General features: G+C 40.9%; 4 protein-coding genes across 7 annotated transcripts in view; 3 read left to right on the forward strand and 1 right to left on the reverse strand.

Moving 5' to 3' along the window:
- Nucleotides 1-3,582: 3,582 nt before the first annotated feature.
- Nucleotides 3,583-21,903, forward strand: LOC143021140 (activating signal cointegrator 1 complex subunit 1). Its single transcript, XM_076178432.1, has 8 exons — nucleotides 3,583-3,742; nucleotides 7,041-7,152; nucleotides 8,801-8,910; nucleotides 9,291-9,442; nucleotides 12,454-12,617; nucleotides 19,468-19,625; nucleotides 21,040-21,188; nucleotides 21,739-21,903. The coding sequence occupies exons 1-8, from the start codon at nucleotides 3,637-3,639 to the stop codon at nucleotides 21,856-21,858; spliced, it is 1,071 nt and encodes a 356-aa protein (XP_076034547.1). The 5' UTR covers nucleotides 3,583-3,636; the 3' UTR covers nucleotides 21,859-21,903.
- A 7,104-nt stretch (nucleotides 21,904-29,007) lies between these two features.
- Rpn10 (regulatory particle non-ATPase 10) lies at nucleotides 29,008-47,637 on the forward strand. Of its 4 annotated transcripts, none has more exons than XM_076178438.1 (9): nucleotides 29,008-29,165; nucleotides 36,369-36,509; nucleotides 36,714-36,825; nucleotides 37,219-37,383; nucleotides 39,312-39,449; nucleotides 41,720-41,809; nucleotides 42,250-42,451; nucleotides 43,118-43,270; nucleotides 47,149-47,637. In XM_076178438.1, the coding sequence occupies exons 1-9, from the start codon at nucleotides 29,068-29,070 to the stop codon at nucleotides 47,388-47,390; spliced, it is 1,341 nt and encodes a 446-aa protein (XP_076034553.1). In that variant the 5' UTR covers nucleotides 29,008-29,067; the 3' UTR covers nucleotides 47,391-47,637. The 4 variants fall into 4 exon arrangements, with proteins under 4 accessions (XP_076034553.1, XP_076034559.1, XP_076034567.1 ...); XM_076178444.1 differs by having other exon boundaries at nucleotides 39,312-39,443; XM_076178452.1 differs by having other exon boundaries at nucleotides 37,219-37,374; nucleotides 39,312-39,443.
- Nucleotides 47,638-57,745: 10,108 nt separating this feature from the next.
- LOC143017563 (uncharacterized) lies at nucleotides 57,746-58,384 on the reverse strand. Its single transcript, XM_076172353.1, has one exon. It carries the CDS (start codon nucleotides 58,382-58,384, stop codon nucleotides 57,746-57,748), a length of 639 nt encoding a protein of 212 aa, XP_076028468.1.
- A 7,165-nt stretch (nucleotides 58,385-65,549) lies between these two features.
- peng (Pumilio and CPL domain-containing protein penguin) overlaps nucleotides 65,550-72,089 on the forward strand; it is a 10,720-nt gene continuing 4,180 nt past the window's right edge. The window contains exon 1 of the mRNA XM_076178459.1: nucleotides 65,550-66,048. Coding sequence (XP_076034574.1) covers nucleotides 65,817-66,048 — 232 coding nt within the window. The 5' untranslated portion in view covers nucleotides 65,550-65,816. The remainder of the gene's footprint in view (nucleotides 66,049-72,089) is intronic.

The following is a 72,089-nucleotide window of genomic DNA, read 5'->3' on the forward strand; positions in this document are numbered from 1 at the left end:
ACTATTAGGATGGTTTGGACACATGGAAAGAATGGATGAAGGAAGACTGGTGAAAGGGGTATGGAAGGCAGAGATGGAGGGAGTGAATTTGAGAGGACGACCGAGGATGAGATGGATGGATGGGGTGACAGGGGCGTTGAGCAAGAGGGGAATATCTGTGGAGCAGGGAAGGGAGGTGGCAGAAGATAAGGATGAGTGGAGAAGGGCTGTGTATAGATGATACTGTGATGAAAAGAAAGGGAAGGGATGGGAGGATGGGGGGTTTGGGGAGTGGGAAAGTATGAATGATACTTTGACGCAGCCCGAAGGGACTCCTCCCCGTCCTCCGTTTTCTATGTGAGGGGACGGAGAGAGGGGGGTCGCCAATTAAGTGAAGCGGCCTTGCTGTGGATGTGCTGTGTCCTGCATTGCTTCTGACCCAGGGTGGTGGGCGGGATGCAGGGATGACCCGTCGTCCACGAGGAGCTAAGATGTGAGGGTGGAAGGGATGATGGGTGGAAGTGGGTTTATGCCTTTTGACTTGGCTACCTCCCTGATAAGGGGGAAAAAGCCTTTTGTATATAGATAAGATAGAATTATGGTTATAGGTTAAAGCAAAAATATCTGATACACTTAGGCCTAATTTGCAATTGTCTTTATAGCATAATCAGTTTTGAATTAGATTAAAATGGTTCGTGATTTTCTTTACTCTGATTTCTATTTTTCATTGCTTCACTTGTAGGCCTATTGTATTCACTAGTAACCATGATCAGTAGCCTGTTTCTATTTTGTATATTTCAAACCACTAAATTTCTTTGATAAATGTATGATTTTCATATTTTGAAGTAGCTTTATCATAATCTAGCATATTTCTATTAAAGGAAAATGTGATAAAACTACCGAAAATGAAGGAAAAGAAAATTCACTGGGAGACACTACGGCAGGGAGAATCTGCAGCTGTTTGTTTACATTAGTTAGTACTAGTAGCACACAATACCGTCACATGGTGGCAGTACGAATTGATGTTTATTTATGTTGAGGTAAAAAGCATTGCAGTATAGTACAAAATATCATATATATATATATAGTTTCACTCTCCTTACAGGAAACAACTACAAATACATGACCACAAACACTTTTACCCAGACTGACAACGATAGCTTGTCAGTATTGTGTATTTTTATTATTTTTTATTATTGATGGATTGTTTTTTGTTTCCGTCCGGAGAGACCACTTAGTGTACATATACACTTCACACACTCACTATTGCCTCCAAAAATAAAAGCAAAACCATACAAAAACTGCTAAATTGTGCAACTGGTAAAACCAAACAGGGAAACCATGTTAAAAAAAATATTTTTATTGGACTTAAGGAGTCGGAGTCGGATAAAAAAAATTCCGACTCCGACTCCTAGTACTCTTAGAAATCCGACTCCGACTCCGACTCCTAGTACTCTTAGAAATCCGACTCCGAGACTCCGACTCCGACTCCGACTCCGACTCCGACTCCGCAGCCCTGATGGCCGTATCATCTCTTCTGCCAGCTCAAACAGATACTTCCGGCATGATGAAAGTTCCACCTGTCCATCACGTTTCCTCATTTCATTGCAGGTGATATAGGAGTTGACACCGGCGGCGTTGACCAGTCTGTACATTATGCACAAAGGCCACCGTTTGGTTTTTCGGCTGCACGTATATCGGGCACACATTTGATCAAACGCGTCAACCCCTGCTTTTGTGTTGTTATAATACAAGATGACTTCTGGCTTCCCACAGTCATCCATAACAGGTTGTTGGTGCATTGAGGAGATCAACTGCACAATTTTTTTTCTTCTTGTCAGGTAAATGTGACACAAGTGCCATGGTTGTGTCAAAGAGAAAAGCCGTGCGGAATGTCATGTTCTATGATAATATGAATATAGCGTGACCATAATATGAAAAGAAATTAAACATTGTGATAAAAGTTGATGTGATCAAAAGAGGGAAAGTGGAATAAATTAAATAGATAAATTGAATAGATTAAATCAAACTCGGATGAATGTGTGGGAATAGAGTGGCTGAGGTGTCCTAAAATGTGGCAAGATGTCACATTTTATGATGATATGAGAATAGCGTGAGAAGAAACATATTATTAACAGAACAGAAAATATTGAATATTTATATGTGATACAAAATATGTAATACAAATTAGATTTGAACTAAAAAAGGGGAAGGATGGAATAAATTACAGTAGTATGTGTGGGAATAGAGTGGCTGAGGTGTCCTAAAATGTGGCGAGATGTCACATTTTATGATAATATGAGATAAAAAAGAAGAAAATATTATTTACCCATAAGTATAAATGATAAAACATTTATATGACATGAACAAACCTCAGGTAAAGTGGGGTCTGACAAACCCCACGCTACTCACACTTCAGGTAAAGTGGGGTCTGACAGACCCCACGCTACTCACACCTCAGGTAAAGTGGGGTCAGACGGGCTCAAAAGTTCTATAAAGCTTATAGATTCAGGAATGACCCTATCACCCCATTAAACTACTCCACTGATCAAGAAGGTATATGGGAGTACATATCTATATGTAATATATTAGTATATTAAAAGTAAAAAACAAAAAAGTATGGGGTCTGTCTGACCCCACTTTACCTAAGAAGGGTTAACGTAGATAAAATAAATAACATTGGCCCCACTAAACACGGCAAGCTAGCAGGGAACTTCACCTCCACTACGGCAGCAGTCGGAGAAGAAATCTGGCCGATCAAGGCAGGATGCCAGAGTTTTCATCTCCACAACGACAACGTTAAGGAAACAACTCGAGGAATCCCTCCTTAGGTGAAGCACGAAGAAACTTCAACTGGCCCTTCGGGGGACAAGCAAAGACGCTTTCATTTTAAGCGAAAATATTCTACTGCCCTCTACTTTTCTTGTTTAGATATCGCGACCTGTATCCTATGTAGTTGGTACACTAATGCTCATTTCACACGTAGCAACTTTTCGCCATGCGTCGTGGAAACATGACGTCTCAAATAACCATGACTGTCTATGGACGCTTTTACACGTCACGGCCACGACCACGTGTGAAAGCGTTCGTATACAATTTCACACGTGATCGTGACGTGTGAAAACGTCCATAGACACCCATGGATATTTGAGAGCATAACGTCATGTCTCCACGATGCACGGCGAAAAATCGATAAATATGAATCTAGTCTTAATATGTCTAATGAGCCTGGTATTTCCCTAATACCTATGCGACGTCCATAGTCCAGGTATTCCATGGGAAATTGGGAGATTGAAGCTAACTCATAATTCCTACGTGTGCGACTGAATTCTACTTCATCAGTCCACAAAGGATTATATTTTATTACTCCCCCAATAGTCGTTTTATAAGCCAAGATAAACAATATTAATGACATATTTTGTATATAGAAATTTAACCATCACTGGAAAAAATCGTTTAACGTAAAGTTACAGGAAGATAATTACTAGAGTTATTCCCTACTACTCTATTTTCTTTTAACGATATTACAAAATAGAAAATAAATAATATGGCACAAGAGGGGGAACTACAATATAAGTCTTATAAATTGGTAAACATTGCCAACTTCCAAACATGCACGACACAACGTTACGTTAATAGAAAGTACAGTACTACAATATGGATATCCTAAGACCACCTACGGTTTGGATTGATGGAAGGTGCTACCGGACAATTACACCAGTTGTTTCATCAACCTCCAATTATGCAGAAGAAGATTCTTATGGTAGGAAAATTTGTCTTTATGAAAATCAAAATTACAACTGAAAAATACGTTCATTTGATAGTTTGGGAATTATTGGTATGTAGGTCTTGATTAGTATATTTATACAAAAAACTTGCTTGCACAATATGCATAAGTAGCCTGGGATATAAAATCACACATGATTATGATACTTATGTATGGGGCTCCAGGGGCAGGGTCATACTCCATAGCCTAGGCTAGGTCTAGGAATAATTATTATAATGCCCTGGATTAGGCTAAGTAAGGGTTTGGGCAGCAAAGTCCTTGATTAAGTATAGCAGGATTGAATCACAAAAGTAAATCATAATCTGTATTTGTTTAGATGGGCACAGAATTTTTTTTTGTAGCAAAAATGCTGAGTAGAGCCACCATCCTTATCATCATCATGTCTGTTCAAACAAGTTTTGAAATATATATTTTATTTGGAAAATATTAATTATCTTTGCCTTCCTGAATATTTACTGTGAATTCCTATATAAATGAAACTAAGTTTTACCTATGAATTAAGTCTTACCTGACTTGATCCTATCCACGTAAGGATACTAAACAAGTAAGTACTATGTCTGGCAGCAGCCAGAATAGACTTTATACAGAAGGGGACATTTCTAGATTATAAGGCATTATGCAGTAACACCGTTGGGTAACCCAGTTTAACCTAACTTAACTGAACCTAACGTAACCGTGATGTTCCTTACATACTTTTGAAACACACTGCCATATGGTACATTACAGAGTGATTGTTTTGGTTGCCAGTAACACAAGGAACTGGAATATGACTTGTTTGTTGAAATATACATGTTCTTTATCATAGGAGGAATTTCTAATGGGTTTATTAGTAGTAGTGTTTTTTTTTATGCCAGCATTAACTAGCTAGTGTTTTTTATAGTTATTGCAATTTAATTTAGTTAATTTGTATTGAATTACATTAAGATTTTATTGTAGGGTGATGACTTTTAGCATTAAGTGAAATATGAAGTCAATCTGTTGCCCCAGGTTTCTCTTACAGGACACCCATGGCTCCCAGATTATCCCAATGCCTGTTACCAATTGTCATACCTTGCTTTAAGTTTATGTATGGTTCCGACTTGGGCTATATCATCTTCTAGGCTATTCCAGGAATTTCCATTTAAACAGAAAACTGGCATTTCATGTCTCACAGACAAATGGTCTTTTTTAACTTGTTACTGTGACCTGATGATGCCCTTGTATCCCAAATCAAGAAATTTTCTCTGCCCAATTTGTCCATCTATTTTAGTGATCTGAACACTACAATCAAGTCCCTTCTTTCTCTTCTTTCCTTTTGTGATGACAATTCTAGTGCCTCAAGTCTCTCTTCACACTACTCTTCTGTAAGGCTGGGAATCATTTAAGTTGCTGTTCTTTGTATTGGGACCATACTAATGCTGCATATTCTAGCTTCGGGAGGATTAGGTTCACTCTGATGATTTTCTTCTTCTTCTTCTTCTTCTATCATCATGTCATCCATATAGTGAAAGGGTACCTTTATATTTCTCAACAGTCCATATATGCCCCCCCCCCCACAATCTTATATGTTTGTTACATAACAAGTTATCCCTTATCAGAACTCCCAGATCCTTCTCTTTCGCCTTTATAACAGTCTTATTTCCCATTGTATAATTCAACAGTGGTCTTTTTTTAGGCATTTCCAATTTCCAATACTTTTCATTTTCTGACATTGAAATTCAGTTCCCATTCTTTATTCCTTATCTCACTCCTCTCATGAACTTTGGACTTCGCATTATTTGCAAACATGTTACCATAGCTTTATGTACCTTCTGTCATGTCATTCATATGGATTAGGAACATTACAGGGGCTAGTACTGTTCCTTATGGGACTCTGCTAGTCACTGCCCTCCATCCAAATGTAATTCATTTAGGAATTTATATTTTAGTTTTCCAATATTATCTAATTGCCATAGTAGTTGATTGTGAGATACTTTGTCCAGGGCCTTTTCTAGTATGCACAATCTAACCAGCCCTCTTGCAGCACATCAATCATTCTTAAGTAAAAGCTTAAAAGTTTTGACATATGTGATCTTCCAGTTCTAAAACTGTATTGATTGATTGTCAAAATATTAATCTCAAAGTATTTCATCCACCAATCTTACAATTCTCTGCACAATTTCTCTACCATGCTGGTCAGAGACAGTGGTCCAAAGTTCAGTGATATTTCCTCCTTCTTTTATAGATTGGTATCACTAGTTATTTTCTAATCCTGCAATTTATTTATTTATTTTATTTATTTACTTTATCTATTTATTTATTTTTATTTATTTATTTATTTATTTACATATATATATATATATATATGTTTTTTTTGTTTTTTGTTTTTTTTTGTTTTTTTTTTACCAGGTATTTATTTTATTTTATTTTATTGTATTATTTTTATTTTATTTATTTATTTATTTTTTATTTATTTAATTATTATTATTATTATTTTTTTTTTTTTGTAAACACAATTGGACTGAATCTTGCGTAACAGTTGTTCCTTGTATTCCTTAAATATCCAGTTTGAAATCCCATCTTCCCCTGAGGCTTTTCTCACATCTAATAATTCCAGGAGTTTTAAAAATTCTTTCTCCTCAATGTTTATATCCTCTAACCCAATCTTATTGCTCACATTTCCTTCATCTACAAAATCACTGCCCTCAGGAAAAGCAGATTGGAAACCTCCAGTCATTATTTAAGCTTGAGTTGATGCTTCCTCAAAAACTTCACCATCCACTACTAGCTTGGAAATTCTATTCCCTACACCCCAGTTTACCATTGATTAACCAAAGAAAATTTTTGCTTCATTTTTGCATTCATCATTGCTACCCTTTTCAAAGTTCCTTTCCACCTCTCTTCAGACCCTTGTGTAATTATTTCTAGTTTTTTTTTATATTCTTCCTTTCCTCTATTGGTTTTTCTTGTCCTTCATTTATCTTAAGCCATGCCATTGGGTTCTTTTGCTATTGCACAGTCATTTTTACACATTTTCTTCTCATTAATTCTCAGTACTTGTTTCTTCACACCTAAACTGTAAAACTATAGAAAAATTCTCATAAAATCTCGGTGTCATTAGTATTCATGAATTCATCTTAGTTGGCCTCTTCAAAGAATGTCCTCAAACCCAAGAAGTTTATCTTCCCAGATTTGGGTATGCCTTGCATGTACAACTCGTTCCATACAGGAACTCAAGTGATAAGTGGTAACTTTTTCCAATGAGACAATAAGAAATATGAATGCTCTTGTACTGATTATTTCTTTTTTATTCCAGCTGATGACCCATATAATGATGACGTAAATTGTGGAATGGAAGAGGATGTAGATAACTTTCAAATAGAAAAACTGCTTAATGGGAAATGCAGAACTTCATTAGCAGTTGCCAAGTAAGTAAAACTTTTCCACGTGTATTTTCTTATTTCCGGTAATATTGCTGAGAGAGTGTATATGTGAGTGATTCTCAACACTTGTATCATTAGTTCAATATTACATGTATGTAAATCTCTCTTTTAGAGAGATTTACAGTAAAAGATAGATTTGAAAAGGGATAATAGAAATGAAAAGTGATCAGCATTCTATTTGTAACAGAGATTATTCTCCATCATTAAAGAATGACATATGCTTCTGGTTTGTAAGTATACATACATATACTAAGGCTTTTTCTGCCTTTCAAGGGAGGTAGCCAAAAAGAAAAAGGCATAAAATCATTCCCACCCATTCCATCCCCAAATACACTCCACTCCCCTCCACCCTCCCTCTTATCTTAGCACCTCCTGGATGACGGGTCATCCCTGCTCCTTGTCCACTGCCCTGGGTCAGAGGCGGTGTCGCAAGTCACAGCACATCCACAGCAAGGCCGCTTCATTAAATCGGCAACCCCCCCTCTCTGTCCCCCTATGCATAAAAGGAGAAGACAGGGAGAAATCCCTTCGGGCTGCATCAAATTTTGCTCACACATACTACCTCACCCCCTATCTCCCCACCCATTCCACCTCATGCATCACAACATCATCCATGTACAACCATTCTCCATTCACCCCTGTCTTCTGTCCTCTCCAGTCCTTCCTCAACCGACATTCCCTTCTTCCCCAAAGCCCCCTTCACCCCATCCATCCATCCTTGTTTGTAAGTATGCCACCAAAATACTTGAAATGTTTCTTGCATAAAGTTTATGCAGTCAATACTCCATACAGAGTGCGGGAAAATTGTTGAGGTACAATCTTCACATGGGAAGAAGTGAAATGGCCAAGTGTGATGGGAGTAAAAGGAATGTGGGGTTTTCTCTTCCATGCCTAGCTACCTCACATTGCTATAATGGCTAATTGGATGCGGGATGGTGATCTTATCAAACATGTGCATACAAGAGGCCAAGTTTTACATAAGTGTTTTAAAGCACAGGGGTGAATGGAGAATGGTTTTATATAGATGATGTGATGTATGAGATGGAATGGATGGGGGATGGGGGGGTAAGGGAGTATGTGTAAGAAAAAATTTATGCAGCCGGAAGGGATTTCTTCCCGTCTTCTCCTTTTCTGCATGAGGGGACAGAGAGGGGGGGGGGTCGCCAATTTAATAAAGCAGCCTTGCTGTGGATGTGCTGTCTTGCGACACTGCTTCTGACCCAGGGCAGCGGACAAGATGCATGGATGACCCATCATCCAGGTGCCAAGATGAGAGGGAGGGAAGAGGGTGGAAGGGAGTGGAGTGTGATAGGGTTGGAATGGGTGAGAGTGGTTTTTATGCCTTTGTTTTTTGGCTACCTTCCTTATAAGGGGGAAAAAAGCCTTTGGTATATGTATATGTATGTATGCTTTAAAGCAAGCCATCCATCCAGGAGTGGCATCAGGGGTCACTTAAAATTCCATGGTGGGGTTGCTACCTTTGATTACTGGTCGATTAACTTTGAGGAGTGGAGGTTTCTTCCAACTGAATAAGATTGTACAACACTGGCCACTTTAAAGCCTTTCTCTGCAGAATGGGTTAAACTATTGATATCTATGGAAATCATAATATTTTTTTCACATTTGCTTCCAGTGTGTACCATTCATACCTAATTGGTTCCCGAGGTGCCACCAAGAAGCGGATTGAGAGTGAAACGTACACACAAATCAAATTCCCCAACAGAGGTCAAGGGGGAGATGTAGGTGAGTTGAGTCCTCACTGGAGGATGACAGAATATATTTGTCATCATATCCAACTTCATGTTTCATTCCTCTAGAAGTGTTAGATAGGTATTCTCAGTATCAGGACTCTCTGAGACCTTTAGCCCCTTGCATATGAATTTTTTTTTGTCTTCATCATAGTAATAGATTTAGTTGAAGTGCATATCTTGCCACATACCCTCAATTCCATTTATGATCTGATAACAGTGATAATATAAATGGTAATAGTGCATACTTATATGCCACACTGCTTAGCACTTGATTTTTTTTTTTTTTTCCTAGACTGTGTGACTGAGCAGTAATTAGGTAGTTGACTCATTATATGTTGCCCCAGGATCATGCTTTCACTTTTCCTCATACAGAGATCATAGGCAAAGATGTAAAAACTGTACGACAAGCACGAATCAAGCTGGAGTTGCTTGTAGCACAGGCACGACGAAAACAGGCCTTTACACACTTCCTGTGTATACCATTCAACAAGCCAAACATTCAAGAGAAATTCATTGAATTTAAGGTATGTAAAGCTTTTTTTTTTTTTTTTTTTTTTTTTTTTTTTTTTTTTTTTTTTTTTTTTTTTTTTTTTTTTTTTTTTTTTTTTTTTTTTTTTTTTCTTCCTGTAGTAGAAGTAATATCAGAACTCCAAAGACCTTCAATAGTCACACTATTGAAAAATAGGTGGAGGAGGCATGTAACCATGCTGCTCCCAGCAGAATCCCAAACACTTGTGCATATCTAATAAAAAATTAAGCTCCATTTCCAGTCCTGTTCTGTGGACATTTGTGCACCATATAGGCCATTACATGCTGGAAATACAGTATATTCAGGTCACCACCTTTTCATTAAAACCACCAACACAGAATCAACATAGCAGCAGGCTTCGTTTGCCACAGATGCAACCAGCACTCAGAAGACAAAAAACACTATATGCTACACTACATTATATTCCCCCCTTCAAGACAGCAACACAAAATCTTTTCATTGAATAACTAATGACAGAGAGTTGTTACAATGTATTGCAGATGTATGGGATAGAGGAAAATTTGTTGAGTCTGGTCCAAAGTTTGTATGAGTAGTAGATTTGTTTGAGGGTGGGGAATAGAGAGAGTGAATGATTTGAGATGAAAGTTGGGCTGCACCAGGGTTGTGTAATGTTGCCGTGGTTGTTCACCATGTATATGGTGATGGGATGGTGAGGGAGGTAATATGAAGCTACTAGGCAAGGGAAGGACAATGAATGGGTTTTTAGCTGGGTGTAGTGTGGATGTGTACTATGACTTGGTCACTTTATTATGTTCATTTTCTGGAAGAAGCTCGCTGGCTGAGCAGGTTAGGGCGTCGTTACTTGCAGCAAAGGTCGAGGTGAGGGCGGTTCGAATCCTGCCACCAGCGAAGTTGAACCAAGGGCATGGTTCATTAAATTCCACGCTACAAAGCCCTCTGTGAGGGGCACCGTCCTAGCCTCCTGATAGGTGGGAATTACAAAGATTACAAAGGCAAAGCATGCCGACAGGAGACCTTTTGATCCATATCTAGGTCGGATGCAAAAAAAAAAAAAAAATCATATTAATAATAAATTAAAACTATAATAATGTAAATAACAATTAAAACACATAAATAAATGCATTGGTATAGTTGAATAACAAACATTAAACCATATCATCATTTTCATTGTTATTTTCCTTATGTGTGGGCTGAAGAACATGTGGATATCAAAAGGGAGGATTTAAATATTCTATATCAGTAGAAGAAGTTGACCATTCCATTTTATTGTTGGACACTTCTTTGATTCATTATTGTTTACAATGACCAATGTCATTGATGATTTCTGAAGGGAGGCTGTAATTCTATTTTGTTTTTAATGTTTTTGTGTTCTCAGCAGCTGTTCTGTAGTTGTTATACTGTGCTATCATCATTAGGTGAGAACTTTGATGCTGTGCTCTGGATTTTGTATCTAGAGCAGTAATTCTTAACATTTTTCAGTGTCCTTTCCCCTTGATATCTCAGAAAATGTTCTTGTACCCCCATCCATTACAAATACAATGCAAACATAAAAAGGTTCAGTGATACAAACCTTGCTTTGCTTTCTCATTGTAGATATACAGTACCATGCACTGGCTATCATGTCTAGTACCCCCATTCAATACAAATACAATGCAAACATGAAAAGGATTAGTGATACAAACCTTGCTTTGCTTCCTCATTGTAAATATACAGTACCATGCACTGGCTATCATGTCTCGTACCCCCATCCATTACAAATACAATGCAAACATGAAAAGGATTAGTGATACAAACCTTGCTTTGCTTCCTCATTGTGAATATACAGTACCATGCACTGGCTATCATGTCTTGTACCCCCATCCATTACAAATACAATGCAAACATGAAAAGGATTAGTGATACAAACCTTGCTTTGCTTTCTTATTGTAAATATACAGTCCCATGCACTGGCTATCATGTCTCGCACCCCCATCCAGTACAAATACAATGCATACATACATACGTATACCAAGGCTTTTTCCCCCTTACACGAGGGGTAGCCAAAAAGAAAAAAGCATAGAAACCACTCCCACCCATTCCATTTCCTATATATTCCATTCCCCTCCACCCTCCTCCCTCCCTCTTATCTTGGCACCTCCTGGATGACGGGTCATCCCTGCATCCTGTCCACTGCCCTGGGTCAGAAGCAATGTCGCAAGACACAGCACATCCACAGAAAGGCCGCTTCATAAATTCGGCGACCCCCCTCTCCATCCCCCCAGGTACCCCAGGTTAAGAACCACTGATTGCTTGTGAAGAGGTTGAACAGTACAGATGAAAGCATTGCTTTTTGAGACTCCACTGTACAATTTATTGATCCCAGATGGTTGTTTTGAATACTTTACATTTTCTGCAAACTAAGGATTTGTTGATAATTTCATGTCATTGTTGTGGATGTAAGTCTCTATGATCTCTTAACCCGTACGGTGACGCCTACGTAGGCGTCATGAGGAGCAAGTGGGTACACGAGAATGCCGACGTCGGCGTCTTGATTATATTTATTGTAGTTGTACCTGCGTGACCCTCATACTCTGTAAACTGGCTTCATCACATTTTCTATGGTTATCAAAATTCACGAGTGAAAGAGAGAACGATCGATACAGCTGTGACTTTATTTTTTATATTGCGAGTATTATGATGCAACATCGTACGTCTGGCAGCTAATGCTCCCCGCGAGATTTTGGCCCGGAGTGAAGTGGTTAATGGGATGTGCCAGGAAACTATATCAAATCGCATATGTGTCTTTCCACCATAACTGTTCTCTCAGGTTGCGAATGCTGATGCCTAGTTCACTCGATAGATATTAAAGGTCGTAATGTTTGATGGAATCAAATCAGTTATTCATTTCACATATCCTATGTTCAGATTGAATCATAAATTGACACAAATTGCTAACAGGTTTTTGACTTTTTGACAGACAAATCAAATTGACTTTGAAGTGTTTGCATGATTACATTCACTGAATTCCATTCTGTCTTGTTGCAGGAGAAGGTATTAGAGACGTGTGGTGGTTGTCGAGAGGTTACCAAAGATCTTTTCCAAAATCCAACCCATCTGCACCTTACCATAACAGTCTTAACTCTTGTGGATGACCGAGAACGTGAAGAAGCTTGTGAAAATTTAATGGAATGGAAGCGGAGTGAACTGGCGTAAGTAGCTTTATGAAGGAAAGATCATATAAATTGTATAAGAAGTATTTTCTTCTCTGATAATTTTAGTATCTGATAATGACAAGCATTACAATATTTTGCTATTTTTGCTTATCAAATATGTAAAAAAGATAGAGAACAGGTGTATCATGAATGAATCAAAAAAGAAATTTCTTTCCATAGAATTGTGTTATAATGTATTTGCCCTTTATTTCTATCTCTATAAAGAAAAAAAATTATTGTGATGGAGGATATAATTAGATTTTTTTTCTTGCTATCATATCAACAGACAAAAGTAAGTATATTTTTCCAAGACACTTTATTATTAGGTCAGTTGATAGGTATTTTTGTTCTCACTCATATACACAGTTAGTGGGGACAGTTTTGAAAACGTTTTGAGTATGCATAACAGTATGTGTTTTTGGAACCCATGTGATATCTCATGCACAAAAACCATGCAGGGAGAAAGTGACTAACTGGCAACCCTTAGCCATCCATCCATGCAATAGCCATATGAGACAAAGCTGCTCAATGTGTGACTATCCTTTAGTGGAAGTTTTTTTTTTTTTTTCGTTGTCACCAAGTTTCTGTTTTTCCTCATGGTTTTTCCTGAAGGCCCTGAAGATTTCCCTTAACCCCTCTACAACTACAAAGGAATTGAAGAAAAAGAACCCTAAGCTTCTTGGTGACATCTCCATCAAGTCATACACACATATACCAAAGGCTTTTCCCCCCTTACCTGGGGGGGGTAGCCAAAAAGGAAAAGGCATAGAAATCACTCCCACCCATTTCATTTCCCATATATTCCACTCCCCTCCACCCTCCTCCCTCCCTCCTATCTTGGCACCTCCTGGGTGACGGGTCATCCCTGCATCCTGTCCACTGCCCTGGGCCAGAAGCAGTGTCGCAAGACACAGCACATCCACAGCAAGGCCGCTTCATAAATTCGGCGACACCCCCTCTCCATCCCCTCATGCAGGAAAGGAGAAGACAGGGAGAAATCCCTTCGGGCTGCATCAAATTTTTTCTCATACATACTTCCTCACCCCCCATCCCCCACCCACTCCCCCTCATGCATCACAACCTCATCTATACACAACCCTTCTCCATTCACCCTTATCTTCTGTCCTCTCCTGTCCTTCCTCTACAGACATTCCTCTCTTTTGTAAAGCCCCTTTCACCCCATCCATCCATCTCATCCTAGGACGCCCCCTCATATTCACTCCTTCCACCTCCGCCTTCCACACTTCTTTTACTAATCTTTCTTCACTCATTCTTTCCATGTGTCCAAACCATCCTAATACTCTTTCATCAACCCTATCTCCCAGCTCCTTTTCCACCACTGTTCTCCTCCTCACCTCCTCATTTCTCACTCTGTCTAGCCTATTAACCCCATCATACTTCTCAGACATTTCATCTCAAACACATTCAAACTCCTTCTCTCTTCCTCTCTCATATTCCAAGTTTCTGCCCCATACATTGCTGTTGGCACAATCACTCCTTCATATAACCTCCTCTTAGCATCCATTCCCAGATGTCTATTTCTCATTACACTTTTTAAACCACCAAGGCATTTACTCGCTTCTCTCAATCTACAATCTACCTCCACTCCCACTCCTCCCTTTCCTGTCACATTCGCATCCAAGTATCTGAAACTATCCACTTCCTCCAGTTTCTCACCCTTAATGCTCACTTCCAGCCTACTGTCACTCTCTCCCCTTGTACATCTCATCACCTTACTTTTGCCCACATTTATCTTCAGCTTCCTTCTTTCACACACCTTCTCAAACTCTGTCACTAACTTCCTCAATCCCTCCTCTGATCCTGCTACAAGCGCAGTGTCGTCAGCAAACAACAACTGGCTCACCTCCAACTTTTCTCCATTTTCTTTAATCATCTCCAACCCATGACCCACTACCTTTGCATTCACCTCTTGCACCCGTCAAGACAATTCAGGAAAATATTCAGAAGCTGTTAAATTACTCAAAAGTGATAGCACGTGTGAAGCCCCTAATCACTGCGAAATGAAGTGCCGCCACGTCCAATTTGCCAAGGATTATAAAGACTGGGACCTTGTTCAGTGGCATAAGGCCCTTTGGACCAATGAAGCGACCTTTTGTATAAGTGAGAGCAAGGGAACAAAGGTGTGGAAGTCTCCTACCACGTCAGTATGTGACACACGCTCAACAGTGACAAGCGTTAAGCACCAGCCCTGTCTTAGTGTGGGGTGCCCTTAGCTATGGTGGTTTGGGGAACCTTGTAATACTCCCTAAGGGCCAGACTGTCTGCTCTGAGCACTATATTAACCTTCTGCAGGAGAATTTAGGGAAGTATTTCGCAAAAACCGGATGTGAGATCCTTCAGCAGGACGATGCCCCATGCACACCTCAAGGGTGGTCAAAAAGTGGCTTAGTGATAGCAAGGTCAACTACATAGAGGATTGGCCTGGTCAGTCACCTGATATTTCCCCCCATAGAAAACTTATGGGCCATCATGAAGATACACCTTTGTCAGAAGGACATGTCTACAATTCCCAAGCTTGAGATAGCCATCTGGAAGATGTGCGAGGAAATTCCTGCTTCCCACTGTCAGAATTTGATCGATTCTGTCCCCAAGAGACTCCAGCAGGTCATCAAGGCCAAGAGCTTCCCTATTGGGAAGTACCATTGATGGCATAACTGTTTAATTATTTTTTGTAATTTTTTAAATAATTTTATCAAATTTTTTTGTGTATATTTCTCGAGTATGTAATATGATCCACGCTGACTATACATATCCCAGTTCCACCCAAGAGCTCCTCTAAAATCAATCAAGTCATCTGTTATTAACCAAAACAAAACATATAAATTTATCAAATGTGGTACTCTGGTCTTACATAATTCACGTGAAATAGTTACATATGCCTTTTGTCATTTACACCTAGAGGCTTGAATCCATTAATCAATTTGTAGCCTCAAGCCTCTCTTGCAGGAGACCCCTAGTTCCTAAGGAATTGGCAACAGCCACCAGATTGGCTCCTCAGTCATTCATACATATATACATACATACACCAAAGGCTTTTTTCCCCCTTACATGGGAGGTAGCCAAAAGACAAAGGCATAGAAACCACTCCCACCCATTCCATCCCCTGCATACTCCACTTCCCTCTACCCTCTTCCCTCATTCATGCAAGAAATAAAATGTTGCCTGGGTATGGCTAGAGTGGAGCAGTTTAGAATGATGTGTTTGGTGTCCTCTTGCTATGGTTATACTTTGGGCTGTGTTACTCTAGCCAGGCCTATTCTGTATTGTTTGTTTTAAAACTGAATGGTCACCTGAATAGTCATGGAAATGTAGTTCTTATTTCTCTTGGGAGGGATTTTGATGGAGTAAGGAGTTTGTAGGGATGACCCGTCATCCAAGAGGTGCTAAGATAAGAGGGAGGGTGAAGTGTAGTTAGGGATGGTATGGGTGGAAATGGTTTTGTGCCTTTTTCTTTTTGGCCACCTCCCTTGTAAGGGGGAAAAAGCCTTGGTATATGTATGTATGTAAGGAGTTTGGTGGTCATTCTTGAAATGCTTGTTTTGAGTTCTGAGTGTGTGTTTTTGTATTGATATATGGTAGGTTGTTGTAGTAGTATGCTGGTAGTGTAATTTTTTGTTGCATTTATTTGGTTGTGTTTATGGTATGTAACAGGATGGATGGTATGTAACAGGTGGAGGTAGAATGTAGATTGAGAGAAGCGAGTAAATGCCTTGGTGGTTTAAAGAGTGTAATGAGAAATAGACATTTGGGAATGGATGCGAAGAGGAGACTGTATGAAGGAGTGATTGTGCCAACAGCACTGTATGGGGCAGAAACGTGGAACATAAGAGAAGAAGAGAGAAGGAGTTTGAATGTGTTTGAGATGAGGTGTCTGAGAAGTATGGTGGGGGTTACTAGGCTAGCTAGAGTGAGAAATGAGGAGGTGAGGAGGAGAACAGGGGTGAAAAAAGATTTGGGAGAGAGGGTTGATGAAAGAATATTAGGATGGTTTGGACACATGGAAAGAATGAGTGAAGAAAGACTAGTAAAAGAGGTATGGAAGGCAGATGTGGAGGGAGTGAACATGAGGGGACGTCCTAGGATGAGGTGGATGGATGGGGTCAAGGGGGCTTTGGGAAGAGGGGAATGTCTGTTGAGGAAGGAAGGGAGAGGACGGAAGACAGAGGTGAGTGGAGAATGGTTGTATATGGATGATGTTGTGACTGCATGGGGAGAAATGGGCGGGGGGGTGGGGGGTGGGGTAGTGTGTGTGAGTGAGTTTTGACGCAGCCCGAAGGGATTTCTCCCCGTCCTCTCCTTATATGCAAGGGGGGACGGAGAGGGGGGGTCGCCGATTAAATGAAGCGGCCTTGCTGTGGATGTGCTGTGTCCTGCGACACTGCTTCTGACCCAGGGCGGTGGGCAGGGTGCAGGGATGACCCGTCATCCAGGAGGTGCTCAGATGAGAGGAAGGGTGGGAGGGGTGTGGAGTGTATTTAGGGATGAAATGGGTGGGAGTGTTTTTATGCCTTTCCCTTTTTGGCTACCTCCCTTGGAAGGGGGAAAAAGCCTTGGTATATGTATGTATGTAACAGGATGGATGGTTAGAACTGATGGCTGTTACATAGAAGTGTGTGCCCATCATTTTCATGTACTGCTGTATGGAGAGGAATTTGGTTCTTGCATGTGGATTTTCTATTAGGGTGGTTTTGGTGCATCCTGTTATTTTCATAATGATCTGTTATAGATAGATTGTTGGGTATTACTGTTTTCATGATTGGAGAGAACCATACCATGGAAGTATAGTCAAGTGTGGCTCTTATGAGCAGCTCATATACTATGATGTGTTCAAATGCAGCTACCCTTTTTATGAGAAAGGAAAAGTCCTTTTTCGTATATGTATGCTTCTGACCCAGGGCGGTGGGTGAGATGCAGGGATGACCCATTGTCCAGGAGGACCCAAGATAAGAATGAGGGAAGGGGTGGATGGGAGTGGTGTATGTGGGAATGGAATGGGTGGGAGTGGATTTATGCCTTTGTTGTTTGGCTGCCTCCCTTGTAAGGGAGAAAAAGCTTTTGGTATATGTATGTATGTAATTCATGCATTGGAAAGTTGTGTTGTTCTTAATAACCTAAGCTTATGTTCACACAGTTGAAAAGTTTCAGGACCTAAAATAGAAGGGAAATATGGGTGAGAGATGGGAGTAGGATGGATGGGGTTGGGGGGTGTTCATACCATGGCTGGCTACCTCTTTTATAAGGGGGAAGAAGCCTTGACTTATAAAACGCATTTTTCATGTGTTTTATATGGAAGAAGTTATTAACATTGATCATAGATACTATACAATTATATTAGTATGGAATATGAAGGAGTGGTATGGTCACCACATATAAAGATATATCAGTAAGAAAAGTAAAGAAATTACAAGGGGTAGCTTGCTGGCTGAATGGGTCAGGGTATTGCTATTTACAGTGGAGGTCAAGGCAATGGCAGTTCAAACCCTGCCGCCGGCGAGTTAGACCAAGGACATGGTTCATTAAATTCCACTCTACAAAGGTCTTTGTAAGGGGCACTGTCATAGCCTCCTGATAGGGGGAGCTGGTGATATTAACCCGTTGGCTGAGCAGGTTAGGACGTCGTTACTTACGGCAAAGGTCGAGGGGATAGTGGTTTGAATCCTGCCACCAACGAAGTTGAACCAAGGGCATGGTTAATTAAATTTCATGCTACAAAATCCTCTGTAAGGAGCACCAGCCTAGCCTTCTGATGGGAGGAGTTTGTTACATTAAACTATATCATCATCATCATCATCGATCACAAGGGGTAGCAACCAGGATGATCACCAGCTTAATGAGTAAGACATATTAGGAGAGACTGGAATAAAACTGGGACTACCCTCATTGGAGGAGTAAAGAGAAGGAGGAGATATGATAAATATATTTAGAAAAGAAAAAATTATGATGGTGATGATGACGATTCCATTTTACATAGTGAAACTTCCCCGTATTAAGAGGCTAGGATAATGCAGAAGATTTTGTAGCATGGAATTTAATAAACCATGCCCTTGGTTCAACTCGTCAGTGGCAGGGTTCAAACCGCCATCACCTCTACCTCCGTCACAAGTAGCAACACCCTAATCCACTCAGCCAGTGACCATCCAGAACAGAGAAAGGAATAGAAAAAATTAAGAGTGAGTCTGTTAGTGTGAGCTGAAGGAATCTTATAGTAAAACTTAAAAAGATGTTAGGCACCAAATCTTTCCACATAGATGCATCAATTTGTGGAACACCTAAGAAAAAGAAAATAATAATCCAGGCCAACAACAAAAGTAAACTTAAGATTGATAAATGGAAACTTAGAGACAGGATCTAATGAGTATAGTTCCAACTCCATATACTACAATTAGATATAATTCTTTGAAGGACCCTGCACATTATTGTTAATGGATGTTATTGAGCATTGTTAATAGTAATAGTTTGTTCATGCACAGTATACAAAGACTTGTTTCATTAAATAAAATTAAAGAAACTTAAAACTTCCAGTGTAATCAATATGACAGTATTATTTCTATCTATATATCAAAGGCCTCTACCTCCTTATAAGGGAGGTCTTCATTGAAAACTTTTTGAAGATTTATCATAACTATTTTAATGCAAATTGTCTCTATCAGCTCTATACCTTATACAATCACTCAAGTATATCAGACATATTCCCATAAAACAGGATTTTCTCAAATAAATTTGTAATTTGTGCATTATGTCAAATTGCTGACTTTGTTGTTTTCAGATATTCACTTAATGAATTTGTTGTCCATTTCAAAATGCTAGATATCTTTTATCCACCCAGATTAAGTGAACCAATGCGTGTGGAGCTACGGGGCATTGAGTACATGAACGATGACCCTGGATGTGTTCATGTACTTTACGCCAAAGTCAACCCATTGTCCTGGGCGGACTCCTTGCAGGAATTGGCCAACAGTCTCCTAAACAGATTTGTCAAGGCTGGTAGGTAGTACTTTAAAAATAAGTGATTTTTATACCATTTCTTATGTGGTATAATTTTTTTTTTTTTTTTTTTTTTTTTTCATATAAGTTATGAGTAATATTTTATGTGCAGTATTATTAATGGAGTTGGAAAAAAAGTAATCAGATAGTGTAGATTGGAGAGTGCTTATATGGTTTGAACATGTGGAAAGAAGAAATGAGGAAAGACTAAACATTACAAAACTAATAACAAACATAAAGAAAACTGGAAAAACTAACAAACAAAATAGATGGAAAAACTGACAACAGAAAAGTATGGAGAGCAGTAAAAATCATCAAAACCTCAAAACTGAATATGTTCCCCACCCTTAAAGCAATTGTTGCAGCACAAAACAAACTAACATTGCCTAAACAACAGTGCAACATAATTAACAAACATTTCTCCAAAACATGCCCATTGTACCAGAGGACAAGAGAATAATTTTAGAAGTATGAAAAATCAAGGCAGACGGTGTACCCCCCCCCCCAATTCTATGGTGGAGACACAGAAAGGGCCATAGAGAAACTTAAAAACTCCAAAGATGAAGGTCCAGACAAGACCTCGAGTATCTACCTCAGACTTTTTGGCCAGACTACTGGCTAAACAACAAAATTCTAAAAATCTGGAAGAGAGCTCGTATAATACCAGTCTTGAAGATCAACAATATGTGTATTTGTGTGTATAGCATATTGGTTGCATTTTATTGTGCGGTATAACTGTGCAGTAGCATGCAATCAATACTTTAAGGACTATATGGGGCGCCCGTACAGACCAGAGCCTCACGTAATTTTGTCTGTGTTAGAGGAAATTTCTAACCTTAAAGAAATTATGCTACTCTATTGTACTGCAACCATCCCTCTGTTATGTTGTCACAGTCCCTCGTAATACTGCCTTGTACCACTTCTTTGAGTGTATATTTCCATTTTCACCTTTTCCCTGTGGTAGGGGGTTGAAAGAATACTGCCACAGAGTTCCCACTCGGGCCATAAAGGCAGCTAAACCATAAAGTCTTTTTATCATCACCATCTTTGTTTCCATCAAAATGGTTTTTTTTTTTTTTTACCACTACTTCCACTACCACTATCATCACTAGCCTTACCCTTTTCATCAACCATGATGGATAATGGAAGCACAGAATATTTCACAATAAATATGACATAAACATTGACTTCTAGAGAGCACATCTTACTGATATACAAGTACAAGGAACTGGGACACTGGGAGTATGTATGCTATGGCACTGTGCAGTGGGAGTAGCGGCCAGAATTCATGCTTGGCAACATTGGCACACAGAACAAAAATTGGACCTGCAATCCTCTCTCTTCATATGTATGAAAGTTCATAAGCCCAATGCTTGTATATAGAGGAGCATCTGCATTTATTTATCTATTGCAGGTTTGGTTAATTGCCAGTATGAGAGGGTGAAGCTTCACGTGACTGTCATGAACTCCAAGTTTGTTGTTGATCGAGATGATTCGTGTAATCCAGATGAAAAAGTGGATAAGACTGAAAGAGAATCATTTGATGCTCGACAGATTATAGAGGTAAGAATTCAGATATAAAGGCAAACCACATTTTAAGATTCATGTAAGAATTATTATGTATCTTTATGTTGGAAGGGTGGTGAATAGGAGTGGAGTATGTGGGGATGAAATGCGTGGGAGTGGATTTATGCCTTTGACTTTGGCTACCTCTATTGTAAGGGGGAAAAAACCCATGGTATATGTATGTATGTATATTGTTCAACATATTGGCATGGGACTGGGACTGTTTGTTAATGATATTGCATTACCATTTTGGTGATGGCACAGTAGAAGCCTGATTTAGTGAACTAATTCAGCTAAAGTAGGGTTTGCTAAATTGATTTTTCTATTAAATTGAGGGACACTGGTGATGGTATGATATTGGAATATACCACTGACATGCTTGATTTAGTGATTACGTTTCCATTAGTGGTTTTGCTACTAAATAGTAGAATATGCATGTTTTAATGGAATTATGTTTGCTGTGGATATTTAGACAATGAAATTTGAGTTAGCAGTTATCAGTATTATACAAGTTATGAGTTGGAAATTGCCTTTTTTTCTTTTTCAGGAATATGGAGAATTTTACTTTGGTGAGTTGGAGGTGAACGAAATTCATATGTCTCTACGCTACAGCTCCACCAGTGATCGCTTCTATACTGCAACTTCCAAGATTACTCTTGAGTGTTAGACAACTTACTTGATTAGAAATAAAAAAAAAATTCTTTTCATTAAAAGAATTTATTTGAAGAAAATTATTGTTTTTATTAACCTGTGCTTTATGTATAATATATATATATATATAATACGCTGGGTGAGCGGGTTAGGGCGTCATTACTTGCAGTAAAGGTCGAGGGGATGGCGGTTCGAATCCTGCCTCCGGCAAAGTTGAAGCAAGGGCATGGTTCATTAAATTCCATGCTACAAAGTCCTCTATAATGGGCATCATCCTAGCCCTCCGATAGGAGGGAGTTTGTGACGTTAAACCATATTATCATCATTGTTATTTATCATTATAATTTTTTTTTGCATCCAACCTAGTTATGGACCAAAAGGTCTCCTGTTGGCATGCTCCTCCTTTGTAATTTGGGAATGGATGCTGAGAGGAGATTGTATGAAGGAGTGATTGTACCGACAGCACTGTATGGGGCAGAAACATGAATCATAAGAGAGGAGTTTGAATGTGTTTGAGATGAAATGCCTGAGAAGTATGGTAAGGGTTACTAGGTTGGATAGAGTGAGAAACGAGATGAGGAGGAGTGTGGGGTTGGAAAGGGAGTTGGGAGATAGGGTTGATGAAAGAGTATTGGGATGGTTTTGACACATGGAATGAATGAGTGAAGGAAGGTTAGTAAAAGAGGTGTGGAAGGAGTGAACATGAGGGGGCGATCAAGGATGAGATGGATGGATGGGGTAAAAGGGGCATTAGGAAAGTAGAAGACAGAAGATAGGGGTGAGTGGAGAATTGTGTATGAATGATGCTGTGATGCATAGGGGGTGAGGGAGTATGTGTAAATGATATTTTGACGTTGCCCGAAGCGATTTCTCCCCATCTCTTTTTCTGCGTAAGGGGACAGAGAGGTGATCACCGATTAAATGAAGCGACCTTACTGTGGATGTGCTGTGTCTTGCTACATTACTTCTGACCCAGGTTAGTGGGTGAGATGCAGGAATGACCCATCATCCAGGAAGAGCCAAGAAAAGAGAGAAGTAGGGGGTGAATGGGCGTGGAGTATGTAGGGATGAAATGGGGAAGAATGGATTTTATGCTTTTGTTTTTTGTCTACCTCCCTTGTAAGGGGGGAAAAAAGCTGTTGGCATATGTAGGTTTATATATATATATATATATGCTAATAAGAACACGGGTATGTGTGTTCACTTATGCAAAGTAGACCACTTGGAAAAAGAAACTAACGAAGCAGAGCGCATTCGTATATTACATCTTCAGTGCACTGGATGTACCGTAATATATGAAAGCGCTCTGCTTCGTTAGTTTCTTTTTCCAAGTGGTCTATTTTGCATATATATATATATACACACACATAGTATACATACATATACCAAAGGTTTTTCCCCCTTACACGGGAGGTAGCCAAAAGACAAAGGCATAGAAATCACTCCCATCCAATCCATCCCCTACATACTCCACTCCCCTCTACCCTCTTCCCTCCTTCCTATCTTGGCATCTCCTGGATGACGGGTCATCCCTGCATCTTGTCCACTACACTGGGTCAGAAGCAGTGTCGCAAGACAGCACATCCACAGCAAGGCCACTTCGTTAATTCGGCGCATTGTGTGTGTATTTACCTAGTTGTATTTTACGGGAAGGGGAGCTATGCACGTGGTGTATTTACCTAGTTGTATTTTACAGGAAGGGGAGCTATGCACGTGGTGTATGTATGTATGTATGTATTCTCATCTTTACATATGTGTTGATGATGGATGATTGGAAATGGGGTGTGGGTTAGTTTCAATGACAAGGCATGTCGACAAAAGACCTTCGGTTTAGTAGATCTGATGAAATATATATGATAAACATACAAGAGATGAGGTTCAAATATCATAATCTGTTTTTATGCGATATGTCTGTTATATTTGGTATGAGTTCTGGTTCATTGCTCTACCTAAGAATAGTATGACCGAGGCAATGAAGTAAAAATTATTGTGAATAGTAGAATCAGCGGCTCTTCCAATCACCTCCCTACACTGCTTTTGCGTTCATTTTCTTGAATTACATTATATTTCCTCTTTCTTTATAGTCATCTACACAATATTTTCCAATGTGTGTATGTAAAGTATACACATAAATCAAATTGTGAAATAAGAATATGAAATATGAATACATTTGTTCACCCGATAGAGTGCTTGCGTTGCCAATGTGGCAAGCTGATATGAGCTCACTCGGTAAATAAATAAATGGACCCCGTCTGAGGGAAATGCTAAGCTCACCTTTAGATAATCATTTAAGGCTAAGTTTACTCTATTTTACATCTCCCATTGTATGAAATTACTATAAACGGTAAAATAATCATCACAATCACGAAAATTTAAGTGAAAGAGTAACCGGTATAGCATTGCATCACTCACATTGTCATGCACAAGCGTTCTTCATTCAGCGGTCATTGTCCGCTTGACGCGGGAATTTTAACATGTGGATAGATATTTGAAATCCATTTTTTGTCCGTTGCGTCTAAAATCAGTGGAATGGAGATGCATTTAAATTCAGGGTCCAGTCTTCCTAGTTTTTTAATGCAGTCCATGATGGATTACCACAAAACAACTGGAAGATATTTGTATTTCATAGCTGATTTAATCAGCAGCTCTAGTTCATAAGTAATATTTGTGAAAATATGATAACCACTGAAAATGTGATTAGCCCTGATCATTCTAGAGAATCCATAGCAAAACCTATACGTGATTAAGAATAGAGTAGAATATTAAGCATTTGTCTCCTACTTACAAGACAATAAAATATGAAGGAAAAGGGAGTAGACTTACGTAATGATGCAGTGCATGTATGATAAGGAGCAAGATCTAAGAATATGTATATTTAGACCTTGTTAAGGAGGGTGATTAGAGACGGTAAATGACACTGAGTAAATATTAAGAGAATTTGTACAAATTAAGAAAGCAAGTCGATTTCGATAAAGAAAAATTCGAACGGAGTGGCGATGAAAGTGTAATAACAATAACGACAATAACAATACAAAATAATATGTAAAGGTAAGAGAGTACTGAGATGGTTTGGGAATATCGTAAGACCTAAACACGGGATATACGAACAAAGAGAGCGTAGTCAGCAAAGTGGATGGAGAAGACTTGAGAAAGGCAAAGCGTATCAGTGGAAATACGTGAATATTTATCTTATCTTATCCTATCTTATATTATCTTATCTTACCTTATTTTATTTCATCTTCTTATTTATTTACTTATTCATTTGTTTATTTATTTACTTATATATTCATTTATTTATTCACTTATAGGAGTAAAAAGATAAATAAAATTAATTGATAAATAGATGAAAAATAAACAAAAATAATTATTCAACTGATGAATACAATAAGATGAATAATAGTAAATGAAGGGATATTAGTCGTGGATGACGAGGTTCAACGGACTTTTCATCTATTTCATAAAAATTTGAATGAGGAATGGGATCGTCGTGTGATGAAGCAATGAAAGTCAAACAGCTCTAGTTGTAGGATCTTGTTGAGTAAGTTTTATTCCTATTTGCGTTGCTTTTAGCCCAATAAGTATGATGAGGGGGGAGGAACAACTCTTCATGCAACAGGCGTGTAATATATTTTTCTACATATAATTTTTCCCTTATAAGGAAGGTAGCCAAGTCAAAATGCACGTACCTACTCCACTCCCCTCCACCACCCTTTCCTCCCTCTCCTCTTAGCTCCTCATGGATGACGGGTCATCCCTGTATCCCGCCCACTGCCCTAGACCAGAAGCAATGTAGTAAGGCAGAGTATATTCACAGCAAGACCGCTTCACTTCATCGGTGACTCCCCCCCCCTATCTACGTCTCCTCATACAGAAAAAGAGAAGACGGGGAGAAATCCCTTCGGGCTGCGTCAAAATACCATTCACATATAACCACTCCCTAACTTCGCCCCCTTCCATCCTTGAATCACAGTATCATCTATACATAGTCCTTGTCCACTCACACCTATCTCCTGTCTTCTCCCTCCCTTGCTCAACAGACATTCCTCTTGCTCAACACCCCCTTTCACCCAACCCATCCACCTCATCCTCGGTCGTCCCCTCAAGTTCACACCATCAATTGTTAGAATATATACATGTATACACACACACGCGCATATATATATATATATATATATATATATATATATATATATATATATATATATATATGAAACTTGTTAACCCACTGTCGGAGAAAAGAAATCAGAAATACTAATTATCTGTATATTTCGACCACTGACTGTGGTCCTCTTCAGCAGAATGATACAAAGGAATAGAGTTAACAAGTATAAATATGGACAGGGAGAGAACAATTAGGAGACGCGGACAAGGGGACTCAGGTTACTTGGGGTTGGTATGTGGGAATCTGTCCTGCTGCTTTCATAATTACATAGGCTATTTAACCTAAAGGCTCCTCCCTTATAAGGAAGATGACCAGAGATGACTTAATGAGAGCATACAGCCACCCACCTTACATTCATCACACATCCATTCTGCTTTTTTCATGAAGATGACAACTGTAGACAGTTTTGATCAAGGAAACACCATTTGGGGATGAAGCTTTTATTGATTCTTCAACGTCTCATTCGCTGGAGCTTTTGAAGTGCTTGGAAACATTCCTAAAGTCAAATGTTGTACATTTACTCAAATTTTTTTTCTGTGTCTGTCGAGCAAAGAAGGGAGAAGGCGGGGGTAGAGATGTCTGTTCCACGCGGGAAGCGAATTCGAGTCGCTTCTCGTAGGAAATATATGAAGACTTTCAAGTAACAAAGTCACGTCCACATGCACAAACATCTACATTTTTCTTATACGATTAAAATTCACTTCATTTCTAACTTTCTACCACACTGTATCTTCTCACTGCAGTTTACTAAAAAAAAAATAATAATAACAAATAAAAAAAAAAATGCTGATTTTCTTTACAATTGTTTCCGACCATTTCCCTCCGTTTTTGGTTCATTTAGATGCAAGCCCAAGTCTCCTGATAGCCTGCTGAGCCACGATACAAGCCATAATAAAAATCCCCTAAAACTGCTCAATGACAATATCTCTCTTTCATACGCCATTATCATTCAGAGAGCGGGTGGTCTCCCATTGGTAGTGCATAGTCCAGAAGTTCTCAATCTTTATTGCTTAGTGGCGCACTGACATATCTTAGAGGGAGATTACAACGTCTAACGGTTCGTCGAACGCGGTTCGACAGACACGTGTTTAAAGTGATGTGTGAACGGGGTATTTGGTTGTCGAACACGTTGGTTAAACCCCAAATACCCAGTTCACACATCACTTTAAACACATGTCTGTCGAACCGCGTTCGACCAACCGTTAGAACATGTAAACACCCTCTTAGACTTTGACGGAGCAACAATTCTAGTCAGTGTAAAGTAAGTTTGGTACCTATACTTATGACACAGAAATACACATTTGGCATAATATTAGAACGAATATGTGCGGGCATGCGCGTGTAATAATAATAATGATAATAATAATAATAATAATAATAATAATAATAATAATAATAATAATAATAATAATAATAATAATAATAATAATAATAACAATGATAATAGTAATAATAATAATAATAGTAATAACAACAACAACAACAATAATAATGATAATAATAGTAATGATAGTAATGATAATAGTAATAATAATAATAATAATAATAATAATAATAATAATAACGATGATGACAATAATAATAATAATAATAATAATAATAATAATAATAATAATAATAATAATAATAATAATAATAATAATAATAATAATAATAATAATAATAATAATAATGATAATAAATTTAAGTACATACACTTATCCATAAAAATTACGCGGCACACAGTTTGAGAATCACTGTCAAAGCCTAACGTGCAAAACAGACAGGAGGATCATCCATTCAAGCCATGTCTTCATCCCTTTGCACTCTCTCTTCATTACTCAACAGACATTCCTCTTGTATCCAGGGCCTTCGTTCATCCCGTTCATCCACCTCGTTTTTTAATCTTTCTCCCAAAATCCCCCATCCATTTTTTATTTCCACTGTTTGTTAGTCTTTCCTCGTCCACTTTCCCCATGTGCCCAAATCATCTCAGCACTCTGATCTACGCCATCTGCCAGTTTTCTTTCTCGGTTCTCAATTTCATCTCCATATTTGTCACTCTGTCCGTATTCGTGACATTTGCATATTTTACGTTTCACCTCAAACACTATTAGGCTCCTAATTTCTGCATCAAAATAGACCTCTCCGTTTATCTCCTTCACCATCCCGTTCATGAATTTAGGTAATAATTGTACAGATTCAAAATGGCACGGTAAAAATGTCACTTTCTAAAATTGACAAACTTTATTCTATTTTTTCCAATTATGTATATTTTAATATATTCATTGTGCAATTTTACCTATTTTTCACTTGTACCCTTTTTACATGTCGTTCACCTCCCATTCATTTATATACATGGAAAAACTACATTCACATTGAATCATACTCTCTCCATTCCCCGTAACATAAACTACTATCCACGTAAAAACTTTCGAACACCCACAGCATTAATACAGCAATGAATCGGATATTGTATGTATTTACATGTACAGTATTAGTTGTAGTGTACAGGGTTGGAGCAATGATAGTTTCCTCCATTTGTCGAACTTTGTATTATATTAGTATTACGAATTCCAGAACTAGCACTGATGCAGGAAATTTATTTGTTCAATCTGCTACATGCAGAGCAATAAATCCCGTGGATTTAAATATTTTTGTAAATCACAAGCCGTCACTCAGCTATATCCTTAATCCTTGACTGACAGCTACCTGTTGACCTGGGTATTTGATAACAGGATTGATGCGTTTGAACCCTGCAATTGTTCTCATTATCAAATTGTAAATATATAATTATTGTATACATAAATCAATAAATTTCATAATACTACGTATTTTTATGGATCATTCAAATAAATTTTAAACTTTTGTCACTATCGAATGCTGTACGCTGCAGTCAAACCTGCGTGAAGGTCTGTTTCTTGGAAAACAATGATTACTCATGTAGTTATATCTAATTATCACAATAGGCTATCCATGTTATCCAATTATTGATTCTGTAAGAGATAGAAATAAATAGACTGTCTTTGAGTAAACGATGTGCATTGGGTAAATGCTTAAATTTGCCGCCAAGTGTAAAGTTTGATGTTTACGGAATTGCCCACACTGCGTCGCTTCTGTTGTCCAAGACTCAAGACAGCAGTAAACACAGGCAGGATGGGGTTGGAAAGTACAATAATATGGTAAGAAGTTTGACATATATTTGTGGTTCTTAAACACATGTAATCACCCTAGGTCTATTATATTATGTTAGCAGAGTTTATGCTTCGTTTGAACTGAAGCCAAAGTATTTAGCACTTAACCATATAACAGAAATTTAATCATTTGGAAATGGCATGTCGTGACATTGCAAAATTGGAGGTAGGTTTGTTTTGGAACCATGACGGATAAGTGATTAAACTGGGTTTTATGTACATGGTGAGAATATATATATTATCAAAATCAGTTCAATTTAAGTTTATCCATTGATAAGTGGTGCCAGATAGATCAGGTTTTGTGGAAACCTGTGATGAAGCCCACCCACCTCTCCCATCAGATCAGTATTCACCTTCAGATCACAACTCAGCTCATTATGTACAAGAAAACAACTCCAGCAGCATTATACTCGTTTACAACATAATTTAGACAACAAAATTCTTTACCAAATTGAAATTCCCCCAGAAATTAACCCAGTTAATAAAATTGCTCTCAAGGCCAAGCCAAGCAAGGATTGTGTAGGCAAACATATGACTATTCTTATAATTCTATAACTGTTCAAGTTAAGTTAAGGTGAAAACAGAAAAGCATACATTTTTAATTTGTTCTGCTGACTTAAACCTGACATCTGTTTGTAGGTAAACCAACGGTTATAATTATATAGGTACCCCCACAAAATTAAAAAAAAAAAAAATTAACCTTTAAATTATTGTTGCATATGAAAGACAACTTTATTAGAAACAAAATGCTTTTTAAATTTTTGAAATAGCTTGAAAAATAAGGGAGATACGATTTTTTGAATTATTTTCTTAGCCCGCATTTTTGGCTAGACTTTACCATAACAAAGTGTTAGAATTAAGGGTGGTAATTTGTAAAGATTTCGGTAAAGAAATACACATTAACTCTAAACCACTGGTCCAATTTTATTAAAATTCGGAATACTTGGGTTTTATGGATCAACAAATCACATGAGCATGTCAAAAACAATGTGAGACATCTCCATCATACCATATTTGCCTTTTCATGGCAACCATGAAGCTGTCAATGGTGGGTCTCGCTAAACGCCGACCGAAGTCGACCAACGCCGACCAAAACCACACAATGACGGTTTTTGCTCAAATGCATAATTTATATATAAAAAATAGCACATGGTTGCATTATTTGACCTATTTTCTTTAAAATGGATGATTTCCACGTAAAATGATCAAAGAGAAGTTACGTTTTTATCCTCTGAAAAATGATCAGCCGGCAACCAACGCCGACGAAACCCAAACAATGACGACGTTGGTTGCCGGTTGATAATTTTGTAGAGGATAAAAACGTAACTTCTCTTCGATCGTTCTACATGGAAATCACACATTTTAAAGAAAATATGTCAAATAATGCAACCATATGCTATTTTTTATATATAAATTATGCATTTGAGCAAAAACCGTCATTGTGTGATTTTGGTCGTCAATGGTAATAAGTAAACAAAATCGAACGCGAACTGGACGCATCAGATTCATGGGTGATATGGCTACATTCCGGGGCGCTAAGCTCAAACATGAAGTGCTAAACGATATTAAGCTTCTCATGTCCGGGAGAAAATACGTTGATAAACTTGTTTATGTAACTTAAAATTATGTTTGGAGATTCCTTACGTTAATATTTTTACTCGGAAAACTATGTTGCCGAGTTTGATAACCAAATTTCCGTTTAAATCGCTAAAAATTTGTTTCTATTTCAAGAATTAGCCTTACACTTGCAAAACAACAAGATAATTTCAATATCTTTCGCATGCGCTAACCGCGGGAAGCATTCAAATTGAACCAAATAAAAGCTAGTGGGCCGCAACATATGGCCATGAAAACAATACATGGTCAACGGTGGCGCCGCGCGTGGATTCGGGGGTACCTAAATTATAATAATACTTATTTGCATACGTGTTTTTTCTCTTTTTTTGTCTTTGCATTTGAGAGATTATTTTTCATGTGAAATTTATTATCAATACTTAATCACCTGATAAATAAAATTGCTATTTATTTGCTAAAATTAAAACATGGGGCAAAATTCCAGAAACATGCAAGCACAAATACTCAACATGAAACTTGTGTTGAACAATAGCTCCTAACCTAACCATTACATAAAGAAAAAAAAAAAAAAATGTAAATGAAATAGATACAAAAAACAAAAGTGGAAACTATATTTGCGTGTTAACAGAATTTGGCATAGGCCTCCTTTATCCCTCTACCATCATTGTTCGCCACCTTCACAGGCTCATGATCCCATCAACCAGGTCCTCAATTCCAGAGAAGGAAGTTAATGCATTTGTTTTATGTGCATTGTCAGTGTATTTATCGAATTTACAGAGTTGTAGTATACATGGTTAAGGCTGTGTTCATGGGGTCTTGTCCCTGCCTTCTTTCCTCAAACTTTGCCTTAGATACATTCATGGTGCTTTCTTGCATTATGTTTTTTGTTAGCTTGTTCTGTAAATCTACACTTCTATGATGAAAGCTATATTCCTGCATGTCTTTCAATTATTATTATTATTATTTTTTTTTTTTATGTATCATGATAATCTTTTCTGACACCTGTTTCAATATTATTTTCTAATCTAAATATAATTATCATGTTGCACATGTTTTTGTGATTTAGCATTTGGTTAGGTACTTAAAGATTTATATTCTGAAGTCCTGTTTCTAACTAATTGCTATTGTTGACATGTCACTGATTTCCAAAATAAATAAATACAGTAAAAGCCCTTGTATCCGGCACCAATGGGGCCGAAGACGTACCAGATACGAGAAAATGCCGGATACAGGAAGGGATATTAAAAAAAAATACATTTATTTATATTGTTGTTTTACTTATTAATAGATCTTAATTCGCTTTAATAATAAACACATCCACATGTCTATATATTGTAAATTCTATCAGTATAGAGTAAATCCAATCAATATACATCAGTTATAATCATCACAGCATTATCAGTTATCTAATTCATCATCTGATAATTTTACGACAGATGCACCCTCTCAGTGTTGGTGGCTGAGAGGGTGCATTCACCTCTACACTCGAGTTTTCTTTCACTAAACTTTTTGTACCAACTTTCATAAAATGTATGATGTCTCTGCTTAGAATTTTTTCCTCTTTGTTTGTGCACTGTTCTGCAAATTTCACAAACACTGCTAGACCCTTCGCTGCATCCTTCCACGACACTTTCATCTCAGGGTCGTCTTCTTCACTATCTGCCTCTGTCGTTTTCGCGTGTTCATCGGGAAGTGATTGTAAAATTTCATCATCACTAAGTGAGAATGTTGCTGCTCGGTCACTGTCCATATCTACACACACTTGTATCGCTTCGTCACTAATGCAAAGTTTAGCGCGATAACCCATCTTTCAATTCTTTCACCACCGATTCTTTCTTGCCGATGGAAAACCCTCAAAATTTTTTATTCCCTTCCTGATCTTCAAACATTATTTGCGGATATGATTTTCTCTAACATCGCATTAGAGTTTGTTGTTTTTCATCCTCCCAAGCTAGCGATTCCATAAAAATAGCATCTTTAACATTAAGCCCACGTTGGAATTCGGAAATGCTACCGTCCTCAAAATAAACTAGTTTGCGCATAGAACTTTTCCGATAATTCTTTTTAAAGTTTTGAATCACTCCTTGATCCATGGGCTGGATCACACTTGTTACGTTCGGCGGTAAATACACAATAAAGCCCTGGTGGCGGCGAGAGCAACTACAACCACGCGCAGGGATTTTAAACACACGCGGGATTTTTTTTTTTTTTTTTTTTTTTTTTTTTTTTTTTCTTTTTTTTTTAACCTCTATCTTTATCACAATTTTTCGATTTTCGTGAAAAATATGCCGGTTATTTGAAGTGCCGGATACAAGAAGGCCAGATACCAGGGCTTTGACTGTATATGAATATGTTTGGATGATATATGGATAAATACAGGGTTTTGGATGGTAGTTGTACTTGTCCCTTTCATATTTCAATTCAGTGGTTACCTTGAATTACATATACCAAATGCCCCCCCTTGCAAGGGAGGTAGCCAAAGGCATAAATCCACTCACACCCATTTCATTCCCTCATACTCCACCATTTACCACCTCTCCCTCCCTGTTTTCTTGGCTCCTCCTGGATGACTGATCATCCATGCATCTCGCCCACTGCCCTAGGTCAGAAGCAATGCAGCTAGACAATTGGCAACCCCCCTCTCCATCCCCCTCATGTAGTAACATTGAAGATGGGGAGAACTATCTTCGGGCTTCATGAAAATATCGCTCGCACACAACCACCACCCCCCACCCACCCACCCCCTGAGTAACACTAAGTGGAAAACACAGAGCTCCACGGTGGCTGGCAGCCATATTTAGAACCTCCCACAGAGGGAAGTGACTTTTGGATTGTTGTTGGTGTTGTATCAGTGTGGGGCTGTTTCTATGTCTCTCGCTGAAAGTGGTAGAAAAAGGAGAGCAGGTGCTGATCTTCAGTTCCCCGTGTGTGTGAAAGTATAAGATTTGGATTCATGTATGGGTTTAACTTTGTCCTATATCATTAATTTCTACATACATATACCGAAGGCTTTTTTTTTTCCCTTGCATGGGGGGAAAAAGAATACTGCCACCAAGTATTTCCACTTGAGTCAAAAAAGGGACGGGTGATGGGATTAGGAGTCTTACCACCTGTAGCCCCAAAAGGGGACATTCCTAAAAAAGTAAGAAAATTAATTTCTAGTTGAGCTTAATTTGAATTCATGTTTTGTTCCAGCTTGGTGTACATCACTATTCCAATTATTTATGCATCTGTGTGGAAAATTATTTCTCTCAATCTTTAGAAGTTTAATTTTCTCAATTTGTTCTCATGACCAGCCCTTCTATCCCTAATTGAGAAATGCACTCAATGGCCTACCAGCTCCAGCGCTTGGCCTTCAAGTCAAAAATTTCATAAATCAATCAGTCAACCAACCTAATTGAGAAATCTCATCTGTCAATGTAGTCTGTCCTCTTTAGTGACCCAAATACTGTAATAAAGTCGCCTCTTTCTCTTTGATCTTTTAATATTGACAGGTCCAGTGCTTTAGTCATGTATGGTTTATCTGCAAGGCTGAGAATCAGTTTGATTGTTGTCCTTTGTAATATCTCAATCTTGTGTATATTATAGTCTTGATGGAGCAGGGTTTCTATGAATTTTCTCTGTCTCTCTCTCTGTCTGTCTGTGTCTGTCTCTGTCTCTCTCCTCTCTCTCTCTGTCTCTCTCTCTCTGTCTCTCTCTCTCTCTCTCTCTCTCTCTCTCTCTCTCTCTCTCTCTCTCTCTCTCTCTCTCTCTCTCTCTCTCTCAACCACATAGTTTGTGTATGTGTGTAAATTAAAGACCCTCTCTCTCCTTTAAGGGCATAGTCAAGTCCTAGCACACATCTTCCCACCCATCTTGGCACTACAAGAATGAAGTAATACACAGCAGTAATACACAGCACTTCCACAGGAAGATCCAACAGTAGGAGCTGGTTTATCCTCCCCCACTTATCGTGTAGTAACCCCGCCCCCTCATCCACATGAAATAATTTATGAAGCAGATGAGACCATCTCTTTAAGCTACTTTGTCCCTTCATTGACCATCTTCCACTCATTCCTCTCTTTTGGATTCTCTTTTCCCTGGTCGACAGATGTCCCATATGTATCCAAAACTCAACCTCATCCATCTGCCTCGTTCTCAGTCTTCCTTCCAAGGTTGCTCCATTCACTCCAGCTCTCCACTCTCTCTTTACTAGTCTCTCAAAGTTTATTATGTCCCCAGACCACCTCAGTGTTGGTCTGTTATCTCTGACATCTCTTTCCATTGCATTATCTTGTATTTCATACGACACATTCTTGTAACATCAACTATATTGTGCAACAGTGGGGAAATGTTGAAAAAGAGAGAACTGTTTGTAGTTGTTTCATAAATAGAAAAACTAAATGTAGAAATTGAATAAATGGTCTCCCATTGGTGTTACTATCTGCTCTTATTTGAAATGTTTTACATATTTTGAGCCATTTATTTATATTTTCTGCAAAAATTAAACAAATTTACTCTAAAGTAAGGTGATGAGATGTACAAGGGGTGTAAGTGGCAGTAGACTGGAAGTGAGCATTAAGGGAGAGCGACTGGAGGAAGTGGATAGTTTTAGATACTTGGGTGCAAATGTGGCAGGGAAAGGTGGAGTGAAAGTGGAGGTAGAATGTAGATTGAGAGAAGCGAGTAAATGCCTTGGTGGATTAAAGAGTGTAATGAGGAATAGACATTTGGGAATGGATGCTAAGAGGAGACTGTATGAAGGAGTGATTGTGCCAACAGCACTGTATGGGGCAGAAACATGGAACATAAGAGAAGAAGAGAGAAGGAGTTTGAATGTGTTTGAGATGAGGTGTCTGAGAAGTATGATGGGGGTTACTAGGCTAGATAGAGTGAAAAATGAGGAGGTGAGGAGGAGAACAGGGGTGGAAAAGGAGCTGGGAGATAGGGTTGATGAAAGAATATTAGGATGGTTTGGACACATGGAAAGAATGAGTGAAGAAAGACTAGTAAAAGAGGTGTGGAAGGCAGATGTGGAGGGAGTGAACATGAGGGGACGTCCTAGGATGAGGTGGATGGATGGGGTGAAGGGGGCTTTGGGGAAGAGGGGAATGTCTGTTGAGGAAGGACGGGAGAGGACAGAAGACGGGTGAATGGGGAATGGTTGTATATGGATGATGTTGTGATTGCATGAGGTGGAATGGGTGGGTGGATGGGGGGTGAGGTAGTATGCGTGAGCAAAATTTGACGCAGCCCGAAGGGATTTCTCCCCGTCCTCTCATTTTATGCAATGGGGGGACGGAGAGGGGGGGTCGCCGATTTAATGAAGCGGCCTTGCTGTGGATGTACTGTGTCTTGCGACACTGCTTCTGACCCAGGGCAGTGGACAAGGTGCAGGGATGACCCGTCATTCAGGAGGTGCTAAGATAAGAGGGAGGGTGGAGGGGTGTGCTATAGCATAGGAACTTTTTGTGTAATACTCCACATTATTGTGAACTTCAAGTGGAACCCACCAAGACCGGGAGTTCACTTTATTTTGTCGAAGTGAACACTTGAATGTGAAAGTAGCACTATTATTTTGTTTATTTTCTCCAATGCATTTCTTTTGTTTTATGTTTGCTTATTTGGCTTTTGCAGCATTGATAATAGCGAGTATATGCGGAATGGTGACTACCTCCCGACAAGACTGGCAGCACAGCAGGATGCGGTCAACACCATCTGTAGATCAAAGCTGAGGTCCAACCCAGAAAACAATGTGGGCCTATTAACTTTAGCAAAGTAAGGCCATTAAAAAGAAAAAAAAACTTGTTCAAGCCTCATTATGTTTGGACAGAATTATTAGTTGTTTGTTAGATTGTTATATATAATCAAATACTTCATCATTTTTGTGATTATTGTACTGGATTGGTTTCCAGCCATTGAAATTAAATATATTAGGATGAGTTTCTTTATTGCCTTTGCTGTGAAGATTTTTATTTTCAGCACTGAGGTGTTGGCCACCCTCACAACTGATGTAGGCAAGATTTTAACTTCACTTCATAAGGTTCAACCTGAGGGGGAGATAAATTTGTTGACTGGAATTAGAATTGCTCATGTAAGTATATTAGTGTTATCATAATTTGAACTTTTCATACCTCCATATATTATGTGTATGTGTGTCCATCTATCTGTCCATACAAAAATGTTTCAACATTCAGATCACAAAACAAGCACTCCACAATAGATCTCTAAATTCAGTACTTGATCCTAATCCTTCCAGTAATGAACCCAACTGTGAAATCACTCTCAAGATAAATAAAAAGTAAACTGATACACCAGTGTTCAGGTCACCACTTTTGCATTAAAATGGTAGCAACACAGAATTGGCCAAGTAACGCACTTCAGCTGCCCCAGATGCAGTCACCACACAAAAGAAAAAGAGCACCTACTCTCATCCTCTCCAGATAACGTATTCTTTGTTAATGTTACCTCTTATTTGTTTTGACAGTTGGCACTAAAGCATCGCCTCAGCAAAACACACAAGATGCGTATTGTTGCTTTCGTGGGAAGTCCAGTCACGGCAGATGAGAAGGAAATTGTGAAACTTGCCAAGAGACTCAAGAAGGAAAAAGTTAATATCGATGTCATTAACTTTGGAGAAACGGTAAGTGAGGTATGGTATGGTATGCAATTGTATTTTGATATATGACATGAAAGTTATTACTAAAATTTATAATGGACAATATAGTGGTACACAAAAGAAAGATTGAAATACTTCAAAATGTATTCAGAGGAGATTGGGAATGTCAAAGTGTTAACTGCTAGAAAGGACATTGAGAACAGAGTTAAAGTAGAGTGGGAAGAAAAAGGAGGGAAAAATGCTAAAGGTGGGCAAATTAAAGAAAAAGGAGGATGGAAGGTGGTGAAGGATAAAAGAGAGTAAAGGAAGGATAGGTATGTTTTGAGGAGAAAGTGGTAAGGTTCACTGTTATAATCATCAAGTCATTTACTTAGGTATGTGCATTGGTGTTAAGTTTTGGGTGTAGCGTTGGAAGATTGTTTGTGAGGAGGTTAGATAACATAAGTGAAAGTGTAGGACTTTGTCCTTGAGGATGGTCAGAAAAATAGTGGGATATTTTGGGCATGTGGGAAGATTGAGTGAAGAAAGACAAGCAATGAAAATTTATAAAGTGGATATGAATGAAGTAAACTTTAGGGGAAAACCAAAAATGAGCTGGACAGGGTGAAAGGAGCATTGAGTATACAAGGAATCTCTAAACTAGGGAAGGGAGAGAGCAAGTGATAGGGATGAGTAGAGTGTAGTTGTGAATGGGTGATGATTTGATGTAACCTGAAAGCCAGTTCCTTTTGACATGGGACCTACAAGTTTCCTGAAAGAGAGACCTGGAGCAACAGATTGATTGTTTAAGAAGCATGGTGAGGGTTACAAGGCTGGATAGTGTTATGGGATGAGTAGGTGGAGCTTATGCACAGAACCATGCCTATCATTTTCAGGTGTTCCTTAACCCCTTCCATACGGTGCCGCACACGTAGGCGTCATGGGGAGCGAGTGTATTCGCGAGGCTGCCATATCGGCGTCTTGATTATATTTATTGTAGTCGCCCCTCCATAATGACATTCTTTCTAATTATTTTGTAATCGCATTTTCTATGGTTATCAAAATTCACGGGTGAAGAGAGAACGATCGATATAAGCGGTGACTATATTTTATGATGCGAGTATTATTACGACACGTCGTACGGCTGGCATTGGCTGCTGCCACTGAGATCTAAGTCCATGACGCCTACGTGTGCGGCACCGTATGGAAGGGGTTAATAGGGAGGAATATTTGAGTGCTGTGGAGGCATATACAAGTGTTTATGAGCCATTGGTGTGCTCTGATTAGTGATTTTGCCGACCAAAATCTTTTTTCCTTGTTCTGTCGTATAAGGGGACATGGAGGTAGGGTTGCCATGTATATGAAGAAGGGACAGTTACTGTTGTGGAGGGAGTGTCTTGCTGCATTGCATTTGACTCGGGCAGAGTGTAGGGGACAAGGCTTTATTCTCAAGGAGTTAAGATTTTTAAAAGAGAAACAAATGGGTGGAGGGTGGGTTCAAGTCTTGTCTGACTTACCTCCCATATAAGGGGGGAAGAACCCTGATGTTACATAGAATAATGTGGAAAGTTCTTTTGGCATGAACGTGTGTATGCAAGCGAGCAGGATTTTGATCCATTGGGATGTCTAGAGACAAATATGAAAACATAAAACTTGTGTAGTCATTACCCCATATGGGGATATATATATATATATATATATATATATATATATATATATATATATATATATATATATATATATATATATATATATATATATATAAAGATTTTGGAATTAATTCGTTTAAGAAAGTATATTAATCTTGTGTGTTAGGGATTAGATTGTCCATATAACACTTAACATAACCAATTATTGAAATGTTCCCATAGAGGAGTATATTCATTTTTACCAAACAAGTTCTAATATTATCCGTATAGTATTGGATTCTCTTGGTAACGACAACACAAGCAGGAAGTAGATTTATTGGTCTTTATTTCCAGGACTGGAACCAGACATTGCTGGAGTCCCTCGTGAGCACCATTAATGGTCGTGAAGGTAACCAGTCCCATCTGGTAACTATCCCACCTTCACCACACCTGTCAAATGCACTTATCTCGTCGCCCATTGTACAGGTTGGGGCAAGTGAACTTTCAATTTTTCTTCCCTGTACTTTCCTGTCTTGCATGTATTTCCTCTGGATCATAGTGATATAGTATACACATGCTGACAGTAAGAAAGAAACCTCTCAAAAAAAAAAAAATAATAATAATAATAAATAAATAAAGTAAGGGTAAGTCACAAGAAATTAAAATAAATGTGGAGATGCAAAAACAAAAGTGGAACCAGTGTTTCTTTATGGGTGCATTTGGTGTAAGGAAATTTCTTTAAGAAATCTAACCCAGATATTTGTTTTAATTGAAATTAATTTTCTTTCATTAAAGTATCATCCATACACGGCCATTCTCCACTCACCCCTATCTTCCTTCTCCCTTCCTTCCCCCTTCCTTCCTCAACAGACATTCCCCTCTTGCTCAACACTGCTTTCACCCTTTCACCCCGTCTTCAATGTTTCTGCATGAGGGGACGGGTAGTTGCTGACTGCTTCTCTTTTCCTCATTCTTTTTGCTAGACTACTTGTTTATTCTTTACACATACCCAGACCACCTTGGCAATCTGATATTATCCATTCTTTCAAGAGAGTTGGAACAATAGATTAATCCAGTCTTATAAAAAAAAAAGACCACCTTGGCAATCTGTGATATTATCCATTCTTTCAATATAGTTGGAACAATAGATTAATCCAGTCTTATAAAACCTATCATGTTTCTCAGACATTGCATGAAAACATTCAGACTTCCTTTCTGCCTCCTTTTGTTCTGCCTGTGCTCCATAGTGTCGTGACTATGATCATTCCTTTTTACAACATTCTCTGTACTTCATTCCACCTATATGTTATTGTGCTTCATTTACTTGATTAGACTTCCACATCAGTCCCTCGGTTCATTGCCACAATCGGCTGCAAACATGTAAAACTCTCCAATACAAGAATTTAAGAGCAAACTAGATATGGCGAGATACAAAGACAGGACACCACGAGTATGGCTCCCCTATCCATAAGGTACAACTAGATATATACTTCCTTCAGCCATTCACCAACTATCATTAATCCTTGTACATCTTGTCACTTTACTTTTGCCCACATTCACTCTCATGTTTTTTCTTATACATACTTCTTAACTTGGTCTCCAACTGTTTTGGTGTATCCTCATGATCAGTCATGAGCACAATATCATCTGCAAACAATGACCAGTTCACCTCTGATGTTGCTCCACCCTTGCCGACCATCTCCAGACTTCTGCCTACACTCTTGCGTAAACTTGCTTTACCATCTCGTCCATATGTACATTGAACAACCATGGTGAGATCAACACTAGTGCAGCCTACTGCTCCTCACCCTGGCATATACCTCATTGTGTGTCATTTTGGCAAATAGCTCCACCGCAAGGACTCTAACCTGTGCCGTAGCTACCTTTGTTTCAGAATAAGCGGTCACAATGGCAAAGGTTCGAGTCCTTGCGGTGTAGCTTACTTCCATATACAGTGAGTCCTCCTTATACGGTAATTCTTTATCCAGTAAATTCATAGTTATGGTATTTGGTAATTACTACCCTCGATTCTATTTACGGTAAGAAAAAATTCACATACGGTATCCGCTTGTGTTTTGAAGAGGAAAGAGCAGGGAGAAGGTACGTCTGCCATATCCTATTATTACATGTTATAATGGGTTCGGTATATGGTAATTTTAATTTGTAGTAAGGTTTTCAGAAACGCATATGTACCATTTAATGAGGATTACTGTACCCCGTTACTCAGTGTAAAAACTTTTGACCACCTTCAACACCTCCCCCCGCTCCCACATTTCACTCCACAAAACCTCTTTTTAACTCACTCCTTTGCTTTCTTCAAGTCCACAAGAGCTGAAAGATAACATCCTTACATTTTCCTGAATATTTGTCACATACTTCTTATCACAAACATTAGGTGTGTGCCCTCTGCCTCGTTCCATATTTCCTCACTAGAGTGGGTGTCCTACCCATCTTGTGAAAACGGTTTTTGTAACATCTTTGTGTAGAAAAAAAGAGACGTTTCTGCTACCCAATAAAGGAAGCTACACTACTTTTTGCATTTGCCACATCTGAATTCACCATTTGATATTGAGGAAAATTTTAACAACAAACATTCATGTACTCAAAGTTCCTCAGAAAAGGCAGGAAATGGTAAAAAAAAAAAAAAAAATGTCAGCTGGGTATGGTTAAAAAAAAAAGCAGGATTCCTTCCCACAAGAAAAAATCCTGCCCACATTGATGTTACAGTTGTAATTGTTTTTTTATTTTCTTTGTTCTTACAGGGTGAGGATGGCGCTCCAGGTGCTGGCTTTGCTTCAGGGGGTGGTTTCGAGTTTGGTGTTGACCCCAACGAGGACCCAGAACTCGCACTGGTAAGTTGATTGTATTACCAGTACGTTGAACAGTAACAACAGTTTGAAAGTTTACTAATGATATGGTTTAACCACTTCCATACGCTGATGCCTACGTAGGCGTCATGAGGAGGAAATGGATACGCGATGATGCCGACGTCGGCGTCTTGATTATATTTATTGTAGTCGTACCTACGTAACCTCCATTCTCTCTAAACTGGCTTCATCATATTTTCTATGGTTATCAAAATTCATGGGTGAAAGAGAATGAATGATTGAGCACTGACTTTATTTTTTATAATGCAATTATTATGATGCAACATTGCATGTCGGGCAGCTGATGCTGCCAGACGTGCGATGTGCCCCAGAGTGAAGAGGTTAATGGATGGCCCATAACCTTCTCAGCCAGCTTCGTCATACTTCTGCAAAAGGGTTTAACTACTAAACTGGTTACTTTGCAGGCCTTGCGTGTCTCCATGGAGGAGCAGCGGCAAAGACAACAGGAGGAGGAGCGTCGTGCTGCACAAGAATCCGTAGCTGCCAAACCAGCAGAGACTGCAACCACTCCAACATCTGCGCCACCACCTCCTCCAGCTTCAACTACTCCCGCTCCCACTACTCCAGCTGCAGCTGCTACGCCTACAGCTGCTCCAGCTCAAGAAGGTTAGTGATATATGTTACATAAACACGGCAAAGGAAATGTGGACTGGAAGTGAAGAGTTTATTCTTGACGTTTCATGTATTGATGATGATATGGTTTAACGTCACACACTCCCCCCTATTGGGAGGCTAGGACAGTGCCCCTCACAGAGGGCTTTGTAGCGTGAAATTTAATGAACCATGCCCTTGGTTCAACTTCGCCAGTGACAGGATTTGAACCACCCTCACCTCCACCTTTGTCACAAGAAACGACACCCGAACCCGCTCAGCCAGCGAGCTTCCTATACTATAAAGTCAATTGACGAAACGTCGGGAATAAACGCTTCACTTCCATTCCATGTTTCCTTTGTTGTGTTTATGCAGGTTGTTCACATGGATTTTGATGCATGTTACTCATGGAATTACTGGGAATAATCAAATGATACAACATTGCTCTGCTTTTTGTATATGTGTATATATTGTAAAGTTTACTGTTACATAATGAGATAACAGAGTTCCAAAATTTGAAAGAGTGGTTCATGGTACCAGTTTTAGATGTGGATAACCAAATATGTGGCACAATGATAGCAACTTTTGTCTTAGAATTGATTCAGTTTGATATGAACTCACCCTCACAGAGAGGGTTCTTCAGCATTGACAATATTACATTATTTTGTGGTGGTCCAACAGAGGAGGAGATGCTACAGCAGGCCCTGGCTATGTCCCTGGAAGGAGGACCTACAGGATCAGCTACCTTCCCTACTGATGGCATTCCTGACTTCTCAGCCATGACTGAAGAGGAACAGATCGCTTATGCCATGCAGATGTCTATGCAAGACTGCCGTAAGTATTTCAATATTTTTACTTCTTTCTCCCCGTCTTCTCCTTTTCTGCATGGGACGGAGAGGGGGGGTCACTGAATTTATGAACCGGCCTTGCTGTGGATGTGCTGTGTCTTGCGACACTGCTTCTGACCCAGGGCAGTGGACAGGATGCAGGGATGACCCGTCATCCAGGAGGTGCCAAGATGGGAGGAGGGTGGAGGGAAGTGTAATATATAGGAAATGGAATGGGTGGGAGTGGTTTCTATGCCTTTTTCATTTTGGCTAACCCCCCCCCATGTAGGGGGGGGGGGAGCCTTTGGTATATGTATGTATGTATTTAGTTTTTTCTTTATATGACCAAGGATGAGATGGGATAGTTGAGCAAAAGGGTAAATTCAGTTGTCAACTGCTTCCCTTGTACCACAACCATAAGCTGATAACACATAAATGTTCCTAAAATAATATGACATAGACAACATTTCTTCCCAAAAAATTATGAGAAGTCCTGAGGACTGTTCCAAACCACTGGTGATACAGGTTTCCAGTCAGTAAACCTTAACCACTTCCATACGGTGACGCCTACTTAGGCGTCATGAGGAGCAAGTGGGTACTCGATGATGCTGACGTCGGCGTATTGATTATATTTATTGTAGTCGTACCTACGTAACCATTCTCTCTAAACTGGCTTCATCATAATTTCTATGGTTATCAAAATTCACGGGTGAAAGAGAACGAACAATTGAGCACTGACTTTACTTTTTATAATGCGATTATTATGACGCAACATCGCATGTCGGGCAGCTAATGCTGCCAGACGTGCAATGTGCCCCGGAGTGAAGAGGTTAAGGGAGCAATTATTATTCCATGGGTATCTACAATTCCCATTGCCTTGCATTCTTTTTCATTTAACTACACACCAGCATAGTGCCCTTCACTCTTGGATATCACTACAACTTTATTGACAAGTTGAATACTTGTCATAGGTAGAATGTAGATTGAGAGAAGCGAGTAAATGCCTTGGTGGATTAAAGAGTGTAATGAGGAATAGACATTTAGGAATGGATGCGAAGAGGAGACTGTATGAAGGAGTGATTGTGCCAACAGCACTGTATGGGGCAGAAACGTGGAACATAAGAGAAGAAGAGAGAAGGAGTTTGAATGTGTTTGAGATGAGGTGTCTGAGAAGTATGGTGGGGGTTACTAGGCTGGATAGAGTGAGAAATGAGGAGGTGAGGAGGAGAACAGGGGTGAAAAAGGAGCTGGGAGATAGGGTTGATGAAAGAATATTAGGATGGTTTGGACACATGGAAAGAATGAGTGAAGAAAGACTAGTAAAAGAGGTATGGAAGGCAGATGTGGAGGGAGTGAACATGAGGGGACGTCCTAGGATGAGGTGGATGGATGGGGTGAAGGGGGCTTTGGGGAAGAGGGGAATGTCTGTTGAGGAAGGAAGGGAGAGGACGGAAGACAGAGGTGAGTGGAGAATGGTTGTATATGGATGATGATGTGATTACATGAGGAGTAGTATGTGTGAGTAAATTTTGAGGCAGCCCGAAGGGATTTCTCCCCGTCCTCTCCTTATATGCAAGGGGGGACGGAGAGGGGGGGTCGCCGATTAAATGAAACGGCCTTGCTGTGGATGTGCTGTGTCTTGCGACACTGCTTCTGACCCAGGGCGGTGGGCAAGGTGCAGGGATGACCCGTCATCCAGGAGGTGCTCAGATGAGAGGGAGGGTGGGAGGGGTGTGGAGTGTTTTTAGGGATGAAATGGGTGGGAGTGTTTTTATGCCTTTCCCTTTTTGGCTACCTCCCTTGAAAGGGGGAAAAAGCCTTGGTAAATGTATGTATGTATGAATACTTGTGAGTAGTCTTGGGTTGCTTAATGTACAATGCGATAATGGATCACAATATGCTCATGGTAGAATATAAAGGCACAGATGTAATACCCATTCTCTTTAACCCTGAATATTGATAATCACAGAAAATATGCAGAATATGGGAGTCACATCCCACCTAGGGCTGAAATATTTTTAGTATTGCTGCACTGTGAAACATTACTCCAACTCTTGTGGGCAAGGAGTTGGGTCTGTGCCTGTGAGGCCACAGCATTACCCATAGATTGGTCATGTGTGAGCTCGAACTCTCATCCAGGAAAGTAATAGCTGTCTATCATGAGTCCAACATGTGATCCAAGAAGCCATGGTGAATACAAAATGAATATGATCAGGACGCTGATTGCGGCATCCTTATGTACCCATTCACGTCTCATGATGCCAACATCGGCATCATCGTATGCTAAGGATTAAGTATACTTTCAGCCCCACAGTATTCAGTAAATCTTGGGTCCCACTCCTAGATTTCTCTAGGAATAAATGTTAGTGTTGTCAGTGATGTGTTAGTATGCTTCTGTTTCTATGTTATCAGCTGCTACAAAGAGGGAACCAGTTGTATGTTGTCATTCTTTTTATGTTGAATAATGTAGGAAAGATAGTTGGACCTGATGGTGCCAGTCTCTAATGCTGTACCTTCAGGTGGAAGCAAGGATGCTTGTACATGCAGGAGTCCCTCAAATAATGCGGGGGTTAGGTTCCTGAAATTACCGCGTATGACCAAATCCGCGTATGCTGACTTTCCATATTAAATACCGAGAACTGTATGTATGTGTACGTGTGTGTGCACGCGCATGTACGTGATGTATGTATGTGGCGTATGTGTTTGTGCGTATATACATGTGTGTGTATGTGGCGTATATGCACATGTGTATGTGGCGTATATACGTGTGTATGTGGCATATACACGTGTGTATGTGGCATATGTACATGTGTGTGTGTGTGTATGTGGTATATGTATGTGTGTGTGGCGTGTGTGTGCATGCGTGTGTCTGTGTTCACATGTACAAGTAAGCATGTACTTGCGTGTGTCTGTGTTCGTATTTGTGTGTACACGCACGTGCATTCACAACATACACTGGTTGTCAAACACGTGTCTACTTGTGCGTGTCTACATGTGTGTAAGCGTGTATATATCTGTTTTTGATCTCCCAATTCACCACCGCCAGTAACAACAAGAACCTCATAAGAGAAATTAAGACTCAACAAGTGCAGTCATTATCAGACTTATTAGTTGTGTTCCAAACGAAAGAAACATTACACCTCAACAGGTTAGGGCGGTAAAAATTTCACGATAGCTACCCCCCTACTCCCCCTCTCCTCCCCTCCCTCCCTCCCTCCTGCATCAGTACCCGTAGGTTGACACGTAACCGCAGGCAGCCACCCAAGGCTATCCTCTTGCCCCACACCCTTGTTTGAGCAGTTCCCAGTGTACATAATGACCACGTTATACGAGGATCGACTGTATATGGTAAAATAGAAAGCAGTCACCACAAATGTTTGCGATGTTGCCGCGTGTGTGCGTATGCGTGCCCGACTCAGCGCGAATTTTAAAACGGTTCTCTACATTTGAGATGGTTTCGAAATAAAATCCGCGTAGGATTGAATCCGTGTTATTCAAATCCGCGTTATTTGAGGGACTTGCATACATATACCCAGGCTTTTTCCCCCATATAAGGGAGGTAGCCAAAAAGAAAAAGGCAAAAAAAACATTCCCACCCATTCCATCCCTAAATACACTCCACCCTCCCTCTTATCTTGGCATCTCCTGGATGACGGGTCATCCCTACATCTTGTCCACTGCCCGGGGTCAGAGGCAGTGCCGCAAGACACAGCACATCCACAGCAAGGCCGTTTCATGGTATGGAGAAGATTCTCTGGTATCTAGTTTGCAGGTTCATCACTTTTGGTCCCCATTAGAGATAACTTCCAAGAATGAAAGATAAGGGTAAGTGTGGCTCTTCATCTGTGATGTTTGCTTCCAACTAATTAAGAATATCTGTTCCAGAACCCAAAGAAGAACCCATGGAAGTGGACGTTGGCAGCCAGGAAGATAAAAAGGCCGCCAAGCCAAAGGAAGAACAGGAACAAGACTTCTCTGAGGTGATTGCAGACCCAGCCTTCCTTCAGAGTGTTCTGCAGAATCTTCCTGGTGTAGATCCACAGAGTCAGGCTGTCAAAGACGCCGTAGGCTCCTTAACGCAAGATAAGAAAAAAGATTCTAAAAATGATAAGGATGAGAAAAAATGAGTATGAATCTAGCTAAGACAATTTGGATGGTTACCATCTTTTTATGTACTGTGAAAGAATGTCAGGGAGTTTCCTAACATAATCCAATTAAATTTACTGAGGGATTGTTCAAATGTTTTGAAAGATTTAAGTGGTAATGTTTTGCTCCTTGAAATGTTAACATAGTAGCATTCGTTCTGAATGAGGAACTCCTTTGCTGCCCTTATATGCTTTGTAATAAAGTACCTAAATACATAGCTTATTCAGAGCAACTGTATATAAATTCTTTTGCTCCCCTTCTAAAATTAAGATGAAGATACAAAAGGTTGGTCAAAGTATGTGCCAAATGTATGTATAGTAGCCGCGAAACGTTTGGGCGCAAAATTATAGGCGCCCCAACTTTCCCCGAAACTCAAAACATGCGAAAAATACAGTTTTCCACCCAAACTTTTCGCTATTTTTCAATGCTAGCGTTTTTACCTGTATTTAGCCGAGACAATACACACTATTTGGCAACTCTGTTTAGGCGCACTCGATGTCACATGGAGTCAGATTCTAAACATCTCTCACGGAGAGTAGTCTTTTTTTTTGCGGTGGTCTCTGTTTTTGTGCCTTGATATCTCCGTAATGGGAAGTGGTAAAGAGCTGGAAAGAGACACAGTTGTTACAATCATAACCCTCTATAAGGAGGGTTATAAGTGTAAAGATATTGCTACTCGTGTGGGAATTGGAGTGCGTCAAGTGCAAAAGTGGACCAAGAAATTTCGAGACGAAGGAAGTGACATCATTCGTACTCCAAAGCATCGCTCTGGTCGGCCAAGGAAGATATCAAATCGTACTTCTACGGTTCTAACTGCCTCCTAATAACCGTAGGAGGCAGTTAGAACCGTAGAAGTACGATTTGATATCTTCCTTGGCCGACCAGAGCGATGCTTTGGAGTACGAATGATGTCACTTCCTTCGTCTCGAAATTTCTTGGTCCACTTTTGCACTTGACGCACTCCAATTCCCACACGAGTAGCAATATCTTTACACTTATAACCCTCCTTATAGAGGGTTATGATTGTAACAACTGTGTCTCTTTCCAGCTCTTTACCACTTCCCATTACGGAGATATCAAGGCACAAAAACAGAGACCACCGCAAAAAAAAAGACTACTCTCCGTGAGAGATGTTTAGAATCTGACTCCATGTGACATCGAGTGCGCCTAAACAGAGTTGCCAAATAGTGTGTATTGTCTCGGCTAAATACGGGTACAAACGCTAGCATTGAAAAATAGCAAAAAGTTTGGGCGGAAAGTTGTATTTTTCGCATGTTTTGAGTTTAGCGGAGAGTTGGGGCGCCTATAATTTTGCGCCCAAACTTTTCGCGGCCACTGTATATATCAGTAGGCCCTTTGCCAGGTGGATGGTTAAGGTGAATCACGTCTCGACTCTTAGAGAAAATGTGGAAAGGGAAATCCCCATTAGTCTTGGTAATTACACAACACAGTGGTTGCTGGAATGAAATGCAGAATACAGTATATATGAAATAATATGGAGTGAAGGACAATACATGAAAAATAGAGATTATAAATATTAACAAAATGCACAGGTTAGTGCAGAATTTTTGTTGTTCATTCTGACATCATGGAAACTGCACTTGTGTGTTGACAGGTGAATGAAGGTAAATGGCCATGAGAGTGTGTAGAGGGTATGGGCAGGAAGAATGAAGTTGAGACTAGGCAGTGATAAAAATTGGCATCCTATTCATCAAATAATTGCCCAGTCTATGTGAGGTATTAGGGTTCAGTAAATTAATCTAGAAGCAGAGGAATGAAGTGGAAGTACACGTGAAGGAATACTGTAAGTACATACATAAACCAAAGGCTTTTTCCCCCTACATGGGGGGTAGCCAGTGAAATAACAAATAGCTGTGGAGCCTTTTGACTTGGCTTCCTCCCTTGTAAGGGGGAAAAAGCCCATGGTACTGTAAATATTAAAACAGCAGGGCAGGACTCACAGTAATGGTTATAAACTGGACAAATTTAGATTTGAAAAGGAAATAGGCAAGAATTGGTTTACTAATAGGGTGGTCAACGAATGGAATAAACTTAGTAACCATGTAGTAAGCGCTGAAACTATCAGTTGTTTTAAGAAACGATTAGACAAATTTATAGATGGGGATGACAGGTGGTGATGGATACGAAGCTGCCAAGTGTAGGCCTTATGGTCTCTTGCAGTCTCCTTCATTCTTATTTTCTTAGATAGCAGAGCATGATTTACCGTACTGACCACCAATATGGCAATATCAGCAAATAGCATTTCTCTGCAGTTGACATCAGAAAAAGAGGAGAGATGGAAGAATGATGCAGGAACTAACACTGATTAGAAAGGTTAAAGAAGTCGCCAGTAGTGCAGATGTAAACGTCTTTGTAAATGACAAAGGAATGAATATTGAAAGAAGCTGATCAATTAATAATACATATACCAAGGGGTTTTTCCCCCGTACAAGGGAGGTAGCCAAAGTCAAAATGCATAATTCCACTCCCATCCATTTAATCCCCACCCACTCCACTCCCATTCACCACCCCTCCCTCCTTCCCTCTTTTCTTGCCTCCTCCTGGATGACGGGTCATCCCTGCATCTCGCCCACTGCCCTGGATCAGAAACAGTGCAGCAAGAGACGGCACATCCACAGCAAGGCCACTTCACTTAATCAGCAACCCCCACCTCTCCGTTCCCTCATGCAGAAAAAGAGAAAATGGGGAGAAATCCCTTAGGGTTGTGTCAAAATATCATTCAAAGCTGCTTATTCTAAAAACCCATCAGCTCCCTCATCTCCATCAGGTGTTGTTATGAGGGCCTGACATTCTGTCTTCAGACTGAGCCCAAAAACTCCATCAACTTCAACTGTATTTCTTGGTTCTTCATATGTGGAGATGGGCAACAAGTGACAGCTTCCTTTACAACTTTACTGACATGGAAACTGCCCCACACTCGTACAACTCGGGCCACAGTCCAAAGTTTCTTTTCAGAGAGAGCTGTGTGAGGGCCCAAGGGCTGTTGTCATCTAATGTGGGGATATGGGTTTTCCACTTGGTGAAACTTGAACCTCTTAGATACAATGACGCTTATGTATGCGTTATGAGCCACGAGGGGGGTATACGACGATGTTGGCATTGACTTCCTGTTTATATTTATTATGTAGTTGAAGGAAGCTCGCTGGTTGAGCGGGTTAGGGCGTCGTTACTTGCGGCGAAGGTCGAGGTGAGGGCGGTTCAAATCCTGCCACCAGCGAAGTTAAACCAAGGGGATGGTTCATTAAATTCCACGCTACAAAGCCCTCTGTGAGGGGCACCATCCTAGCCTCCTGATAGGGTGGGAGTGTGTGACGTTAAACCATATCATCATATCGGTTGTTCCTGAATCTGTATTCTGTGAACAGGCTTGATCATGTTTTCTGTGATATATTTATTCAGGGTGAAAGGGAACAGGTATAACAGCAGTAACTCTGTGGATGTGCTGTGTCTTGTGACACTGCTTCTGACCCAGGGCAGTGGATAGGATGCAGGAATAACCCGTCATCCAGGAGGTGCCAACATAAGAGGGAGGGAGGAGGGTGGAAGGGAGTGGAATATATAGGAAATGGAATGGGTGGGAGTGGTTTCTATGCCTTTTTCTTTTTGGCTACCCCCCCCGTGTAGGGGGAAAAAGCCTTTGGCATATGTATGTAACTCATATTTGAGTCATACTGAAGAGGTTAAAGGGATGGGATGGGTGCATTCCTTGGCTGGCTACCTCCCTTACAAGGGGCATCATCATGATGACGTTCTCTAGGCTGTCTAGCTGAGCAGTCCCGTCCCCCTGAGGAATACCATGACCGGAATGAGGTTTTCTCATAAATCCATTGTAGAGCATATGTTGTGTTGTTCTGTCTACACAATACAAATTTATTGTGTTATTGGCATGCAAATGGCTACCTCCCTTATAAGGGGGAAAAAGCACTTGGTATATAGACACTGCCCTTTACTTTTTTTTTAGGAATGTCCCCTGTGGGGCTACAGGGAGAAGGATGCCTGGTCCCAATCCCCGTCCCTTTTTTCTCGCCTCTTATGATCCAAGTGGAAATACTTGGTGACAGTATTCTTTTGCCCCCACCACAGGGTAGGTAGGCAAAAAAGGAAATGAATATTCAGAGAAATTGTACAGGACAGTAACAAGGGGTTGGTGGACAGCATAACAGAGGGACAGTCGTAGTATAAAAAGTGTCATAATTTCTCTATGAACAGAGTTTTCCTCTATCACAGACAAAATGATGTGTGGCTCTGGTCCGTAGGGGCGCCCCATATAGACCCTAAAGTATCAACTGCATACTACTTTGCCACAATAACATGCAGCCAATACCCCAGAGGGAGGGTGGAGGGGAGTGGAGTGTATTCTGGGATGGAATGGGTAGGAATGATTTTATGCCTTTTTCTTTTTGGCTACCTCCCTTGTAAGGGGGAAAAAGCCTCGGTATATGTATGTATATATAGACAGAACATACATATACCAAAGGTTTTTTCACTCTTACAAGGGATGTACCCAAAAAGAAAAAGGTTTTTATGCCTTTTTCTTTTTGGCTACCTCCCTTGTAAGGGGGAAAAAGCCTTTGGTATATGTATGTTCTGTCTATATACCAAGTGCTTTTTCCCCCTTATAAGGGAGGTAGCCATTTGCATGCCAATTACACAACAACAAATTTGTATTGTGTTGTTGGTGTGTGTAATTGTGTACAATGCAGTCTTCCATAATGTTTTGAATAGTATGGGGTATAGTGTCATCCTGGACAGATATCAGCGATGTGTTCGTCCACCAACCTCAGGTAAGGGCTGCTTCCTGGGATATGTGCCCCCCACCCCCCACCCCCCTGAGGGTGGCAAGGGTATTCTTGTGACAATTTGACTCCCAACCTCTTCTGGGGGTTTAGGGGTGGTCTCACAATGTAGACTCTGCCATGCCAGGACCTTACAAGGGGGAAAAAGCACCTTTGGTATATAGATAGAAACTTAAAACGTGCATACATATACCAAAGGCTTTTTTACCTCCTTATAAGGGAGGTAGCCAAAAAAGAAAGGCATAAAAACCACTCCCACCCATTCCATCCCTATCACACTCTACTCCCCTCCACCCTCTTCCCTCCCCCTTATCTTGGCACCATCTGGATGATGGGTCATCCCTATAAGAGTGGGCAACAGAAACTTGAAACAGCAATTGATTAATTAAAGCAACTATCAGATACGAATAATACATACATACATATACCAAGGCTTTTTCCCCCTTACAAGGGAGGTAGCCAAAAAGGAAAATGCATAAAATCATTCCCACCCATTCCATCCCTGAATACACTCCACACCCCTCCACCCTCCCTCTTATCTTAGCACCTCCTGGATGACGGGTCATCCCTGCACCTTGTCCACTGCCCTGGGTCAGAAGAAGTGTCGCAAGACACAGCACATCCACAGCAAGGCCGCTTCATTAAATCGGCGACCCCCCCTCTCCGTCCCCCCCATTGCATAAAATGAGAAGATAGGGAGAAATCCCTTCGGGCTGCATCAAAATTTGCTCACAAATACTACCTCACTCCCCACCCATTCCACCTCATGCATCACAACATCATCCATATACAACCATTCTCCATTCACCCGTCTTCTGTCCTCTCCTGTCCTTCCTCAACAGACATTCCCCTCTTCCCCAAAGCCCCCTTCACCCCATCCATCCACCTCATCCTAGGACGTCCCCTCATGTTCACTCCCTCCACATCTGCCTTCCATACCTCTTTTACTAGTCTTTCTTCACTCATTCTTTCCATGTGTCCAAACCATCCTAATACTCTTTCATCAACACTATCTCCCAACTCCCTTTCCACCCCTGTTTTCCTCCTCACCTCCTCATTTCTCACTCTATCTAGCCTAGTAACCCCCATCATACTTCTCAGACACCTCATCTCAAACACATTCAAACTCCTCTCTTCCTCTCTTATGTTCCATGTTTCTGCCCCATACAGTGCTGTTGGCACAATCACTCCTTCATACAGTCTCCTCTTAGCATCCATTCCCAAATGTCTATTCCTCATTACACTCTTTAATCCACCAGATACGAATAATGAGAAAAGATATTTGTTAGAATATTTGGAGGTTGTGTTATAGACCATAATTTAAGGGGAAATGGTTAAAATAACCCAGTTCAGGACACATTTTGGAATTAAGGCTCACATTTGAAGCAGACATGGAACACATAACAGGTATGACAATCCTAGAGGAGTGGGAGAGGTAAAAAATGTCAAATCATGTGAGATTGAATGGTGAGATTACAAACTTGTGTGTGAATCTGTTGAACACTGTATACAAAATTATCCTAAAAGAAATTATGTGGTATTGGCTAACAATTGTACTGTCGTGCATAAGACGTAACACCTACATTCTTCCAGGGGCATCCTATAAGAGGTTTTCATGTTGTGTCCCCTAAAGAATTCTGCACTGAAGATTGAAGAAGACAGTAAACCAAATTTTTCATCTGTTAAGACATCTTCAGGTTATCTAATGTCTTGATAGACGAAGGCATTTGGTCTTCTGTTAATTCATTGCCTATTGGTTTTTGCAAGTATCTTCAATCACTTGTTCAGTATGAACATTGCTTTCAGAAGACTGAAGACTGGTTACAGACATGTTGATACACTGTTATCAAGTGTAAAGTTGATTAAGAGAGAGAAATCTAACATGTCATTTAAATAAAAAAATGGAAACTAAATAACATGAAAAGGCATTGCAAAAATTCCTTATAATATTGGGTAAAAATCATAATTTAGAGTGATGCAGTGGATTGTAGAATTCCTCTACTAGTGATCAGGTCACTCATGATATGTAGAAGCATGATGTTCATTTTTAAAAAGGATAGTGTTTGGCAAAGAGAATAGATTGAATATTACCACAGAAGAGTAAAAACTCATGTGAGAAAATGGTAGGCTTGGCCACTGAAATTCATGAAGACATTTCTAAGAAAGTAGAAACTACATTGGCAATTCTCTCAACCAACAGCTGAGAAAAAATGATTGATCAGAGAGGTTGGAATACTTAATCAACAGTGGAAAATGGAAACATGAAAAAGCAGAAGTTGTGAAATGGAGATTAAATTGATGAAGCCCAAAGGGTTCTCCTTGTCCTCTGTGTTACTTATGAGTGGACAAGGGGGGAAGGGTTATGTATCAAAGCATACATACATATACCAAAGCCTTTTTCCCCCTTGCAAGGGAGGTAGTCAAAAAAACAAAGGCATAAAAACCACTTCCACCCATTCCATCCTCACATACTCCACTCCTATCCACCCCCATCCCTCCCTCTTATCTTGGCTCCTCCTGGATAATGGGTCATCCCTGCATCTCACCCACTGCCCTTGGTCAGAAGCAGTGTCATAAGACACAGCACATGCACAGCAAGGCTGCTTCATTAAATTGGCAAAGAAATAGAGAAGATAGGGAGAAACCCCTTTGGGCTGCATCAATTTATTTTTCACACATCGAAGCAGAGGGGGAAAATCAGCTTCAGTGGCCTTGCTGTAAAACTGTTGTGTCTTGTTGCAATACTTCTGACCCAGGCAGTGACTGTCCTTCATCCACAAGGAGCCAAGAGGGAAGGCTGTGTGGTGGCACGTGGCTTTAAGAAAGAAATAGGATTTATTATGAGGTCACACACCCTCAGTTAAGTCAGTGGTTCTTAACCATTTACACTGTTTACACTCCCTCTCAATTCATAAGTAGCCCCGTAAGAACCAATAAGTGTTGTGATATGCATCTCCTTTGTATTTCTTTGTAAGAACTAGGACTATACTGTATATACGTCATTTTTCTAGACACCACCATTTCATCTTCGAAACAGCAGCCTGATATTGACATTTTGTAGAGGCAGTTTGAGCACTGGATGCAAAATCTGTATTGTTACAGGTAAGGCAAAGTGAGGAGCTTACACCAGGAGGCATATAACTGCATCCAAAGCCATCACCTTTGCCCTATCCACTTGGACTGTTGGGGCAGGTAACAGTCAATGCTGAGAATCAGAGAGAAGTAAGCGATTCAAACCCACAACTGAGTGAATACAAGACCAACACATTTCCGGCTGTGCCAGCAACACACAAGGGGCACCCTATGAAAAGAGACATCTTTATGTTGCCCCCTAAAAAGTTCTACAGTGGACATCTGTAGAGATTAAAGAATCCAAGAATCCAAGTGTTTTCATCTGTTAAGACATTTTCAGGTTACATAATGTCATAATAGTCAGAGGCATCTGGTCTTCTATTAATACATTTCCTATTGGTTACTGCAAATATATTTAATCACTTGCTCAGAGTTGCTTTGAGACTTTCTAAAACACCTGTTGAAAACTGTAAAAGATGTGCAGTCATCAGTTCTCCGCTCTCCATGTGTAAAAAGGTGGAAAAACTACAGCTGAAGCTGAAAGGGATCTTGGGTTTAGCCAGGAGACTGAAAGTCAGCCAAGCAAGGCTGCACCACTTGAAGTTGAGGGTGTAGACAGGTTTTGAAAATGAGCAGCTACATTGTCCATTTTGCAGGACCACCATAAACAGGTCCCTCGTCATAAACTGAAGGATATAAACAAGATTTTCAGCTGGAGATAGAGAATGTATTGTTACGTATTCGCATGTACATTAAACTCACCTTTTTCTATTGCACATGGGCCATGATCATGGGAGCACGAGTTAGAGACAAGTTCACGCTTACCATTGTCCGGATCAGGGAAAGGCAGGAGTTCAGTCTTCTCTTGTTTATTCTGCTTAGCGAACATGAGGATTTACACGTGTGTTCAACACCAATGCTAGGCTTACTCTCTCCTGCTATCCGGGGTATGGCAGGCGACGCCGGGACCCCCCTGGCGTCCATCATCGCACACCCCCGCTACATACCCCCTTGCTTATGCTTCGACTCTCCGACATCACGCATCACTTACACGCATACCAACCATCCAGGCACACTATGCAACATTCATACATGCAATTTCGCCACATTATCCCCCTCTACAAAGCTTGACGACCCGTCAGCTTTCACCTACAAACTTACAAAAGAACAAAACAAAACATTCTGTATCAAAAATAAAATAAAACATCACTTCTACATTTGGAAAACATTACATATACTAAGAACACTTAATCACATACAATGACATATCCAAATATCAAATAACATCAAATGGCATATCCTAACACATTAATAACATCAAATGTCAATCACATAGTCCGTTAACCACGATGGTAACTTCCTATTTCTGGGAATTCGAACAGGTCTCTGATCTCTCTCTCTACTTCATCTTCACTTTCTTTCTCCGAGTCTTCATGTGCTACACCTTCGTCACTTTCAGTGTCACTATCACTTTCACATTCACTTTCAACACCAGGACTATGATCACCATCATCACAACTACTACTACCACTGTCACTGTCTCTCGAACCTACATCACGTTCACCCCAGGTAAATTCTCCCTCGCCTGGGTGTTTCCATAACCGATCGACATGCACTACTTTACTCGCCCGTTTTCTGCCAGGCATTTCTAGTCGGTAATTCACTGCGGATATCACTTCCGTCACTTTATATGGTCCTTCCCAGTCAGACTGGAGTTTCGGTGACTTGCCAGGCTTTCTCTGTGGATTATGCAGCCAGACCATGTCGCCGGGCTGATGCTCTGCATTTCTGGCGCGACCTTGGTACTGCCTCCACATAGCCTGACCTGACACTCGCAGATGCTGCCTCGCCCAGCGGGAAGCCTCCTCCAGGCGCCGCTGCATCGTCCTCACGTAATCACTGTACGTATGTGGAAGTTCTGCTCCCGGTGGTCGACCGGTAGAGAGGTCGACTGGCAGACGAATTTCCCTGCCAAACATTAACTTGGCTGGCGTGAATCCCGTGGCCTCATGCTCAGCTGAACGATAGGCCATAAGTACGTACGGAACCCACAAATCCCAGTCGCGCTGGTCCTCCTGACAGTACTTGGCCAGCTGCTGGACAATCGTCGCGTTAAACCTCTCCACCATACCATCACTCTGGGGCCTCAGGGGAGAAGTACGGGTCTTATTGATTCCAAGCAGACTGCAGCATTCCTTAAAGACCCGCGACTCAAACTCTCGTCCTTGGTCTGAGTGCAGTTCCCCTGGGACTCCATAGCGCACGAACACCTCCTCCACAAGGAACTGAGCTACAGTCTCTGCCTCGTGGTTAGGTAGAGCACAGACTTCCGGCCACTTCGTGAAGTAGTCCATTACCACGCACAAGTACTTGTTTCCTCTCTCTGTGCACGGAAAAGGGCCGGCTATATCCACAGCCAGGCGTTCCATCGGCGCCCCGGTGTGGTATTAATTGTGGGAGGCACGAGTCTTGTGGGCGGGGCCTCTCTTGGCGGCGCAAACACGGCAAGTCTTGCACCACTCCTGAACGTCTCGTCGCAGGCCCACCCAGTAGACTCGCTGCCTCAACTTTTCGAGAGTGCGTTTCACTCCCAGGTGGCCGCTGGTATTACCCTCGTGCATCTCTTTCAGCAGCTCCTGTCGCCGAGAGCATGGCACTACTACCAGCCAGCTTACCTCTCCTGTTCGTGCGTGCGTCCAACGCCGGTGTAGGATTCCCCCTCGCAGACTCAGTGCCTCCCACTGGTCAACAAGGCCTTTGGTAGCAGGACTCTCGGGTGATACTGTCTCTTTGGGAGGCCTTTCACTGCTGGCCTCTAACCACCCAATCACCAGAGACAGGTCAGAATCCTCTCGTTGGTCCCTCTTCCACTTCTCGTCTGCCTCGGTGGTGCTGTGAGCGACGGTTAATTTCCGCACAGCCACCTCAGACTCTCGCCGTGAGCAATGCACACACTCGGGTGGGCAGGGACGGCGACTTAAGCTGTCGGCGTTGTTATGCACCCGGCCAGGTCGGTGCTCGATCTCATAGTTGTACTGCTCCAGTTTTCCAATCGTCGTGGCCAGCTGTCCTTCCGGTTCCTTCATCGTCTTCAACCATCTCAAGGCGGCATGATCCGTTCGAATGGTGAAGCGCGTACCATACAGGTAGTGATGGAAGTGAGCGAGTGCTTTCATCACCGCTGCCAACTCCTTCCGTGTGACGCAGTAGTTCCTTTCCGCCTTGTTAAACTTAGCACTGTAGTAACTCACCACATACTCCTTTCCATCACGAAGCTGTGACAGCACGGCTCCCACACCCTCTTGGCTCGCGTCCGTGTCCACAATGTACGGCAAGCCCATTTGTGGGTAGGGAAGCACTGGCGCTTCCACCAACGCTCGCTTCAGTGCCACGAAAGCTTGCTGGCACTCCTCGCTCCACTCGAAAACTGCTCCCTTCCTCGTCAGATGGTGCAGTGGGGCGGCGATAGTGGCGAACCCTGCCACAAACCTCCGGTAGTACGTGCACAAGCCCAGGAAACTGCGCAGCTCCGAGACATTCTGAGGGACTGGCCATCCTTCCACAGCGGTGACCTTGAGTGAGTCCGTCCTCACACCTTCCCTTCCGACGACATGTCCCAAAAACGGCACTTCTGACTTGAACAGAGTGCACTTCTTTGGATTCAGCTTCAGGCCAGCCTTCCTCATTCGGCTGAACACTTCTGTGAGCCTAGCCAGCTCCTCCTCGAAGCTGTTTCTAAACACCAGCACGTCGTCTAGGTAGACGACTGCCGCCTTCCATTGCATGCCGTCGAGTACGCGCTCCATAAGACGCTCGAAGACTCCAAGGGCGTTCATGAGGCCAAAGGGCATCACGTTCCAGTGCCACAGGCCTTGCCCAATCGAGAAGGCACCTTTTTGTTCTCAGGTGCCATCTCGACTTGATGATAGCCCGACATCAAGTCCAACGTGGTGAACCACTGGACCCCACTGAGAGCGTCTAACGTCTCGTCGATGCGGGGGAGAGGATAAGCGTCAGGGACAGTAACGGCATTCAGCGTCCGGTAATATACACAGAACCTCCGGCTTCCGTCCTTCCTCGTCACTAGGACTACCGGTGAGCACCACGGGCTGTCTGACCGCTTAATCACTCCCGTTGCTGCCAACTCTCGGACAAGCTTCTCCATTTCTTCTCTCTTTGCTGGTGGGACCCGACGAGGCGCCTGCTTGATGGGAGGACTATCTCTGGTAAAGATGCTGTGCTGAACCAATGACGTGCGACCCAAGTCCATGTCTCCACTGCTGAACACGTCACGGTATTGTGCAAGTAATGCCTTCACTCTACTCGCCTGCTCAGCTGTCAGCTGCGTGATACTCCTCTCCGCCAAGTCTTCCAAGTACTCAGGCAGGCCCTCTGGAAGGTCCTTTTGTTTCTTCTCCTTCGGTGACTCCATCTTGCTGTTAGCGGTGGCGATAGTGGTGGATGCGGTGTGGTGCATGGTCGTAGTAGCAGAGGTGCGGGCCACTCTTCCTTTCCGTGCTTTACCTTTGCTGGGTGACTTGACGGCCTGAGATCTCTGCCCTCTGGGTTCCCTTACCTCATCCCTCGTGGCGAGCTCTCCATTAGGATTCAAAGGCACTTCATAGCCTCTCACTGACATCCTACCCTCCTGGAGATCAACACACGCCCCCACGCGATTAAGGAAATCCAACCCCAACAGGCATTCATCTTCCATCTCCGCCACAAGTACAGGCAGGCGTTCAGTCACCCTGCCTACGGCCAGATTCACCCACACCGGTCCCTTCACCGGTACACAGTCTCCTGTAACTCCGCACAGTTGCTGACCCACGCACTTCACACCACGTTCTGGTAGGACTCCCTCTCGCACGAAGGTCCTCTCTGCCCCCGTATCCACTACCATCTCCACTTGGCGTCCATTGATACTCCCTGTCACCTTGATGGCGTCGGACGCCACCACCTGACGACACCTTAGTTGGCTTGGGGCGCTCGAGTGCTCTGCTGGGAAGGTGCCCCGGCCCCCAGCTGCTTCAAGTTTCCCGCCGACGGCGTCACCCCCTTGGGCTGGCGGCACTCAGGGGAACTGTGTCCTCGTATTCCACAATTCCAGCAGCAGGGCTCGAACACCGGTCGCATTCCGTCCTCCAGCGACCGTGCCCTCCTCTTGCAGTCGTGCTTTTTGTGACCTACCTGACCACAGTTGAAGCACGATCCTTTGAAAGGCTTGGAGCTCACCTTCCCACCAGGTTGAGATGGTTTGCTACTTGCCTGCGCACGCCTGGCCCAAGCACGGCTCGGACGACGCTTCCACGCGTCGCTGGGAGGGGGAGCAGCAGGGCTGACGCTCATGAGAAAGGCTTCAAACTCCGCTGCCCTTGCCAAAGCCTCTCTCACGTTCTTGGGCGCAGCCTGCTTCACGTGGATCTGTAACTGCCTATCGTGAAGAGCGTCCACGAAGCAGTCCTTGGCCAACATGTCCACGGTGTCCTCCGTGGCCATGGGGTAAGCGCCCCTCACTAACGCTTCCACGTCCTGCGCTAGTAAGGGAAGGGCCTCGTCCTTCCCTCGCCTCCTCGTCTTCAGTTGAGCCCGGAACACCTCCGGTTGCCGCCTCCTGCCGAAACGACGCCGGAGAGCCCCAGCCACACTGTCGTAACATCGCAGTTGAGCGGGGGTTAAGTGCTCCAGTACTTCCAACGCCTGCCCTTTCAGCACACTCACCAGCTGAAAGGCCTTCTCTTCCTGTGACCAACTATGACGAGCTGCAACCACATCGTACTGTGCCTGGTACGCGTCCCAAGACACCTTCCCGTCATATTCAATCACCTTTCTCTCTTTCTCGTACCGCGTGACCTCACCACCTCCACAGGCCCCCCGGGGTTGCAGTTCAACTGAACGACTCCCCAGACGTCTCCCTGTGAGGTCGTCCCCTGGGTTCACGTGGCAAAAGTCGTTCCTCTGCCGTACAGACGCCGGTGGCGGCGAGAGGCTACGAGGAGGTGAGGGTGGAGGTGAAGGTGGTGGGGTGCAAGATCTAGGTGGGGTGACTGAGCTCACTACGCGACGCTCACCAACATTGCACCACGTCACGGTATCGAGATTTGCTGCAATCTCCTGTCTCACCAAAACCGCCTCCAGTGTCGACACCCTGTCAAGACACGTCTGCATGTGCTCACGGTACCTCCCTTCTATTGCTTTCATCTCCTCTTTAACCTCTTCTTTCACTGCCACCACCTCCTCCTTAACCTCTTCCTTCACACGGTGGTACACGTCGTCAGTATACTGGTTAACACGTGTTTCTAACGATCCCATGTTCTCCCCCATAGCCCTCAGTTCCTCTTTCACGTCAGTCATGACCTGTTTTTGTTTATCCATTTGGATTGCAAGCATATCTGCCATGACCTGTTGTTGCTGTTTCAACATTTCGGCCACTGAGCGTTGTGCCAAGAGCAACACTGACTGAGGAGATACCTGTTCTGTAGCCTCTCGGTGCAACACCGTGTCCTCACATTCAATCGACGCCATGACACTCGACTCCTGCTTTCCCTCAATTTCTATGTCTTTACCCTCAATTTCTATGTCTTTATTATCACCGGTGACATCCATGATCACTTGAGTCACTTATCACTTCAATATCAAATCACTTATCACTTCGATATCAAGTCACTTATCACTTCAACCTGATCCCGCTTCTGACGCCATTTGTTACTTATTCGCATGTACATTAAACTCACCTTTTTCTATTGCACATGGGCCGTGATCATGGGAGCACGAGTTAAAGACAAGTTCACGCTTACCATTGTCCGGATCAGGGAAAGGCAGGAGTTCAGTCTTCTCTTGTTTATTCTGCTTAGCGAACATGAGGATTTACACGTGTGTTCAACACCAATGCTAGGCTTACTCTCTCCTGCTATCCGGGGTATGGCAGGCGACGCCGGGACCCCCCCTGGCATCCATCATCGCACACCCCAGCTACATACCCCCTTGCTTATGCTTCGACTCTCCGACATCACACATCACGTACACGCATACCAACCATCCAGGCACACTATGCAACATTCATACATGCAATTTCGCCACAGTATTAAGAATTAATAGCATTAGACCTTCCATAATTGAAAGAAAGAAGAAAGGTGATTTTGTAGTAGTGCTAAGGTCATTAAAGAGAATAAATAAAATGACATATTTTTTGTGCTTGAATATAAGTGTCATGAGTTCATGGAAAGATTAAAACAGTCTCAAGGATGTCAAGAAAAGTTTCCCATATAGATGCATCAGCTTCTACAATAGCTTAGTTTACATAACCTGTAAGTGAATTGAAAACTAGGCATAACAATTCGAGAAAGAAGACAAGGGCCTTAAGTTCACCTCTTTTCTTGTATATTGCAATTAAGTAAACATTCTCTTCATTCCTGACTTACATGCCCAAAGACCACAGCAGGTGAGTGAAGGGTGGGTTTCCTATGTAGACTTTGAAGTTAATTGTCAGTGCACTTCAGTGCTAATCATTCATCTGTCACCTATACTGTAAACTTGATCAGTGATCTGTCATATTTTGTGTGTTAGCAAGTTTTTATCAATTATTTACTTAAAAAATGGTCTATTGTGTCACTGCAAATTGCAACAGTGGTTCAACAAAACTTTCTGTTGTGGATGGAATTCATTTTCATTTTTTTCCGAATGATCCTCTTGGCAAAAAGGACTGAATCATTTGATGCAGATGGTATAAGTTATGGAAGCCTGGATTGACAGCAAATCTCTGTTCAAAACATTAAAAAAAAAAGTACACTCAGACCCTGGCCTTGCCAATTCACTAGGAATTAGCATTAAGCCCATTCTAAAAGAAGATGCAACAATGGCAATTTTTGTCATCAACAAGATACCAGATTCAGCAAGCATACGCCATCGAAGAAGCACTGCTCTTGAAAACAAGAGGTAGGTGTATCAGTCTGTATCATGTGTATAGGTAGGCCTGTATCTACGCTGTCACTGACAATTGTTAACAAGCATGCTTAGGCTTGACTGATGATTTTTGGCCTAGACCTAAGTAGATTAGGGGTACAGTTATGACATAGGCTAGCTAGGCCTGTAGGCCTATGAATATGATCACACCACTCCACCAGGGTGACAGGCATGACCATGATGACAGGTTTTCATAATAGGTCTATGACATCTTGTCAATTGGAATCAACCAGATTAAAGTCTGTTTTTTGAGAGTCAAACAAGTGGAATTCCCTCACCACCACCACCCCAGCAGGAGTTAGGCTTAATTATCCTTGACCAGGAAGAAGGAATTCGTACTGATGATTTTTTTTTTTTGTTACAAAGTGCCTATGATGAATATTCACCTTCTGCAAGTACCACTACCAGCGAAATTGAGATGGAATGTGAAAGTGACCATGGTGACAGTGCCAGGCATATGATTGATGGCTTCTCTTCCCCACAGCAACCACTACCTATGGCAGATCATTTTATAGACATGTCTGTGAGTATCTTTTGCTAGCCTTCCTCTCCCCTTCAGTCAAATGATTTCTCTATTCTCTTTGCTACATAGGCCTGTTTTATTGTACCTTATCACAGATAAAAACAATTTGTAATTCATGAACCCTTGAAACTTTTACCTGTAAATATGAAACTTTGCATAGAGCAGATGATTCATCAATGCACAGACTTTCTTGAAAGTTTGGGTGTTACTCATTTCGGCCTATGAAATCCACCTCTGTTGCAACTCAAGTGTTTATACCACCAAGTCCGAAGTTTCACAAACCTGTACAGGTTTTCATAAGGTCAAGAGTGGTGAACAGAGGGACACAAATGACCAGAGCCATGACCAAAGATGTCTGTGTCCAAGTGAATGGTTGCCCAGTTTGTTTGAAGGAGGTGGCATCAGCCCAGACTGAACCTGTCACAGATGTCTCTGCATCCCTACCTGATGCAGTTGCCTTATCTGAGCCAAAGTGGGACAAACCCTTGGGTTTTGGGTGTAATAGTAGTGAGGAGGATCCAGTGGTGGACATGGTGGATAACATGATGGACACCAATCCTGACTGGAAGTCAGACATGCCAGATGCTGGACACATGGACTTTGATGAACCTGACATGTAGGTTTTGACTACCACTTAAACTTTTTTAAACAAACCAAAATAAGGATAGTAAAACACAATGATAATAAAGCTCATTAATTCCTCCTTGCATGAACATATGAACTATCCATGCACTTTGGACATGGTCATCTTGGTGGTTGTGTGGATGCTTTTCCAACAAAAAATCAAAACCAGTCCTGCTGGGCTTGCTGGGGCCTGGAATATAGGTCCAGGCCCATCAATGTCTAGGTGTTAGGCCTACCATGCCTCCAGACCCTCATCTGCACATCTGATGACAAACCAATGAAAATTATGTGTCTGGTCTGGTGTGGTGTGTGGTTGGTGGTGTGCATTTATGTATGTAAAGCGTGCATGTAGTAATGCATTCCTACAAACTCACCAGTCTGTATTTCCCACACATTCTGGGCGTTCATCCTCTGAGGATTCCTCGCTTTCCACGTGTTTTTCGTCAGTTGAGTTTTGTTTGTATATCCGGTACGTGTATGCATATCCTTGTACCGTACTCACATTGAAACACGAAAGGTAATCCAAATCCGATAAATCTTCTTCACTCGATGTGAAGTAACTTACTGCGTGCAGGCCATGTTGAAGAATGTAAACAGCAACTTGTACGTCATCAGTATGCCCTAGCGGTGAAAAATATAACTGCGACATTGAAAAGTTCGTCTGCTATCAGGCACTTTTAAGATCATGCTATTTGGATAAAATCAAGACTATAAAATGCTAGAAACGTGCATTTTAGTGTTCTAACTTCTAAGTTATATTTTCATACATGAAATAACAAAAAATAAAGAAATCCAAAACCTTCTCAGTTGACCTTTCTGTATAAAATAACATTTGTCATCATGTCCAGAATATTATATTTACATGGTATGGACACGATTATCGATAATTTTCATCCAAAAATCTCTAGTGAAAAAAACATTTTAATTTTAAAAAACATTTCAACTCGATCTATGTAATCACCCGACGCTGTAACAACTTCTTCACAGAACAATACCGCGCCAAAGATTTGGAGTCAAAGAGATAAATGAAAGAGGAAGAGCAGAAGTTACAAGTGATCAGCATATATATATATATTTTTTTCAATGTCGATCTTCTCCAGTCTGAGAGTCTCCGACAACTCCAACAGTGCAACATTGAACACACGAAGAGATGACTTATTTTTATATGTTTTACTTTGTATTATCGTTAATTTTATGCTAATTAATTGCACTTGTTAATTATTATACCAAGTGTAAAAATTACTACTAACGATTTTAGTTAAAACAACTTTTGGTTAAATTAACTTCATATTGTAAACAAATTCGTAGCGTAGCATAATGTCCACGAGGCCTAAAGTCGTGGGTTGAACAGGATCGTCTGTGCAATTTATATACAATATTTATACTCTTCAATTAATTGTTGGTTTAAGAAAATGGCTAAGTTGAAAGCAGAAGGAATAAAGCGAAAAGACAAAGGAGACACAGTGAAAAGCAAAGTTGACAAAAAGGTAAAATCAGGAAGCTATGAGAAGCCCGTACCTAAATTGAAACAGAAGGCAAAATCTTTCACGACAGAAGGGGAGAGTAATGACAGTATTAAAACCTTCAAGAAAATGAAAGGAGTTGAATACAAAGAGAATAAGAAACGCCTGGATGAGAGTGAAGGTAAGAGCTGCCATATTTCGTCATAGTATTCATAATCGTGTCATTATATTGCTTAATTTGTTCGTAACAGTCATTGTGAATTAGATTTTGTATATTGATATTCAATATATTTTGGGATATCTAATTGGTATTTTAGAATTTGTGAAGTTTTATCTCGCCCACTATTTTTGGGCGACAGATATGAAGTACACCATCGCTCATATCACAACATTTAGCACTAGGAACACATGACATGAGCCACATATCAAGTTGTACAGTTGTGTGCATCCATAAATTGTCCCTATTTTTTCATAAAACATCTTCTGGGTCACAGTAAATTCCTAGTTTACTTGGTAAAACGGGTGGTACCTGTTTGTTTTGGGGGGGTCTCACTAATTGCCGAACAAAACCGATAAAAGCCGAACATACCAACAAAACCCAAACTAGGACGGTTTTTGCTCAAATGCACACTTCTATATATATATATATATATGGTTGCATTATTTGAACTATTTTCTTTAAAATGTGTGATTTCCATGTAATATGATCAAAGAGAAGTTACGTTTTTATCCTCTGCAAAATTACCGAACACAGCTACGATTCGACCCAGCCTGCCGTCTATGATCACTGGTGGTATGGATCAAACTACTCTCTTTTAAGTTTCTTACTATTGTGATATTAGTGTAATAGACTGCATATAGTTGAATTTTTTCAACTATCTTCTTTAAAATGTTATGTCATACTGCAGAGGCTAAAACATAACTTCTCTTTGGTCAAATTACATGAAAATCACACATTTTAAAGAAAATAGTTTAAATAATTCAACTATATGCAGTCTATTACACTAGTAACACAACAGTAAGAAACTTAAAAAGAGTGTAGTTTGATCCATACCACCAGTGATCATAGACGGTGGGCTGGACGAATCATAGCTGCGTTCGGTAATTTTGCAGAGGATAAAAACGTAACTTCTCTTTGATCGTATTACATGGAAATCACACATTTTAAAGAAAATAGTTCAAATAATGCAACCATATATATATAGAAGTGTGCATTTGAGCAAAAACCATCCTTGTTTGGGTTTTGCTGCTTTGTTCGGCTTTTATCGGTTTGTTCGGCAATTAGTGAGACCGGTTTTGGGGAACCCTGTGTAGCTATTTATCATGTTATTATGTATTATGGGTAAGTGTTCAGTTGTGCACATGGACATGATGTAGCAATAGAAAATTAATTATTAATTTTGTAAATTATAATGTATGCAATTTTCTTGGCAGAAATAAAAAAAAAAGTTGTTAAACCAGATTTACTTAGTATACTTAGTGAAGTTCCGAGGTTGATCCTCATAGCCGTAGTGGATTACCACCGCTGCCAGTCCTATTGTCCCTCCTTGCGAGGGTCAGTTGGTCTGGTAGTGAGTTTGGAGAGAACCTACTGATGGCGGTGTAGCCTGGCACTGGAGGCTCGTCTGGCACCTTCCGCAGGAACCTGTCCAGTGCATGTTTGAAGCTGTCCACCAAGCATTTAATTTTCTCTCTCACCTCTTTTGGGAGGGCTTTGAAGATTTTTGGACCCTCATGGCCTAGGCTGGTTGCCAGTAGGGTCTTAATCCTTTCCGGGGCTCTTGATGGGAGAGTTTGTCTCTCACACTTACGCCCATCCCTTACTGGCTTACACTGTGGTATGGCTTGATTGTTGAGGGCGTGGGGTCTGGAACAAGTCCCTCAAGGATATTCCATGTGTAAATGGCCCTGTATCTTTCTCTCCTCCTTTGTTGAGAGTATAGACCTAGTGTTCCCAGGCGATCCCAATAGTTGAGATCTTGCATCCCTTTGATGTGCCTGATGTATTTCCTGTGGACAGCTTCAAGCATCTGGATGTCTCTGCAATTGTGTGGAGACCAGAGTTGGCTACAATAGTCCAGGATCGGTTGAATAAGCGACTTCCAGTGGGTAAGCATCATTTGAACCTCTCTTGAGGAGAAAGTCCTTAGGACCCAGCTGGCCATCCCTCGTGCTCTTTTCACTGACTGCATGATGTGGTTCTGGAAAGTGGCATCATCACTTAAGTGAATGCCGGACGAATGGTACACCATGTCTGTTATGATAGATGCTGATGTCGAAGAAATGAAAGGATAAATTCGTCTAACCTAACCTAACGTGTATTTAGTAAATCAGCACCTGTACTTTAAAGTCATCCGGATCGTCGTCGTCGTCGTCATGGATGTTGGTGGCCTGTTCAATCACACTTTTTGATTGCAGGGTATATAGGTTTTTCATAGCTTGAAGGAATGCTTGAATTTCAGCTCCATAGCATTCCTTCAAGAGTATATACCTCGCAAGGTACTGGCGGAAGCACCGAGGGCGTACACTAGGCCTCAACTGGATCGGGCAGACAACACTTCACAAATGACAAGATGGTGTCCTGATCCTATGCAAGCAACTTCATTTGTTAGTATATTTGCTTGTAGCAAGATATTTTTTATTTTTATTTCTGCCAAGAAAATCACATACCGGTATTATGTTCATGTATCATAATATACAAAATTAATATTTAATTTTCTAACACTATATCGCGTCCATGTGCACAACTGAACAAATACCGTATTATGCCTTATATACTCCTATTGTTGTTTCTGATTGATACATATGTATTTACTATATATAAAATTCAGCTTTGAATATGTAGTAAACATAATTGTGATCGATTGCCTTGCAGCTATGTGAAAACCCTTGACTATTATGATTAGGGGTAGATCAAATGTTTTTTTGAGGGCAACCCTATTTACCAATTTGTCATGTTAGTATTGAATTTGTTATAGCTTATATACTTTTAATGTTATGTCTGATTGACAAATATGCATTGACTTTATTAAAAATTCAATTTGTGAATATGTAGTAAACAAAATTGTGATAGCTTGTGAAGTCCGCAATTGATCACAACTTTGTTTACTACATATTCATAAGTTGAAATGTTTATAAAGTCATTACGTATTTATCAATTAGAAACAACAAATGTAAGCCATGATAAATTTAATACATAATAAATAGGTACCCGATCTACCCCCAGTGGTCTAGGGGTTTCGCAGAGCTGTGAAATAGGCAATCAATCTCTGATATTTTTACTACATATTTATAAGTTAAGTTTTCTATAAAGTAAATACATATGTATCAATCAGAAACAGTGGAAAAAGTATATAAGGCATAATACATGATAACAAGATAAATAGCTATACAATCACAGGGTCCCCAAAAGAAACACCCAAGTACAACCTGTTTTACCAAGTAAACAGGACATTTATGGTGACCTATTTTTCTCCAGATTCATAATGTGCAGGATATGGGTACAGCAGCCATAGTCTGAATTTTCATGGCTAGGAGTATGGCAGTGTTCAGAGCATGCATCAGTGCACACCACTTTTGTCACTGTTGTATTCATAGCCAGTCATAATAGTGAATACGGCATTGTATCAACTGTGTCGTATTCACTATTACAATCAGCTATTAACCTAACCTAACCTGACCTGCATAACATAAAGTTAACCTAACCTACCATACAGCTTCCAATAATGTTCTTGCTCATAGGTTTGAACTGCATTTTGTAACTTTTCAAACAAAATATATTTAAAATTAACTTTAAAAATTCACCAGGAGCAGCTCATCACCTTTAGTCATTTTATGTGCTGAATGGCCTACTGGCTCCGGCACTTGGCCTCCAAGCCAAAAATTTCATAAATCACATCCTTCAGTCATTTTTAATCAACTTGAGATCAGCAAAGCTTTAGAAGTGGAACTCAGTTCAATCATGTGCAGCATTTCTCATACTCCTAACCATGAAAATATGGAGTACAGCTGCTGTACCTCTAACCAGTTCATATTCTTAATAAGATTCAAGCAACTGTGATTTGACTTCCACTGGTTATCACTATTTTCTTATACCCCCCCCCACCACCACCACCATCACAAAAGTCACAGAGGACCTGTGGGGAGAGGACAATGGTAGAAACTAGTCATTTCCCCAGGAAATGAAGTTTAATATTTATTAAGTCCCAATTTAAACAAAAATAGAAATGTTTCCTGAGAGTTTTAGGGAAATAAAAAAAAGTAACCAAACCTGTCCTAACCTACCTAGCCTAACCTAAAAACCTAACCTATCTAACCAAACAAACCTAATGTAAAACTAGCCTATCTGATCCACATGACCAAACCAAAAACCATACAAATAATATACTTATACATTAATTTTTCACCATCCCTTAATATTAATTTGTGGGAAAAATATTACTAAGAAAAGTTGTTGGAGTTGTAATATAGATACATAAAATATACAAATTGCTGGTGACCATTGGCCATAGGAAATATTATAATTAGGAAAATTATTAAAAAGAGGGAGTAATTGGTGAGGAACAGTGTGGTTTTAGGACAGGTAGGGGATGTGTAGATCAGATTTTTGTGGTAAGGCAGATATGTGAGAAAGCTATAGGAAAAGGTAAGGATGTTTTTTGGGCTTTTATGGATCTGGAAAAGGCTTACGACAGGGTAGACAGGAAGGCACTGTGGGAGGTACTGCAGATATATGGGATAGGAGGAAAGCTGTTAAGAGCAGTCAAGAGTTTTTATGAGAGTAGTAGAGCTTGCGTTAGGATTAGAAATGGAGAGAGTGAATGGTTCGAGGTAAAGGTGGGACTTCGTCAGGGATGTGTTATGTCGCCCTGGCTGTTCAATCTTTACATGGATGGGGTGGTGCGAGAGGTGAATGCAAGGGTAGTGGGTCAGGGGTTGGAGATGATTAAAGAAAATGGAGAAAAGTGGGAGGTGAGCCAGCTGTTGTTTGCTGACGACACTGCGCTTGTAGCAGGATCAGAGGAGGGATTGAGGAAGTTAGTGACAGAGTTTGAGAAGGTGTGTGAAAGAAGGAAGCTGAAGATAAATGTGGGCAAAAGTAAGGTGATGAGATGTACAAGGGGAGAGAGTAACAGTAGGAAAGAAGGAAGCTGAAGATAAATGTGGGCAAAAGTAAGGTGATGAGATGTACAAGGGGAGAGAGTGACAGTAGGCTGGAAGTGAGCATTAAGGGTGAGAAACTGGAGGAAGTGGATAGTTTTAGATACTTGGGTGCGAATGTGACAGGAAAGGGAGGAGTGGGGGTGGAGGTAGAATGTAGATTGAGAGAAGCGAGTAAATGCCTTGGTGGATTAAAAAGTGTAATGAGAAATAGACACCTGGGAATGGATGCTAAGAGGAGGTTATATGAAGGAGTGATTGTGCCAACAGCAATGTATGGGGCAGAAACATGGAACATGAGAGAGGAAGAGAGAAGGAGTTTGAATGTGTTTGAGATGAAATGTCTGAGAAGTATGATAGGGGTGGAAAGGGAACTGGGAGATAGGGTTGATGAAAGAGTATTAGGATGGTTTGGACACATGGAAAGAATGAGTGAAGAAAGATTAGTAAAAGAAGTGTGGAAGGCGGAGGTGGAAGGAGTGAATATGAGGGGGCGTCCTAGGATGAGATGGATGGGGTGAAAGGGGCTTTACAAAAGAGAGGAATGTCTGTAGAGGAAGGACGGGAGAGGACAGAAGATAGGGGTGAATGGAGAAGGGTTGTGTATAGATGATGCTGTGATGCATGAGGGGGAGTGGGTGGGGGATGGGGGGTGAGGAAGTATGTATGAAAAAAAATTGACACAGCCCAAAGGGATTTCTCCCTGTCCTCTCTTTTTCTGCGTGAGGGGACGGAGAGGGGGGGGTCGCCGAATTTATGAAGCTGCCTTGAAGTGGATGTGCTGTGTCTTGCGACACTGCTTCTGACCCAGGGCAGTGGACAGGATGCAGGGATGACACCGTCATCCAGGAGGTGCCAAGATAGGAAGGAGGGTGGTAGGGAATGGAGTATATGGGAAATGAAATGGGTGGGAGGGATTTCTATGCCTTTTTCTTTTTGGCTACCCCTCATGTAAGGGGGAAAAAGCCTTTGGTATATGTATGTATGTAGGAAAATTATTAATTAATAATTTTCCTAATTATAATATTTCCTATGGCCAATGGTCACCAAATTGTATAACTT

This window comes from Oratosquilla oratoria, chromosome 3, assembly GCF_046742065.1.
Source record: "Oratosquilla oratoria isolate Oo_2021 chromosome 3, ASM4674206v1, whole genome shotgun sequence".
Lineage (NCBI taxonomy): Eukaryota > Metazoa > Arthropoda > Malacostraca > Stomatopoda > Squillidae > Oratosquilla > Oratosquilla oratoria.

Bases quoted from the DNA above. Each gene is read 5' to 3' on its own strand.
- LOC143021140 (XM_076178432.1), top strand. From the start codon at position 3,637: ATGGATATCCTAAGACCACCTACGGTTTGGATTGATGGAAGGTGCTAC. The intron at 7,153-8,800 runs GTAAGTAAAACT...ATTTGCTTCCAG, and splicing joins ACTTCATTAGCAGTTGCCAA to TGTGTACCATTCATACCTAA. The intron at 19,626-21,039 runs GTAGGTAGTACT...TATCTATTGCAG, and splicing joins AAACAGATTTGTCAAGGCTG to GTTTGGTTAATTGCCAGTAT.
- Rpn10 (XM_076178438.1), top strand. From the start codon at position 29,068: ATGTTTACGGAATTGCCCACACTGCGTCGCTTCTGTTGTCCAAGACTC. The intron at 36,826-37,218 runs GTAAGTATATTA...TTGTTTTGACAG, and splicing joins CTGGAATTAGAATTGCTCAT to TTGGCACTAAAGCATCGCCT. The intron at 41,810-42,249 runs GTAAGTTGATTG...GTTACTTTGCAG, and splicing joins AGGACCCAGAACTCGCACTG to GCCTTGCGTGTCTCCATGGA.
- LOC143017563 (XM_076172353.1), bottom strand. From the start codon at position 58,384: ATGAAGGAACCGGAAGGACAGCTGGCCACGACGATTGGAAAACTGGAG.